Source organism: Gossypium hirsutum, chromosome A09, assembly GCF_007990345.1.
Source record: "Gossypium hirsutum isolate 1008001.06 chromosome A09, Gossypium_hirsutum_v2.1, whole genome shotgun sequence".
Classification (NCBI taxonomy): Eukaryota; Viridiplantae; Streptophyta; class Magnoliopsida; order Malvales; family Malvaceae; genus Gossypium; species Gossypium hirsutum.
The window spans coordinates 864,375-936,463 of NC_053432.1; the positions used below are offsets into that span (position 1 = coordinate 864,375).

A 72,089-nucleotide genomic window follows, 5' to 3' on the forward strand; every position below is an offset into this window, starting at 1 on the left:
AGTACAGTTTATTCTTTAAAGTTACCCCTGTTCTGCTGTCTGACAGTTGTGACCCTTCTTCACTAAAAATTAATTATCTCCTTGTACAGAATTCGAATGATGTTCATATTTGTTTATATTGAAAATAGACTCATTCAGGATTCTAAAAATATAAATTTAAGCCCCTAATTATTTTTATTCAATTTTTTATGATTTTTTCAAATTCAGAACAGGGGAACCCGAATTCATTCTGACCTTGTCTCACAAAATTCATTATATCTCAAAATTTACAAATCCATTGCTTACACTATTTCTTCTATGAGAAACTATACTCAATAAGCTTTAATTCCATATTTTTTTCATCTTCTAATTAGATTTCTACAATTTATGGTGAGTTTTCAAAATTAGTCTACTGCTGCTGTCCAAACTGTTTTTGTGCAAGCTATTAATTACCATGTTATAACACCCTTATTTTCTTTTTCTACACCATTTCTCATCACTTTCTCTTATTTTCTCTTCACTAACATATCAAAAACATAGGACCTTGTGTAAGAAAACTCTACTATAACATTATTTCCATGCTTTGTCAATAATAACAAACTTAAAAACATATTGAAATCTTGATATACTTACCTTTTCTTATTGACTTCAATCTTTAACTTGATTTTTCTCTCTCCTCCAGCTTCGATTTCTTGAATCCAACTTGATATTCTTGCTCCCCATCATCTCCTTGCTATCTTTCTCTCTTGATGGCTATGGAAATTCTTTCAATTTTTAGGTGAAAATAATGAATTTTTGGTGGAAGGACTAAATTGTAAAGAAAGCAAACTTCTTTTCTTCTTCTTATCTTACGTTAGTTTGCATGGGAAAGGAAATGTGTTGATAATTCTTCATCTTTCCTTCCTTTTATACTAAATAAATAATAATATAATAAATAATAATATAATAATAATAAACATCTCATAAAATATTAATAAAATAATATTATCTAATTAATTAATTTAAAATATCATCAACATAATCATTACATTCTAGAATTCTCTATCTTACTAATTGACCATTTTGCCCTTCATGATCTTTTAGAATTCCATCCTTGAGTCATCACTTAATTTGGTAAAATTACAATTTAGTCCCTTATAATTTTTTTACCTTTTCAATTTGGTCCTAATTCATCAATTTTTCTTGGTTTCTAGATCATTCCACCCTTAAAATATTTGTACCATTAGTCCTTCAACTTTTTTATATTTACACTTCAACCCCTTAAATTTTGAGTATTTACTCTTGTGCAACAAGACTTTTCTCATCTTTGCAATTTAGTCCTTTCTTGAATTAATATATCATAATATACTTCTCAATATTGACATCACTCAAAAATTCCCTTTTTGTTACTTTATTTCCTTATTTTACTATATCACGGATAATGCTTTACTGTAAAAATTTTCGGGGTATTACAACTAGGCTCAGCAATAAAAAGAGAAAAAAAGCTTGTTCTTGGTTCTTTCTTCCTCAACCAATTATGGGAGAAAAAGAGAAAGGAGAAATTTTCTCTTTCTTTCTCCTATTACATTAATATGATTTAATAATAACCTTAAATAATTATTATGATAATTCCGTCAATGGCCATGATTATTTGTCACAATATTTGGTGACAATCCACTATCCCATTAATGGTTTAATTATTATAGAAACCTTATTTTAATTTCCATTAAGACCTTGTTAAAATCTAAATTGATTTTTCTATTTTTAATCACCTTATAATTTAGTCATTATATTAATTGTTTAGTGACTTACTAAATTTTATTTACTAGCTAATTTTATTTCCCAACTCATATTCAGCTCATAACTTTCTCATCCCAACTTTTTGAACAGCTCAACTTAATAATTTTGGACCGAAATTGACTTTTTTGACACTAATAAAAATTGAGTCGTTACAAGACATCTTATATTAGTAGATAATCTAAACTTGTTATTGGTCTAATCAGAAACAAGCAAACTGATTGAAAGACTAATATGTCGTCTACCAAGTCCAATTGGGGAGATGCCTTATCTTGGGTATCGGAGCGAAGACTCTTAGAAGATTGAGACATAGATGTGTTTGACTGGAGTGAAAGTATATCTAACATGACTCAAGTAGAATAGATCCTAAATCCATTTATGAATTTATTCACTAATTGCGTTCATAGTGTGGCATACCTCAATCCTGAGCGGATGATGGACTATGTATGTATGACTCATATATTTTAATTTAAATGAAAGTCTGAGCTCAAATAGATAAGGAACCAAAAGTTGATATGTTGGGTACACAACTTCTGCAGTATGTAGCATCATTCCACAATAATGGAATTCATAGCCCAATAATGTGTAAATAATGCCCTCTCATTGGCATTACATGAGAGATGAAAAGTAAACATGGTTATGAGTAATTTATTTTGTGATAAATTGTTTAATTACTATATGATAGTAATTATCTTTTCATGAAGGAAGATGTAATGGTTACCATGAGATAAACTAGGATCATATTAGGAGAATGAATTTACCCCAAAGAGATGAAGGATATGCTATGAAGGTAACACACTTATGACAAGGTCATTGGACGATGAATTATTAAGTAGCTTTTGTACTGATATATAATAAGGGAGAGCTCAGTCATGCTTTAGTGGAATGATTTCGTGACTAAATAATGTTGTAATTAATAGGCATAAAGCTGAAACTTAATTACAAATTATTTGAGCCCTAATTATATATGTCTAATTAGCCCTTCCACTAGCTTGAGATAACCGAAAACGAATTGCATGTAGAACCAACAAATGTGAAATGAATGAAAATGATGAAGTAAGAGAAATTGGTCACATGTATTACTATCCGTACTGAATGAGTTTTCTTGCTAACTACAATAAATGACTTGAGAGTTAATTTAAGTTATTCGAATTATTATTTAATTTAAGTTCTGTAACGACCCGAACTTTAAGGTTATTAGAAAAGTGTATTTTCGGGTCACCGTTTCTGAAAAGTGGATTAGAAAATATTTATTAAAAAAAGTAAAAATATTTATGAAGTTAAGTGAGTGATTAATTAAAGTTTAATTAAGTAAATTTAGCTTAATTAAGGATAATTGGATAAAAGATTAAATTGAATATAATGTGAAAGTTTAGTTTTAAAGTAATAGAAAATAAAAGGATCAAAATGGCAATTAAGCCATACCCATGAAATAAGGCGGTGAATGGAAGAAAAATCAAGATTTTTCTTGAATTATGTATATTATTAAATTATTAAATATATATGTATATATTAAAAAAAGAATAAAAACAAGTGTATAAAAATGATTGGTACAAGTGTTAAATAAATATTTGTTATTAAATAGATTTTTATTATAGTTATTATTGTCATTATATATATAAAAGAAACAAAAGAAAAAAAAGAGGAAAGAAACAGAATAGCAGGGGACGAAACAGAGAAGGGAGAGAGGAAGAAAAGAAAAAGGGAAAAATAAGGTTTTAAAGGTTCCAAGTTAATTTGCTAATGTTGTCTCGGGAAACCTCGGCTAAGCAAGGAAAAAAATGGCAAAGACAAAGGGAGTTAGCTCGAGAAAATACGGTTTGTATTTCTATAATCCGAACCTAGTTATTAATTGTTATATTTTTTTATTCAATGCATTTAATAAATGTTGAAGTGAGAATTATTGTGTTTATAATGGAAATGGATTAATTTGGTATGTGATGAATTTATATTGATTGAATTAAATTGAATTATATATTATAAATATATATATATGTGTGTGTGTGTGTGTGAATGAGATATTATGCAATTATGATAATTGAATTTTGGATAAATATTATGATAAATAATTAAGATGGGAATTATTTGTATTGTGTCTTTATAATTGAAATGAATTGATTTAGTGTGTGATAAATTTATATTGAATTGATTTATGAATATCTGTTTTATTGAGTTTATATTGATTGAAATTATTTTGATTGAATTTATATTGATTGAATTATATAATATATATGATTTATGTAGAAATTTGAATATTGAATGAATGTTATATTGAAAAATATATTGATTGGAAATATGAGGAAATTGATATGAATATATGAGATTGTGATATTTGAATATTTGATATTGAAAAATGAATTGAATTGTTTTGAATTATGAATTAATGTGAATAATTGAAATATATTGTTGAATTGAATGAAATTGTATGAATTGTGAAAATGGGTAAATATATGTAATTATCTGAATGAGATATTGATGAAAGAATTATTAAATTGAGAAAGTGAATGAAATACCCTATTAACTAGTCGGGCTAAGTCGGATATAATTGGCATGCCATAGGATCTGAAGTGTACGGGATTTGCCGGCTTTACCGATTAGGCACTTTATCTGTCGTATTTCAGGCACCTCGTGTGTCGTATCAGGCACCTCGTGTGTCGTTTTAGGCACTTTATGTGTCATATACTGATCAGGTACTATGTACCGTTTTAGGCACAATGTGCTGTACTGGTGTGTTTGGGTTGGAATCCGTGTATCCGTCAAAGTCCAGGTTTGTTAATAGGGGTAAATAAGTGAAAAGATAAATCGAGTGAAATTGATTGATTGAACTATTGGAATGAAATGAGAAATTGAATTGAGAATTGAAATTGAGATATGAGATTGAAAACATGAACCAAAAGGTTCATGAAATGAGTGAAGTTCAAATGGATGATGATTGATGTTAAAATGAATTAAAATGGTATATTGTTAAGAAGTAAAGTGTGAATACAAGTGAATTGTGAATATATTGAAAGAATTTATACAGTAAGCAAATGAAAAGAATTGAGCAAATATGTTGTTGTGTTTGTTATATGGCTTGTATAGAATTTTTATGGTAAGTAAATGAAACTTATCTAGAAAATAAATAAATGAATGGTTATATTTATCATTGTGATTTTAAGTTTAATTGTTATATTATCAAGTGTTCGGATTATAGAAATACCACTGAGTATACCATACTCAGCGTACGGTTTGTTTTCGTGCGCAGGTTTAGTAAAGATAGAACGTTGAATCAGCATCCCAGTCCGATCCTGAATTCATTAAGGTAAAGTGTGTTAATTATTGGTAATGGCATGTACCTAGGATGTCTTATGTGTATGTCATTTTGAAATTGTAAATGTAAGGATGAAATAAATAAATTTAGATTTGGCTATGGTATAAAATAGGATTTGACTAATTTAGTATGAATTCGAATTTTTGTGAGACAATGTCAGATTGATTTTGGAATTCCCTATTCTAAATTGGGAAAATCATTAAAAATTGTATAAAAATAATTACAGGCTATAATTTATAAGCTTAGAATCTTTAATGAGTCTATTTTCAAGAAAAATAAACGGGAACATCATCCAAGTCCTGTGCTATGAGATAATTAAATTTTAGTAAAGAAAGGTCGAAACTGTCAAACAGCAGATCAGGGGTAACTTTGAGGAATAAACTGTACTAATTGGCTAAACCAAAAATTCTGAAAATTTTATGGTAGAAAGGTATATGAGTCTAGTTTTAAGAAAAATTAACCGAACTTAATTTGGAGTTTCGTAGCTCTAGATATAAATATTTTAGTGACTGTTACTCAAGAAGACAGTTTTGACATGAACATAAGAAAGTAAATGAAATTGTGTGTAATTATTCTGTAAACTCCGGTAATGCTCCATAACTCTCTTCCGGGACGGTTTGGGGTTAGGGGGTGTTACAAGTTCGACGATGGAATTAAATTAATTAGTCATTTTGGATTTGTTGAAAAAGGAAATTAAATACATTTCCTCATAGATTCTATTATAGAAAAGTTGCTATGACTTTAACAAAATTAGAATTAGGTTGAGAAAATTATTTAATTAAAAAATTAATTTAGTTAATTTAACTAATTAAATTAATTGATTACATAAATAATATTTTGGATAATAGAAAATAAATATTGGGTTAGATAAAATTATAAGTGTTGGATCAAAAGTTTAGGAAACACATATAATCGAACTCAATACAAGAAAAAACTCAACTAAGCTTTGTATGATATATAGGGGCAACAAACCCTAGTTAAATATGGGGCATGTTGTCGTCACCTTCTACTCTACATAGAGTTTGGTTGTATTTTTTTATTAAAATATTATTATTTAATCGACCCTAATTCTAACAAGAGTCTTGTACTTTTCTCTATAAATAGAGATCATCGGTTAACCTAATGACACAACTTTTACATATGTCGTTATTCTACTAGAATCTATTTTCTAGGGATATCAAATAGTTACTGGGTTGTAGAAAGAATTTACTTCCCTGCTGAAAGTAAATAAGTTGTTTTCATTTTGTGACTTGGTTCATGTTGATCGAGCGCACACTTGAAGCAATTCATGGTTTAAGGATAGCGAAGGAGGTTGTTCAGTTGAAAGCCATATCGACTTTAGTCCATCTTGCACAAATATATATATATCGGTTTAGGTTTATTATTATAAATAACATAATAAATTCGATTTAATTTTTTTCAACCAAATTTTTTAGCAATATGAATATCCATTTATATCAAAAAAAAAAATTCTTAAACGTCATCGTGGCAATTTAATTATTATGGTGATAAGTGTTAGGATAATGTAAGCTAATTAGTGAATCGCAATCTTAAATTATGATGTTATAAAGGTTGATGATTTAATTAATTGAATGTAACCAAAAAAGAAGTAAATTATTAACACAAAGTTATTTAATTATTATTAAATGAACAATTTATTATATGATTTATTATTTAACAAATTATTGATCTAGAAGCAATCCATCTTAGTGATAGAGTATAACTCAAAATTATTAACATAATTCCTTATCAAAATTAAAGATTTATTTGTGTTAAATTTTGAAGTAAAAATTTAAAAGTTAAAATATACTATTGAGTCACTACACATTTGAAATTTAATCTTTTACTTTTACTTTCATAAATTTATACTCTCTACTTTTTGAAATTTAAAAATTAGGTCCAGTTGTTATTACTGTTAAAATTCTTTTATTAAATTCATTGGTGTCACATTTTAAAATTAAAAAAAAAATATCATTTGGTATTCATATAACAAAAAAATAATGTTGAAAATGTTAATGTGGATTTTATTTTCTTAAAAACGTTCGTCATAATAAAATAAACTTTTTGTTGGAATAATGTTCTTAAGAAAAATTGACGTCAGCATTTTGATTGAGATAATTAATAATATTAAGTATTTAGTCTAACTAATGACATTATAAAAGTAGAATGATCAAATTATGTAAAAATACTAAAGTACACAGATTAAATCCCAAGTTTCAACATAGTATAAGGGTTAAAAATGAAATTTGATCATTAATGTAAAAAAAATGTCAACCAAACTTAAAAGAAGTAAAAAGTCACATATTTGTCTCTAAGATCATTAGGACATTTAAATTACATATAGCTACGTAACATTTTAATCGAAAAGTTAATGATATTAACTATTTGAACTAATTAATATCATTATAAAAATACAAGGACCAAATTAAGTTAGAAACTAAAGTGTAGCGGTCAAATCTCAAATTTAAAATTCAATCAATTAAATTAGAATCAATTAGTGAAGAAATTATACCACGTTTGGTTGAGGGAATAGAATAAGATTGTAATGAAATAAAGTTGTAATCAGTAATTCAATTATTTGATTGAATAGAATAGAATAAAACTGTACTAGTATTCTTGTGTTTGGTTGATTTTTTTAAGATAAATGATTATTGTTATTGTTATTAAATTTTAATAGGATTATTATTAAATATAATTTAATAAAAATAAATAATAAATAATTTAATCATATTTTAATATAATTAGTACTAAATATAATTTAATTAAATTAAAATATATAATTTAATATCATTCTTATTATAATTATTTTTATATTAAATTATATTAAAATATTTAAAAAATTTAATTTACATCTTAAAATAATACACTATTATTAGAATCCATTACTTCTCAAGTTATCTCCATTACGGTTGGCACACAAAAAAGCACATGGTCAGAGTAGTGCATTTGCATAGTTTATTTTGATATTTAAACCTCCAAATGACAACCACTTGTATTGTACCTGCTAGAACATGAGGCCAAGTTTGTGGCATAAAATGTTGTTTCATTAAGGAAAAAATGATTTCAATTTTCACATTATATAGACTGAGGTTTATCAACAAGTAATATGAACAACCTTGAATTTTACTTCCTCATTACTGTCTAAATCAAGAAGATAACAAGAAACGCACAAAATCAAGGAGATAACAAGAAACGCACAAAAACAAGTTCTATGTTACTTATTCTGGTTCGGGTAAAAAAGGGGCTTGATTACAGGGAAATGTAAACAAAAAGGTTTAAAAGAAATCTATAAGGAAAATTTGTTCTGTGCATCATCAAACTTCGCCATCTATGCACGAGATATATCATTGTGTTTAACTGCCATTCAGCTACTCAACTACGGTATACAGAAGATACCTCCAATTCAATGTCCTCTTCCCACCAAATAGAAGTTTGCAATAATTCATAATTTGGTTTGTTGGTTAGCTGATTAGATTTTCATGATGCTTAATCCTTACCATGTAATATATGCATATAAATCGAATTTCTCATCTTGTTTCCCTAAGTTCCATGTGTCTACACTACAATGCCAAATTTTGTGTATTATTTTAATAATCCAATACAGAATGCCCTCCTAATTTTCGAGAATACCAAGTTGAAGAGTTATCATATGGCCAGAACATGTAAAACTGGAAGGAAGAAATTAGGATACACAAGTCAAGCAACATAAATTCCTTGTTGCAATGCCAATACAACCAAAACAGTAGAAACTGAAGAGAATCACAACTACTCCAATAAATAAATATAAAAACCTAAAAAATTAAAAATTGGAAGGTCAAAACTCAAAACAACATGTAGAAAATTCTACCCAAATAAGGACTTGAAAACAAACCTAAAAATAAATAAATAAATCAACAGTATATCCTTCAATAATACACATGACCATGAGAAATCAGAGAACAAATGGTTGACAGGAAGTAAAAGAAAGAAAAAAGTAAATGAAACTTGAGGAGGAGAAGAAAAAGAGTTCATGACGTTAATAGGAAGTAAAAATATAAAATTCAATCTGACACATGGACCAATTAGATTAGTGGGGCATGAATAGGAGCAAGTAGAAGGGACAGAGGATTTCAGTTCACCTCATACACCATTGACTTTCTTGGCATCTCAAATCTGAAAGCTATTGCTTATCAATGGGTGAAACCATAATGATAAGCCATCAGGTGGTTGGGTTTTTACTGTGTCAAAGCCCTTTGCAGCTAAAGCAATTTTAAGGGGAAAAACATACAAAATTAAGATCATGGCTGAGGAATAGGTTTACATGACACGAGAATTGTATAAATAATCCAAAACTACTGAATATATCATTTATTTGTGTTCCATAGCGAAACATAGCAAAATAATGAATATAAACATATGTAATCCTTGTCAAGACAATAAAATTCTGGTTACATTTAAATATTATTAATTTCCTACTACCTAAAAATAAAATTGTAAAAGGTTCTTTCCAGATTGTTAGTCATACCTTGAACTTTAAAATTCTAGTACTTACTGATCTCTACTCCATGCAGAAATTGAAAAGGAACATGAAAATGAATATAGATTACAAGTAGGTTAATGGTCCTTTACTGTAGAAAATTATGAAAAAGAGTAAACTTCCTTGTTCACATGCATCGAGCCACCACACTTTGCATTGTGAGCCAAACTTGCAACTAATACAAAAAAAAAAAGGAGGCTTTGCATAAAAAACTAGATAAAAGCCACATCTTAGTGCCACAATAAAGTCCCAAAAGGTGTAACACAAGAACTAGTTAAGTTAAAATAAGAGAGATAAAAATCAAACATATAACATGAATTGCTCATCAATTAACAAATAGAGAAATATGGTACATATATACAACCTTTGGACATATCAGTTGTAAGAGCAGTAAGAAAACACCACTAACTTTGGACTATCAGATCCAAACCTTGTACACTACTATATAAACACCATAAACAAAATCATAGGAATACCTTCAAATCAACTGCAACATTCCAAACAAGCCATTTGAAAGACATCTGAAATATAATATACAATGTCATATGCCTATAAAAATATAGAGCAAAACTGACAAAAGAGTACAAGTTGTCTTACCTAAAAAGAAAGAGATGTTGTACAAATTGGCTAGTCTAAATGTTTACCATATGTCCAAGAGACTGTTCATTCAAGTGGAAGCATTGTGGAAATGCCATTAGTGAATTGAAGAACTACATTTATGTCTCAAATATGAGCAACAACTCCTTAAACCCATACGTATTGATAGCTTTACAATTGAGTGGAGGTACTTCTCATGTGCTGTAAGTAGACCATCAAGATCTTTAGCTACTTCCATTTCATTGGAAAAATTGGACCACGACACCTCCAAGACTTCAAACATGATATAGTATTGCAAGTTGGTAAAAAAAATGATTCATCTCATCCCAAAGAACCTGGCATCGCCTCAATGTTGAAAGCATTTGTAATTTTACAGCATGTTGCAGCTTTGTGTATGCATATGAAGTAAGACAAATGGATTTATGGAAAAATACTTCCAATACCAAAATCTATGATTTCTGAACTTGGATTTAACTAGTTGGTTAATGAAAAAGGTGCTAATATCAAAATCTACAATTTCTAGCCTTATCCCCATACTGTAGTCTTTGCAACTAAAAAAATTCCATATTCTTCAAAATTCAAGAAAATTATGGAAAAATAATTACTTAATCTAGGTTTCTCAATATTCTTTTGGGTCATTCTTATAATAATGATAATTGAAAAAATTTTCAAAAGGAAAGAGGAAAAAGGGAACCAATAATACAAACATAGTTGAAATTACAGAATAAGAAGGGGAAGAAAAAAAGGGGAACTTACAGAGGTTCTCGTAGAAGAAATGGGGAGAGTTATTCTGTGAAATGAATCCGGTGAACAAATATAGGGTAAAATTGTTTGGGGAAATTTTTTTGCTATACGTCTGTTGTTGAATAGGCAATTCTTAGCCCCTTCACCGAATGATGATTCGGTAAATCAGAAGAATAAGAAAGGAATAACCATTTGCGGAATGAATAAAGCAGTGAATCAAACTACAACTTCACTATTCATGCAAGAATAAGGAGGGAATGACTATTCCATTCCCCAATCCAAACGTGACGTTGGATTTAAAGAAATCAAATTAATTTGATTACTAGTTTAGACTTAAAGATTTGAAATGAAATTACTAGTTTTAGGATTGCTTCTTAGTGTTTTAGTATTTTCATTATTTGAGATTGCATTTGTTGATATTGTAGTAAAAAATATGAAATACAGAAAATGTGAAAGAAAGATATATTGGAAGCCTATTATAATCTATTATATTGTTCAGATTACATAGGTAAAAAAAAAACCCTATTATACTTACTCCAAAATCATGCCACAAACACTTACAAAAAATTTAAAACTAAAAATCCCTACAGACTTGTTCTACAGACCTATTATTAAGCAAGTCTAAGGCATATTTTCAACACTCCTCCTTGCCTTAGTAATTGTAAAAGCCTAATTTATTTTTTAAAACTTTAAGTCTAACTTTTGGAAGAGTCTTGGTTAACATATCTGCTATTTGATTTTCAGTCTTGCAAAAAACCAGACTTGATTTCACCAATCTTTTGTTCTTCCAAATGATAGTCATTAATCCTATTGTACCAGGCCCTAAAAGTTTGTTTAAGACCATATGAGGCCTTGTTTAACATGCAAACTTTCTTTTCCTATCCTTTAACTTAGAATGTCTCGAGCTGCTTTTATCTCATTGCTTCGATCCACTTGTCATCCTTCTTAGCTTTTTTAAACTCAGCAGACTCAAATACAACAACATTGTACCTTTCATAAATTTTAGATAAAGATCTTGTGTCACGAACTGGAACATAATCTATGTTGTCATCAAAGTACTGAGGAATCTCTAGTAATTTCTTCGTTGTTGGTTTCTCCTCCATTAGATTTAGAGCAAAGCTTTTTTCTTTCATTTTTACTTTGAATACATCTCTGCCTTTTGAGTCTTTGATCAAACACCATTTATCTTCAAATATAACCTTGAAACCTTTTTCAATCAATTGTCCAACACTGAGAAGATTTTGGTCAATGTTAGGCACATATAGAACATCAGTTATATGTTTCAAACATATTAAACTTTCAATAGCCACTGTTCCTTTTCCCTTAACTGGAATAAACTTACCGTTTCCAACTTTTATTTTGGAAATGATAGTTTTATCAAGTTCTTTGAAAAATGTTTGTTCATTGATCATGTGATTTGTATAACCGCTATGGATCAACCAGGAATCACTGAAGCTATTACTTGTAGAGAAATGTGTTGCCACAAAAAGGAACTCATCTTGTTGTTGCTCAATTGATGCTTTTGCCTCTTCATGTTGTTCAGACTTATAGACCCACTCTCTGTGCCCAATACTGCCACATTTCCTGCATTTGATATCAAGCATCCACCAACACTTCTTTGGCAAATGATTTATCTTCTTATAATCTAGACATGGTGGATATGTCTCGTTTTTGTTATTATTGCTAGTTTATCTTTCTTGTTTTTGCCTTCCAAATTTTCAAACTTTGCCCGAAAAACACCCTCTACTGATGCTTCTTGTCTCATATTTCTCCCTTGTTCTGGAGCCTGTAATGCCTTCACTAATTTTGCCAAGGATATACTTGACAAATCCTTAGATTCTTCTAATAAAGAAATTTTAGACTCATATTTTTCAAGCAAAGTGGTAATAATTTTTTGCATTACTCAATCATCGAAAAAATCCTTACCCAACAATCTTACTTTATTTACCATGCCTTTCAACTTGTTAGAACAATCTTTAATGGTTTTTGTCTCTTTCATTTACATCATTTCAAATTCTCTGATCAGATTGAACACTTGCATGTTTTTTGTTCTTAGTATTCTTTCTTGAGGTAGTCCCAAATTTCTTTTATTGACCCCAAATTCATGATTCTTGTAAATATTTTGCTTGAAACAACAGAGAAAAAATATGTTTTAACTTTGGACTGTATTGTCTTATTCTCTTTGTGAGTCTTCAGTTGATTCATCGTTGGATTTGCTAGTAAAGACGAAACATTGTAGTCTTCTTCTACTGCTTCCCAAAGATCCATCGCATCAAGATAGACTGTCATTCTAACAGCCCAAGCTTGATAGTTATCATCATGAAAAATTGGTGAAACAATATGAGAAAGCGTTGTGTCAACTTTCATGCCTAAAGCTTATGTGTTTCTCTCAACTCATAGATCCCTTAAGATAAAAGCTCAGATAGCAATTGTTGGTATTTTAGTAAAAAATATGAAACACAAAAATTGTGAAAGAAAGATATATTGGAAACACATTATAATCAGTTACATTATTCAGATTATATAGTAAAAAAAAAAAACAAAAACTTGTTAAACTTACTCCTAAAATTATGTCACAAACACTTAACTTACTCCTAAAATCATGTGATAAAAAATTAAAAATTAAAAATTCTTTAAGCCTTGATCTACAAACCTATTATTAAGCAAGTCTAAGGCATATTCTTAACAATATTTACCTATTATTAAGCAAGTCTAAGGCATATTCTTAACAATATTTATGTAATTTTCTTGCATTCGAAGTGTTTTAATGTGGGGTTTTAATTTCTATATTTTAGTGTTAAAGCGAAATAAAAGTCGCGACACAAAGTAGATGATTGTGATTACTTTGGCACTTGGATGGAATGCAATATCTTGGATGGATATTACGACTTGCACAGTTAATGCGAGATGGGAAGACCAGTCTCGAGGAGGATGTCACGACTCTTAATTAGATCTAGAGCATATACAAAATGGTATTTTGAGGCACGACACTCGATTGAAAATTACAATTATTTTAAAGGCATTTTTTGTACTTTCTCCCTTCCAACACTACCATATATTTTTTGCTGCATTTTTCTGGAAATTGTAGTAGCTTAGAGTAGATAACTTTGTAGTTGTTTTAATTTTTCGTTATTAATAAAATCTAGTTTCCTTGCATCTCTAGTAAATTTTTTGCACATAGGTCTCAAAACGCTAGAGATTAGAAGGCTAATGCATGGGATTAAGGTTGGACTTGACTAATCTTGAGCCATAATTGTAGCATCTCATAATTTTTAGTATAACATTTGGTATTGTTTTGTGATCGTGTTTAATATCTTTTTAAGAAAATATAAAGATGAATTAGTTTAAAAAAATTCATAAAAAAATAAATTAATATTGAAAATGGAAATTAATGTAGAAAATTGTGAATATGTAATATATTAAATATTATAAATTTAAAAAAATTATAAATATAAAATTTATAAAAAATTATAAAAAAATTAATAAAAATCTTTACCCACATCATATTCAATCCCATAGCCTAAACATTAGCTGGTACTTAGTATCATGCCCTTTTTCTTACTTTTAAGTCATCAATTATGATTATCTTACTTTTTTTCATTTTGTAAAAAATTAAATATATAATATTTTTTTTAGAAAATAAATATTATATTTGAAGACTAAAGTGAAATTGTTTATTAATTATACATTCCTTGACTTTTAATTAAGGATAATTATTTCATTAACAATTTGACGATATTGTTTCTATTGCTAATAATTTCATTATTAGTGAGGATTTTAATATAACTAATGACAAATTCGTTTATAATTAGGTAACAAAAATGATTTTTGATTGAAATTTAACTCGATTGGTATGAGTATTATTGCCAATGTAGGAGGACGTGGGTTTGAGTGCTTAAAAAAATATTATCCTCCTATTTATAGGTTGGGGAGGGGTTATGGGTAATTCTAGGCATTATGTCAAAAAGAGCATATATGATCAGAACCTCTAATGAAATATTAATTATAAATTTTTTTAAAGGATAAATGTTATTTTAACATATCAAGGGGACGATATTTATTTTATTAGTTATGTGATGATGCTTATTTTGTCACAATATATTGAATGTTATTTGATTGTGCATGATAATTCCTATAATTAGTAACAAATTTGTATATGATTTGGTGACACAACTAATTCACTAAATATTGACTATAAGGTAGTGTTATGTATTATCATCACTCATACCACTGTTTAATCATATTAGGTGACGATATAATATATCATTAACAATGTGACGATATCTCCTTCATCATTTATATGTTGAGTCTTATTTTATATTGGTGATGATCTACCTAATAAATGATGAATATTTATATTATTTGATGATGAAATTATTTGTCACCAAATACTTATTGAAAGGTGCCGCACATGTTATATCATTATTTTACCATATAAGGTGGTGATATAGTATGTCATTAACATTTTACGATATCGTTTTCGTCATCTATGGTTCATGTCCTAAATTAGTATCATTTTCGATATTGGAATTTTGATGACTTTACACCCTTTTATAACACATATGGTCCAAGTGACCCCTAAATTTGTTCTATTAATCAATGAAATATGAGATATTAAGTATTGGTTATAAAATAATACATTCTAAGATATAATATAATGTGATATTTTTACCTTTTAATAAGATGGAACTCTCATTATTGGAAAGGGATGGGTGTTGACCACCAGATATGTATCGATACTCCTATTTGTAGAGGCAAGTAACAATTGTTGACTTTGTTGATCGATATATAGTCTGCCTTGCAAAATGCCTTATACCAATACGTTAGAGTGACCTTAGTTGAATCTATCAGTCGCCTCAAAATTCTCAAACAGAGGAAGAAACATGGAATGGGCCTTATTGTCAGACTTGTCTAGCAGCAACATTCCTCTGACCATCTAGAGCATCCAAGCTTTGGTGTATCAGTCCATCTCCTTTACGATTGATTACACTAGCTATTATTATCGCTTGCTCTTCTATTAGAAGGTCGGTTATTAAGGTGACATTTTTGGGTGTGACGATTGCTTATTCATATAGAAAATGGAATGTAAACATTTTCGGCCTCTATTTTTCCACTAAGGCGGTAACCAAATTCAAAATGATTTTCAACTTTGCCATCATATATGTCACATAAGTCAACATCCATCAAACGTTCTTCGATACAAGAAATGTAAATTGTGTTAGGTTAGAAAAACTTCATCCACTAGGTGTTAAAAAACATAAAACAATAGTATTAAATTTCAAAATTCATAATATCATTGTCGTAAAAATTTAAAATTAGAAAGAATTGAGTTGAAGAATTCACCTTATTGACGACATAGTTGGTAATGTAACCCGTCATTTCTCTCTAAAAAATAAGTAAAAAAGCTTTTTTTTTTTGGAAAGTTAGAAAACTTGAGAGTGTTGAAAGATTTTGGATGAAAAGAGAAGGAACGAATGTGTTTTTTATAAAATGGAAGTCACTAACTATTGGAGTCAATTTTCATTGTATTAAATTCAATTGATTAGACTAATGATTGAATAAATACCTTTTAACATTAAACTCGACACTTATAAATATCGAGATACTCTATATGTAATTTTCAATACTTCATTTCTAACATGTATGGTACAAACTAGTATAATCATTTGACATCAATCTAAACTTTGCACTCATAGGAATTGAGGTATTTTTTAAAAAGTATTATGAAAAATGACTACTAATAATTAAAAAAAAAAAAGGAGCACCCCCCACATGACTATTTTCCATTTCCAATAAAACCTCTTTGGGTTTTTTAGTGAATGTCTTTGTGACGAGTTTAGGAAGTTAAAAAAGGGTGAGAGTTGAAGTAGAGTTAGCAATTAAAGAGAAGGCCACATGGGGAGAGCTGATTGGGCAACTCCAAAGCTTCTTCTTCCACTTGTAAACCTTCCATGTTTCATCCTAGCATTGATTTGCTTTACAAGCTTGGGATTAACCACCGCAGACGACCCTATTCTTCATCCTGAAGAAGGTATGTATATATTATTATATTCCCAATTTCTTTTGGAGTTTCCCTCAGCAATGAAATTTTTATGAATGAATTGTAAATATCTAATGCAGTGAAGGCACTGAAAGCAATAGGGAAGAAGATAGAGAAAAAGGATTGGGATTTTGGGGTAGATCCATGTAGTGGAAAAGGGAATTGGATGGCAAAAGGTGATGGAAATGAAGGATTTGAAAGCATTGTCATATGTAATTGCTCTTTCAACAACAACAAGACCTGCCATGTAGTAAGCATGTACTGCCTCTTATCTCCATTAATGCCTTCTTCTTCACCAACCTTTCATTTGTGATCTATTCTTGGATTTTAATTTCGATATTAAGAACAAGAAGCAATTCCGGTGGAAACCCAGAGTTTAAAAACCATGATTTAGTCATAGAATCACTCATCTTTGTCGGTTCTACACTCGTTTCTTTATCTATGGTTGGGTAATCTTTTGGTTTATTTTGATTTTTCATTTTTTAGATCAGAATAAGTTCCTGTTAAGACTACTGTAGTTGTTTTCAGTGATGTCCTTTTGGGATATCCAACTCTCACTTTTAAAATAATAATATTTATAAAAAATTATACCATAATTAAATCACAAGTAAAGTGAGTTTTGTTTGATTTAAGATTTCACATCAACAAATAAAAAAAAGTATAGAAGCACTCATAATTCAAATAAATTATAAAAAAATAATATAAACAAATATAACTTTAGTTTGGTCTATAGAAAAAACCAAAAAAGCAAGCTTTAAGATAATATTTTTTTATTTTCGGAATTAAATTAATATTCTGACAGTAAAATTTTTAAATAATAATATTATTTTCTTAAAAAACTGATTTTTAAATTAGCGGGTAGACAAACGTCTAAATCATAAGCATGGGTTGGGGAGGGTCAAATACGCGGTATTCTGGCCAAAACCCTTCAATGTGGTCAAACTTTTGAGCTCATTATTCATATTTTAAAGAGTTTTGGGGATGGTTGGTAAGGCAAAGATCTCGAGCCCTTCAATACTTGGATTTGAGTTTTATTATGACATTAGTTAAAGTTAAAAATAAAATTTAAAATTTTATTAACTAATTTTTGATAATTATATTATTTAAAAATATTAAAATTTAATGTACATAAGAGGTAGAAAATAATTACTAAAATATTATTGTAGTTTTTGTGGAATTGATTTTTCATAAGTAATAGCAAGTTTGTTTACTAACCATAAAAACAAAACAAGTCAGTTACATCAGAAAATAAATATGTTGTTTAAGTGTAAAATTAAAATAAAATGTTCCTTTAATCCCATTCATTTTGTTTTTTAGTAGTAAAAAAATTTAAACTTTCATCTCTTATTCTTTAAATTTTATTATGGACAAAAATTTTCAGTTTTAAAATGTATTTTTGTCTAATATTTATAATAATTGTGATTAAAAATAAAAAAAGTTTGATCCCTTGTGACCTTTTTTTGGGAAAGAGAGTATAAAAATTAAATAAATTGTAGAAATTGATTTAACGAATTTAACTGTGATCAGTTAAATTAAGATTAAAATTGTAAAATTTAAAAAATGTATTTAATTCAAATTAGAATACAAAAGTAATTTTAAATAGCAGAACTTGACCAAACCACTTCAGTTATTCTTCTCTTAGTTCTTAACTATTTCAAGTACTCTGTTGTACCTTGTAAGAAATAACAAAAACTATCTGTCAACAGGTGCCAAGTAGAAACCCTTAGGGGATATTTTTTTAGCAGTGGTATAGAAATTGTCCAGAAAACTGTTGCAAAAATTTCCAAAAATGGGGAAAAAGAACAAACACAAAACATGTATATACTCGTAAGGAGCATTTCATATGTAATTTTTTTATTATATATAATCCTGAACTTATACGGTAAGAATTCACTAGTCACATCACTTATGATTCCATCTATAAGTACGGAGTAAATTAAATATTCTATGCTTGCAAACCAGTCAAATCAAACTCCAGTAGTCTGAATTATCAAGCTAGCTAAGTTTGACTATCCTAACATTTGGTTGTCATGAATGTCATCGAGTTTCTTTTATAATATATTTAATGAAAAGTGGAGCTGGATTTCCTCACTTTTTGGATTTTGCTTAACTCAGATACAGCCTAAATCTAATATGGACTTTATATACTTTTTGGTGAACCCTAAATAATTTTAAATTCTGATAAATTAATTAATGGTGCAAAGTTTTGTAGGTGATAATTATATGCTCATGTTTAATGGTATTAGAGAAAATTTTGGTGATGATATGTGTCCATCCAGAAATATTGTGGTACAATAATATTGGACAAATACCAGTCCTCTTGGAATCATTGATTGTAACTGTTTGAGAATCAAACCAATGTCTTGTTTTGGTAATAAGGACAGGGTTCTCCAGGTTTGGCCTGAGCCTAATTCCCTGTCTGATCGATATCAAGGACACACTCTGCCACATTGGCCCGGTGTTTCAAGGTTTTATTTTTGGAGCACTTTCTCAGGAATTGAACTCGGGTTGACAAGGAACCATTGTTCCATCTTCATACTCTAGTTTGAACACCTAGGAACCATTGATATATGCGAACGTTCTCAGGTTTATTGGTGAATCTGATGGCAAAATGTTATGACGTGTTTTGAGGTTGATAGTTCAGCTCATCTAATTGAGATTGAAATCCATTCTAGTTATGGATATGGAAATCTAACGATTTGTTAGATATTCATCTCTCTTTTAAGTGTTTTTTTTTAACTATAAGAAAACCTAAGGAAAGAAATAAAAGTGTAATATAACCCTTATTTAAGAATTCAAATTAAGGTTCGATTGAAATTTCCCTTCCATTATTATTAGTCAAAACTGATAGGGGTTGTAGATCGTCACAAAGTTATTCTCTTTTATCAATACAATTGGATAAATATTTTCAAACGTTTCACCAACATTCAATATTTTTTAAAAATAACCTAGTAAGTTAAAGGTTTTCTTGATGAAGTTAAAAAAATAATGAGTTGTCGAAAGGGTTAACCAATAAGATGAGCCAGTGAAGTCATTTGCGATTGCATGAAGTTTTTCAAGATGGATTTTGGAGAGTTTAATGCATGGGATAAGGAATAGAGATTGGTAGAAGCTGCCATAGTTTGGTTTTGTTCAATTAGAAAGCCTAACTTCGCATCCACCATAAAGCAATTTACCTGTTTACCAACAATTGTTTTATCCATTCCATCACGCATTTGATCAAACAGTTGAGTTTTTGTTTCATGAATACTTTCATGAACATGCTGCAACATACAACCAAGAATCTGATCAGTCATATTGCATATGCTTGAGCTTCTTGCTTATTTCTACTCTGCTGACCACTGTCTTGCCATTGTTGGCTCTTGATACTAAATTGTTACAACCGTGTGTTTGAGATTGATAGGCCAGTTCATTGAAGGGAGATTGAAACTTTATGATTTGTAGAGACTCAGATCTCTTAGTCTTTTCTTTTTGACAAAAATTCTGCTTAGAGTGTTATGGTTTAATACACCCGACCAATCTTATTATGTAAAAGAGAAAATTCATTAATGGAAAGTAAATAAACTGAAATAAAAACATATTGAAAAGATCTTAGGGAAAAAATAAAAGTAATATAGGCCTTAATTCAAAAACACTCAAATTAATGGCCTTTTCTAATATATATTTGGCCTGTAACACAATTTATTTGCTCAATGGAGAATTCAAACATGACTGAAACTTTAAAAGACTCTTCCAAGGAACATGAAAATGTTGAGGCTAAACTAAAAAGGAGAGTGAGAATGCACATAGTGTACAGTGCGGTGAGCCGTTTATGGTGGTGATTCGATAGAGTTTTTGTATAAGAGGGGGAAATCTACCTCTAATGGTGGAGGAGGAGTATATATAGGTAAGGTTGGTCACTCCTTGCGGTTAGGCCTTGATACATGTTCACGCGTTTCTTGTATTGCTCTTCTCCTTAGGGGACCTTTTAGCCAGGCTGCGATGAGATTGTTGTATTTGACAATCAGACTGTGAATAGACTGGTGTGATCTTGTTCAAGTCCCATGTGCTATCCAAGTAGGAAGGGGGGGGGGGAGGTAGAACAAGTTGTATTTGACAATCAGACTGTGAATAGACTGGTGTGATCTTGTTCAAGTCCCATGTGCTATCCAAGTAGGAAGGGGGGGGGGGAGGTAGAACAAAGGAGTGTACTACGTGCTAGTGAGGATCATGGTTGGTGAGAATGGAGGTGAGGTGATATCAGGCATGGTTGGTGAGGTCCCTCCTTGGCAAGTTATGTAGAACAATTGCTCATAAAGTGACATTTCCAAGGCAAGATTATGATGCTTTATATTCCTGCATTGAGGTGAAGAAAATCTTGACAACTTGTGCATGAGTGGAATGTGTAGGAAACAAAGATTATGTGTTGCACATGAGTTTTGCAAGCATCCTGGCTTTGGTATTGTCATAGGAGGGTGTTTTTTTAAACATGTCATTTTGAAATCGTGTTCAACACACTTTATCCTTGATATAAACAGGGCTTTGGAAATATTAAAATTCTCACTTTGCTATTTTTGAGAACTTGGAGAGCACTTAAGCGAAAAGGTCTTTTAAGAGTTGAGATTTTCTTGGTGGGTGAATATGCGTGCACAGTGCACACATGGTCTGCCTCTTCGGGTTTGTTGAAGGCAATGCCTCATCAAGCACACGGTCTCTCAGCAGAGTTAGGAAACAAAATCCCCACCAAGAACAATACTGACCTGCTCAGGGATCTGTCAACTCTCGACAGCGTTTCAAAATTTTTTCCTGAAGTAGTCGGTCTCCCCTCAATAGTATACAAGTATGAAGAAATGTCAATGTTGTTTTCTTTCAAGGTATTCTAATTTGGTGTTGAAAGTTTTTGCAGATCTTTAACCGCTTTGAATATATCAGCAACTTTACCACCAGATTTTTCCAAGTTCCGACACCTGAAAGTGCTGTAAGCAAATCCTTTTGTTTAGTTGACTTTAGCTATAACAATAAGATACTCTTTTTCTTCTTTCCTTTCTAGATTATATATTTAAAACATATCATTTGGTGCTTATATCATTAATAATTCCTTTTTTTCTGATTTTTTAGGGACCTAAGTCGGAACTATTTCACAGGTACTATTCCTCGAGAATGGACTACCTTGAAGTTGGAAACGCTGTAAGCATCCTACTATCTTCATACTGTTATGTATAATTATGTTGTAATTGGTCAAGCCATATGCTTACGTTAGATCAATTTTGCAGCTCTTTTATGGGGAACCGGTTGTCTGGTCCTTTCCCAAAAGTTCTCACCAACATCACTAGCCTCAAAAACCTGTATGCATAAGTTATTATTGTTTATACTTCTATTTTGTTAAAATGATATTCTTAAGTTTATTTTGATTTTATCATATAGCTTGGACGCTTCGACTTATCTTAATGATCTCATGAAGGATCATTTCAATTTTCTTTAACTTGAATTGAATACTATCTAATTCCACCTTTTCAGGTCTATTGAAGGAAACAACTTTTCAGGATCCATTCCTCCAGATATTGGAAAGTTGATAAATTTACAGAAACTGTAATTCATTTCATCATTTCTTGTGAGCAGAAGCACTCAATTTCGAGTCACCCCGATTCTTTTTTTTCTTTTTTTGTTCTGTAGTTAACATTACTATTATTTTCTCTCTTTAGTACTCTGTCATCGAATGCCTTCAGTGGAGAACTGCCAGTAGAACTTGCCAAGTTGATCAACTTGACTGATATGTAAGCAGACAATTTCAATGTCCAAAATTGTTTAATTTATAGTTGCTAGATCTATGAGTTGATGGTCAATAGCATGAATCGTTTAGACCAAAGCAGAGTTTAGGTAGTGTTGATCCTGATAAGTTCCATTTTCTAGCAGTTTTTTCTAAATCTATGAGTTGATGGTCAATAGCATGAATCGTTTAGACCAAAGCAGAGTTTAGGTAGTGTTGATCCTGATAAGTTCCATTTTCTAGCAGTTTTTTCTCGTCTTTTTTAAGTATATTTTTTGAGACTTCAATTCTATGTTGCTTTTTCTCATCATTTTTCTTGAAGAACCTGTGTCCATACCTGGACATTGGTATAGGTATATGATCCTTGAAGGACTCTCCGACTACATATGAAAATCTTGAACATACTCATGTCAGACAAATATCATGTCTCATACTCACACCCAAATCCTAGTAACATTGCTTTAATTCATACTGGTACTTCTAAGCAGTAATGCTCACTTTCTTTGCCACTGTACTAGTAGTAGCTATAATGCTCAGTTTCATTTCACGCTACTAAAGAATCGGTTCTTTGTTTAGAAATTTAATCATCATCAACATAAGTAACCTCCTTCTTTTATCCTTGTCTTAGCAGCTGATTGTCGTAGCAAGGACTTTTATCAATTGCCTGTTTATCCAACCACAATTCTCTCCGTTCTTTCTCTAGTCATTTTGTTATTTATCATAATTATGATCTATGGAATAGTTCGAAATTAAGCCCTTGGCATCTTTTACTTTTGTTCATGAAAATATTGATCTAGAGCCTATTTTCTAGGATCCTTACAAGCTTTTCTTTATTTGAAATGTTTTAGGAGAATAAATGACAATAACTTTTCAGGAAAGATACCTGATTTCATCAGTAACTGGAAGCAGATTCAGAAACTGTAAGTTTTTAACTTTAAACCTGGTATTTTGTAAGGCCTTCCTTTTTGGTGCTGTAATTTAATTTCATCGTTTCCTCTTTGCAGGCAGATTCAGGGTAGCTCTCTTGAGGGGCCAATACCCTCCAGCATTTCTGCACTGACTAGTTTATCAGATCTGTATGCAACCATGATAATTAATGTGGAGTTTGCTTTTTCCTTTTTCCTTCTTAGATGAGTTCAGTAAATGACTGTTGACTTTTAATGATTGTTAGGAGGATTAGTGACTTAAAAGGTGCAAGATCTCCTTTCCCTCTGTTGCGTAACATGGACTCACTGAAGACATTGTTAGTGAAATCCTGTTGACATTGCGTATTTTACTATTAGTGTTTCCAAATTTGCATAGGTGGCGATCTATGCTCAATTTCTTAGAATAAAATGAAATTGTCAAATGCAGGATACTAAGGAACTGCTTAATATATGGAGAAATCCCAGAGTATATTGGAGATATGAAGAAATTGAAAACCCTGTAAGTAGCATCAAGCTAGGGATTTATTGAAACCAAATTATTTCTAGTTCTGTGATTTTTACATGTATGTTATGTTGATACCAAGCTAGCACTGAAATTGTAGTGGCCTAACACAGGCATACTCAGTGTCATATACACACGTACATTTAAAGAAAGAAATGCTATTGATTAAGTTTGGAGTTTGCGTTGTCCTTATTCTCTAGTTGGGTCTTCCACATGCTAATTTGTATTATGTTGGATGCTTGTGGTTGCTCTTTGTTTTCCTATATGTGGTGTTGATGATGTCTTTGGTCCCTTTCTTTAAGTTGTTTGTACTTTGTTGACATGAGTTGAAGCATCAAGTGGTGATATTCTGCACTGCTTAACTGTGGAGCCTGTTGTGGTGTTATATCCATGTACACACAGGCTTACTCACTATCATATAAACATATACATCGAAAGAAAGATGTGCTATTGATTAAGTTTGGACTGGAATTTGCTTTTTCCTTATTCTCTAGTTGGGTCTCCCACATACTAATTCGTATTAGGTTGGATGTTTATGGCTTTGTTTTCCTATGGATGTTATCAATATCTTTGGCCAATTTGGTTAATTTGTTAGTAATTTTTCAACATGATTTGGAGTATTAAGTGGTGCCATTCCACACTGTTCAATTTGTTTTAGGTTTGATGCATGACAAGACAGATGAAAAAGATTCCTTTTCTCTGAAATTCTCCAATAATATCATTTTTTTCATTTTCTTCCTGGTTGGAGTAATTGAAGATTCACACATGCTTTGCTGTTATTATTCAGGGATCTCAGCTATAATAACTTGACCGGAGAAATTCCTGGAACATTCCACAAATTGACAAAAGCAGATTTCTTGTAAGAGGATGTAATTGTTTTTAATAATTCTAATCAGCTTAAAGTCGTTGTAAAACAATGAGAGATTCTACTGTTTTATATTGTTGTTTGTTGGTACTTCTGGTAGGTATTTGACCGGAAATCAGCTCACTGGTTCAGTGCCTCAGTGGATCGTGGAAAGAAATAAAAACGCGTATGTGTATATTACCTTTAGCTTTCTATTGCAATGTTGAAACCATATTGTGTCCTAAGTTTCTGAGTCAATTACTTGGTAAATTTTGAACTACTCAATCATTTTTGTGATGCATGGTCCAACGAATGCTGATCTTCTAGCTAGTTCAGTCGTCCGATGACTCCAAAGAATTGTTAATTCATCAAGTTTTATATTGTCAAGATATTGCCTCTGGAATTACAAAAACTTATGATGAATATGGCTATATTTTCTTTGATTTTCATCCACAGGGATTTGTCTTACAATAATTTCACATGGGAGCCTGCAAGTCCAATAGAATGTCCTCGAGGGAGTGTGTGAGTTATCTTTTAAGATATATTTCTTTAATCCTACGTCATCAACAAGCATGTATAAATTGAAGTACTAATAAGAACATTTTTCCAGGAACTTGGTTGAGAGCTACTCAACATCAGTAGATAAATTGTAAGAATTTTGTGCCTTAATTTTTCAGATATTCTATTGAGTTGCCGTGGCTGTTTTGAATTGCTCATGGCTTTGTAATTCATGCAATTCGCCTCAGTAAAAGCTTATTAATTATCTTTAGGCTTTCCTATCTTGGTGCAGAAGTAGGGTTCCTTCATGTCTAAGGCACAACTTCCCATGTTCTGTTTCATCTAAACAATGTAAGTCAATTTTCAGAGCTCGCTTCTTTTTGGACTTGAAACATATGGAACTCTCTCCTTCAATGTTAGACGTGTTCTGACTTTAGAAATGTGCTAGGACCATAGGAAACTGGGTATAAATATTGATGAGATTAACTTTATGCAAGAAAAGAGCCTAAAGACAATAATAGTTTATCCATAACCTCATGGAATTTAACAAAAATTTTGATAAAATTTCTAGTAGCCTTTTTTTTTTTTTTGGATAAATGGTGATTTTATTATCCAAAGAAGCAGAATTCTGCTACATTAAAACATCAAAAACTTGAAAACAACAATAAATTCCTATGCAGACTACTCTAGTATATTCCAAACTGTAGATAATTGAAAATTAACTACATCAACTCTATCAATGCTTTTACCACTAAGTCGAATTGCAACTAATTCCTTCATAGTAATCAAGATCTCACTCATTACTTTGCTTCCCCTTGAATTGCCTTCTGTTAAGTTCTTCCCAAATCAAGTAAACATACGCATTCCGAGCAGTCCTCACTATAATTGCAATGAGGGTCTTGCCTTTAAGCTTTATATAAGCCCACTGTAATTCCCTCTGGCAGTCCATGATCTCTCTGTCAATCCTGCATAATCCAAGAATAGATTTCCATATGCCTTTGAATATGAGCATTCAAAGAAAAGATGATTCCTGGTCTCTAACTCACTGTTAGATACCTTGCACTACCCATCATTGATAATACCCAACTAAACAAGCTTTTGTCCGAATTCTTCCCAAAATGATCATCCAGTAACAACTGCATGTTTTGGGAAATGTAATGGGAACCAAATCAGTTTATGCCACTGTACTTTGCACCTTTTCTCTTTAACCTCATTCCAAATTATACTTACCGAAGCCTTATTTGGATCAGAAAACATGCTTTGAACTTGAGTTGCTTCATCTCTCATCTTGAAAAGCTTCCTCAAACACCAACTCATATTACTTCTGCATTCAAATTGCCCAAAATCTGCATCTTTAATGATGTAAGCTCTTATCCTAGCAACCCATAAAGAGCCTTCACCAGCAAGAATATTTCTGATCAATTGAAGAATGCAAGCCTTGTTCCAACTATAGAGATCTTTCAACCCCAGACCACCCTCTGATTTCAAAGAACATAGTTGATTCCAACTTATTTTGGCTCCAGTTGCAGAAGACTCTTTCCCCTTCCTGAGGATTCTGGTACACATCTGATTGATCTTATGTACTACAGCTTTTAGAAGAATAAGTTGTTTGCACCAATAATTTGAAATATTGAATAGTACAGCTTGAATCAACTGCAGTCTCCCAGCACAACTAAGTTGTCTAGAGGACCAATGACTGATCCTTGCTCTAATCTTTGCAATAAGTGGCTGACAATCCTTTTCAGTTAACTTCTTAGTCACTATAGGGACCGCCAAATATCTAACAGGCCTCCCTAACTTAAACCCAGAGATTCTCTGAATACGTTCTAACTCTATGGGCTGAATACCAGTGGCAAACAGTTCACTCTGATGAAATTAGAGATGAATACTCTAATGTATTGAGGAAAAAACTCTCTCAAAGTATATATTTCTTAGAAATATGTACAACCATATATACATGTAGGATTTAACAACTAAGGAAATAATATCTCTTAATTAGAATCTCTAAAAAATATCAGCTGTAATCTCTAAAGATACTATTTAATAATATCAAATAATCAAAGATTCTCAATGCACTCTTTCCTGCATTCAACTTCACGCCGGAAAGCAAATAGAACTGTGATAACACACTCTGAACTCCAATGACAGAATCCAAAGTTCCGTTACAAGAAATCAATACTGAAAGATTTCAAGAGAGCTTTGAATAAAATTGTCCTTCTCTTATTAACTAAAGAATTGAACTTAAATAGAGAAAAAAAAGTCCTAATCCTAATTGGGAAAATAGTTCCCTTATTCTAATAAACTACTAAAACATAAATAGAAAATAGTTCCCTTATTCTAGTAAACTACTAAAAGATAAAATAAAAATATTTCTAGAATATGAATAAAACTTATCTATCCAAATAATATTTATCTACCTAAATAAATTTAAAATATATACATATTTCAACACCCTCCCTCAAGTTGGTGCATATATATCAATCATGCCCAACTTGCTTACAAGAAAATCAAAGCTTGTCTTAGAGAGTCCTTTGGTGAGTATGTCAGCAATCTGTTGTTTTGAAGGAACAAACGGCATGCACACTTGGCCTTCTTCAATCTTTTCCCTGATAAAGTGTTTGTCAATCTCAACATGTTTAGTTCTGTCATGTTGGACTAGGTTGTGAGCAATGCTAATGGCAGCTTTGCTATCACAGTACAACTTCATTGGTGAAGTTATTGGTTTCCTCAGCTCTTCCATAATTCTTTTTAACCAAACCATTTCACAAATTCCTTGAGCCATTGATCTAAACTCAGCCTCTGCACTACTTCTTGCTACAACAGTTTGTTTTTTGCTTCGCCAAGTCACAAGGTTTCCCCAAACAAACGTACAGTATCCTGATGTAGATCTTCTGTCTGTTATTGAGCCTGCCCAATCTGCATCTGTATAAGCTTCAATTCCTCTTTGTTCGGATTTCTTGAAGAATAAGCCCTTTCCCGGTGAACTCTTCAAGTATCTTAGAATTCGAAACACTGCTTCTTCATGTTCCTCCATTGGGGAGTGCATAAATTGACTCACTAAGCTTACTGCAAAAGCTATGTCTGGCCTTGTATGTGATAAGTAAATTAACTTACCAACTAATCTTTGGTACTGCCCTTTATCAGCTAATCGACCTTCTTTATTTTCAAATTTTACATTTGGATCAATTGGTGTGTCAGCTGGGCGGCAACCACTCATCCCAGCCTCTTTTAAAAGATCAATCACATATTTTTTCTGAGAGACCATAAGACCCTTCTTTGATCGAGCAACTTCCATTCCAAGAAAGTATTTCAAAGGACCCAAGTCTTTGACCTCAAACTCCAATGCTAGATGCTCCTTGAGACGTCTTATTTCATCCACATCATCTCCTGTAAGAATGATATCGACATAAACTATAATAACAGCTATTCTACCTTTTTGTGAATGTCGATAGAACATTGTGTGATCAGCTTGCCCTTGTGAGTAACCTTGTTTTTTAACAACTTGAGTGATTCGTTCAAACCAAGCTCGAGGAGACTGCTTCAGACCGTATAAAGATTTCTTGAGTTTACATACTCGAGTTCCAAATTTTTCTTCAAAACCTGGAGGAGGATCCATGTAAACTTCTTCTTCAAGTTTTCCATGTAGGAAAGCATTCTTCACATCTAGTTGCTGTAAAGACCAATCAAAATTAACAGCAATTGATAATAGAACTTTGACGGAATTTAATTTGGCCACTGGAGCAAATGTTTCAAGATAATCTATCCCGTATGTTTGAGTGTACCCTTTTGCTACCAATCGGGCTTTGTATCTTTCTAAAGATCCATCTGGTTTGAATTTGGTTGTGAACACCCATTTACAGCCCACTGTTTTTTTCCCTACAGGTAATTCCATTGTTTCCCATGTACCTGTTTTTTCAAGAGCACGCATCTCCTCTAAAATAGCCTCCTTCCACTCAGGAACCTGTAAAGCATCTTTCACATTTTTTGGTATTTGGACAGTACCGAGACACGAAACAAAGGTTGAGAATGTCGAAGATAAGGCTTTATAGGATACAAAGTTAGACATGGGATATTTGACAATATTTCTAACACCTTTTCTTTTGGCAATTGGAATATCTAAATCAGAAAATTCATTGGCTGCATTATGAGGTTTACCTGGGCTTTTGACAGGATCTTGCGGGTCGGATTCTTGGTGATGAATCTGGTGGATTCCACTTTCTTGATTTCGATTTCTTCTTGAGTAAACAATTAACTCCTTTGTTTGTTCTTTATTTTCATGATCAGACTCTACACCTTCATCCTCCTTTTCATTAACATTAACATCATTAATTTTTGTGTTAATTATAAATTCGCCTTCCCCATTATTAGAATCCCTATGTTGTATATTCCTAGTCTCTTCTTGATCAATTATAGAATCTTCTTTAGTATAATTCCCTCCCTGAAGATTAGAATGAAAATAAGATTGTGTTTCAACAAATGTGACATCCATGATAACTATAATCTTCCTATCAATTGGATCATAACATTTGTAACCCTTTTTATTAGAAGCATAACCAACAAAGACACATTTTTTTGCTCTAGGATCTAGTTTACCTTGGTTGTGAAGATGAACAAAAACACTACACCCAAAAACTCGGAGGGATAAATCTGTAATCAATTTAGAGTTAGGAAAGTTATCTTTAAAGAGACTAAAAGGAGTTCTATAATTTAGAATTTTACTGGGCATTCTATTAATAAGATATGTAGCTGTTAACAAGGCTTCGCCCCAAAGATAACGTGGTACTTGACTAGTGAACATCAAGGCTCTAGTTACTTCCAAAAGATGTCGGTTTTTTCTTTCTGCAATCCCATTTTGTTGTGGTGTATTTGTACAAGAACTTTGGTGGACTATTCCATGTTTGGTTAAGAAAATACCTAATTGGTCGCTAAAAAATTTCCAACCATTGTCAGTTCGAAATACTTCTATTTTCACACCAAATTGTGTTTTCACCATAGCATAAAAAGACTGAAACACATTTTTAACTTCGGACTTATCTTTTAATAAAAACACCCAACAAAGTCGAGTATGATCATCAATAAATGTGACAAACCAACGTTTTCCTGAAAAAGTCGAGACTCTTGAAGGTCCCCAAACATCACTATGAATTAACGAAAAAGGTTTGGAGGCTTTATATTTTTGAGGTGGAAAGAATGACCGATGATGTTTAGCCAATTCACAAAATTCACAATGATATGAAGAAGGACTTTTATTTTTAAATAGATTAGGTAACAAATATCTTAAATAATAAAAATTAGGATGTCCAAGCCTATAATGCCAAATCATAATCTTATCAAAATCAGAAACAGAATTTAAACATAAAGTAGTTGTTGGTTGACTTAGATGGTCGTCTTCAATAAAGTAAATTCCACCAAATTCTTTAGCATTGCCAATCATCCTCCCCGAGACCATGTCCTGAAACTCACACATAGAGGAGTCAAATATAACATGACAATTTGAGGACTGTGATAATTTACTGACCGATATGAGATTGCAAGCTAGATTTGGCACATGTAAAACATCATGTAAAACCAAGGAAGATGAAATTTTAACAGTGACTTTCCCGGCTATTGCCGAGAAGGACCCATCTACTACTTTGATCTTTTTGTTTCCTGCGCAAGGTGTGTAAGTTGAAAAAAGAAAATGACTGCTAGTCATGTGATCACTAGCTCCAGAATCAACGATCCATGTGTTTGTTTTACAAGGCTTGACACTGAAAAAAATAGAAAAATCAGTACCTGATTGGGCAAAAGAGGAAGAAGGATTATTGGATGAGTTAGGAATAGAAGAATTCATCCGAAATTGTGGTGATTGAAAAAACTTGTGTAGATGCTCTAATTGTTCCTTAGTGAATGGAGACCCTTCCAGAGAACTTTGGCCCTCATAATTTCCATTAGTTGTTTGGAAAGCTCTGCTATCCCCTGATTGTGAACCACGACCATTGCCATTCTTTTTCCTTCTATTTGTCGGTTTCCCATGGAGCTTCCAACACGTTTCACGAGTGTGCCAATATTTTTTGCAGTGATCGCACCAAGGTTTTTTCTTTTTTTCACTATCATCATTATTTTTAATAGTTACAAGAGCAGAATTATCATCATTAGCTTCAAACCCTGGCTTTAACATCACTTTTCTCCTTGTCTCCTCTCTTCTAACCTCAGAAAAAATCTCACGAAGTTTTGGAAGCGATTTTTTCCCTAGGATCCGAGATCTCACTTCATCAAATTCTTTATTTAAACCAGCCAGAAACAAATAAGCTCTTTCATTCTCTTCTTTTTTCATAGCTTTTACACCATCTCCGGGACATTCCCATTCATCATTATAACACTGATCCAGTTCTTGCCAAAGAGACATCATCTCATTATAATAAAGAGTAACTTCTTTTTCCCCTTGCCTAGCTTTCCACAGTTTTATTTTTAACTCAAAAATCTGTGAAACGTTTTCTAAATCTGAATAGGTGTCTTTCACAGCGTCCCAAACATCTTTAGCAGTTGGGAGAAAAAGAAAAGGTTTACCTATGGAAGCTTCCATGGAATTAATAAGCCACGCAATTACCATAGAATTTTCTGACCTCCACTTGCTCATATTTGGATCACCCACTTGTGGTTGCTCAACTTCTCCATTTAAATGACCTAGCTTGCCGCGCCCATCAATTGCTAATTTTACGGACTGCGACCATTCTAGATAATTCTTGCCATTCAACTTGTGAGATGTCAGTTGAAAAGAAAGGTGAGACGCCTCTGTCCCTTGAGTCATTGTACTCTCGGTAGTTGTTTCAACTGTAGAACTTTCTTCCTCTGTTTGATTGCTGGATCTCTTATCTCCAGTGAAGGCTGTTTTAACCATGATGTTACTAGAGATTTTAACCTAGCTCAGATGCCATGAAAGATTTCAAGAGAGCTTTGAATAAAATTGTCCTTCTCTTATTAACTAAAGAATTGAACTTAAATAGAGAAAAAAAAGTCCTAATCCTAATTGGGAAAATAGTTCCCTTATTCTAATAAACTACTAAAACATAAAAAGAAAATAGTTCCCTTATTCTAATAAACTACTAAAACATAAAAAGAAAATAGTTCCCTTATTCTAGTAAACTACTAAAAGATAAAATAAAAATATTTCTAGAATATGAATAAAACTTATCTATCCAAATAAGATTTATCTACCTAAATAAATTTAAAATATATACATATTTCAACAAATACATCATCTGCAAAGCACAAATTTGTCATCCCAATCCTATGGCATTTAGGATGAAAATGGAAAATTCCTTTTGCCACAGCAACATCAAGAATCTTGGAGAGGATATTCATGGACAAGAAAAATAGATAGGGGAATAATGGATCCCCTTGTCTAATCCCTCTAGCACCCTTAAAAAAACCAACCAAGCTTCCATTGAAAGAAATAGAGAATCTTGAAGTAGTAAAACAAGCTTTATCCATTACTTAAACTAACTAGGCAACCCCATAGCCTCAAGAACAGCAAGGATGAAGTCCCAACTAAGAGTGTCAAATGCTTTCTGTAAATCAATCTTTAAAGCACACCTGGTTGAGAGAGTTCTTCTAGCATAATCTTTTACCAGTTCCTGAGCCAGCAGAGTATTATCAACAATGTTTCTGCCCTTCACAAATGCACTTTGACTCGGAGATATCATTCCAGGAAAGTATATGGCCAACCTCTTCATTAGAATTTTTGTAATACTTTTATAGACTACTGAACAGCAAGAAATAGGTCTAAAATACTTGATTTGGACTTATAGAGTTTGGAACAAGAACAATTGCAGTAGCATTAAAAGCAGGAAGCATAACTGAAGTAGAGAAAAATTGCTCATGGCTTCAATGAAATCCTTACCAACAATAGACCAAGCAACTTTGAAGAAGAAAGATGTATATCCTTCGGGACCAGGAGCCTTCTCATTCCCTTGATAAATATGGCAGACTTTATTTCTTCAGCAGTAACCTCTTTAATCAAAGCAGCACTAGCTTCAAGGGACAAAGAATACTGCAATAATTCCTTCAACAATTCAACTGAACAACCAGAAACATTTGTATTGGTAGTTCCAATGAGATTGGTATAAAATCTGATGACTTCAGAAGACATTTGTTGAAATGACTCCAACCAGTTACCCTTTTCATCATGAAGAACCCTGATTGTCTGCTTTTTCAACTTGGTAGCCACAAAGGAGTGAAAAAAAATTGTATTTTGGTCACCTTTTATCTATTTTACTTTCGCCTTTTGTCTGAAAAAAGGTTTCTCAGCTTTTTCCAATTCTAAGGGCTGACTTCTCAAGCCATAGAATAGCTGGACGGTGATTAGAGACACCAGGAGATTGAAATTCAACAAAAGACTCGAATAATAAAGTTATCTAGCTTGGAGTGACCAGTACTCGATCAAGTTTCCTTGCTAAAAATCTTTCACTTTGATGATTAGACCATGTAAAGATAGGATCATGGCAAGGATGATCCAACACTCCTAAATTCCCCAAACAGTCTTGAAACTCACTCATGTCAGCTGTTATCATCTGAACTCCACCATCATACTCAGAACTCTCATGAGGATGAACTATAACATTGAAATCACCTCCAATGACCCAAGGGTTAAGGCCAACAGTTTGCTCAAACACTTTCAACTGATGCCAAAGACTTCTCCTAGCAATTCCATCATTGCATCCATACACAGCAGTGACGAAAACATTTATATCTTTAAAGCACACACTACATGAAATCCTTTGATCATTAACAGAAAGAACATTTAAAGCAACCTCTTTTCTCCAAAGAACTCAAATCCTTCCATTTACAGCTTCATTATATTGAAAAAACTATGCCAGCTATTAAAATGTTTGTTAATAGTAGCTTGAGAATTATGCTGCTTCACTCTAGTCTCCAAAAGACAAATAATATCCACATTCAAACTAACTAATTTATTCACTCTAGTCCTCTTTATGTCTTCTAAAGATTTAACTTTTGATGACCAGGAATTCATTAGAAGCTTATTTTTCATGTTTACTTTATTAGTAATTGTAGTGTCAAATTATTTCTTGAACTAACAATGATTTGAATTTAGGCTTTATTTTTTTTTTCTCCAGTATTATGGACTCTAAAATTATGTAGTGCAATACCAATTTATATGATTCCTAACCAGAATGTCTAATTATCTTCCTTTCCTGCTAAGAAAATCTTTTAAATTCCATCAAAATGTTGGTTATTCACAGATAAGTATTCATTGCACATTAATTGTGGAGGGAAGGAACTAAACATCAGTGGTGATACCACATATGAAGCTGATATTGAACCCAGAGGAGCTTCTATGTTTTACCCAGGGCATGGCTGGGCATTAAGCAGCAGTGGAAACTTCATGGATAATGATATTGATGCGGATCAATACATCGTTACCAATACTTCTTCTTTGTCCAATGTCTCTGCAATCCATTCAGCACTATATACAACAGCTCGTATTTCTCCCCTCTCTCTCACTTATTATGGACTCTGCCTAATGAAAGGGAACTACACTGTTAGTCTACTCTTTGCTGAAATTATTTTTAAAAGCGATCGATCATTTTACAGCCTTGGAAAACGGATATTTGATGTCTATATCCAGGTAACTAAACTTTCCTGGATACATGGTTTACATATAAGAAAAATTAAAGAAACAAATATTGGTTTACATTTGAGAATTTCATCTCCTAACTTTATAATATGTATTCTTTCAGGATGAATTGGTGCTGAAAGATTTTAATATTGAAGAGGAAGCTGGTGGTACTGGTGAGCCAATTGTAAAGAACTTTACGGTTATCCTAACAACACATACATTAAAAATCCACTTTTACTGGGCTGGAAGAGGGACTACAGGCATACCGGCAAGGGGGATGTATGGCCCTATTATTTCAGCTATATCAGTGGTTCCAAGTAAGTTGAAGCCAAACTCTAGAAATTCTTTTATTGTGCATTCTGTCATTAGCTTTTCAACAATCGACTTTTTTGCAGCTAAAAGGCTTGATCATACCAACCGAACTTCCCCATCAACTACAATTAATAGTACTGGTTTATATATTTAACTGCTATCATTCTAGTTTGGTTCCTTGGATGGAGACTTTAGCAGTAGTTATCAGTTCCATTAGTCATTGCCATCTAGAGGATTCTACCAAAAATTACTAATTGTTGTCCAACTCAGAACTTATGAGAAATAAATGCACAATCTAACCAATTTAGCTTTTTTTTTTCCCATAAAATCCATTCAGCTGCAGTGGATACTATTTGCATTATGTTCAATCTATGCGGATCAAGTTAGTTGAAGTGGTCCTTGAAGAGTTTACACTTATGATGAAAAATATGATCTTAATGAAATTGCTGTTAGTTCTGTGATCTCCAGGGTTCAGTTTTTTTGACTTTTGATGATGTACATTCATTGGGGATAGTATTTTTTTCTTAACCAGATTTTCGGCCCCCAACTATCGTTGGCAAAAGGAATTATCTTGTAGTGGTGGTTGGGGCAATATCTGCAGCCATAGTTATTGCCCTTATGGTCTTAGGTATCTTTTGGAGAAAAGGTCGGTTGGGAGGCAAAAACTCTGTTGAGAAAGGTATTCCAAATTTTAATGAACTCGGTTCTTTATTGCCCTTGCTCAACTCCTAATCTGTTGACATTTGATATATATGCGCATATCATATATATAATATGTATGTATATGAGACCGTGTTGACCTGTACAAAACAGCAGGTAAAATATTGGAATTCTAGATGGCACTTGTTGAAGTCATTGTTAAAATTTATCTGACCTAAAATCCATTTTCTTGACTTCTAATCACATGTTTCTTTATCCCATTATTGTACACATCAATAGAAGAACAGAACACTAATATCAGCATATATAACAATATCATACATAAAATTTCTGAAGATACAAGATCTTGACTTCGTTGTTCATTTTCCAAAGTATAAAATGTTTGTCTCCAAAGGGAAATAAAATGCATCATCTCCTGTCTTACAGAATTCTTCAGAGCTCTTCATAGCAGATTGCTTTACTGCACTTATCTGTTAACTGCATTAGAAAAAGGAAAAAAAAAAAGCATAGGATTTCTGTTCAACTTTTATATTATGCATGTATTTCATAGTAGATAGGCTATAGGTTAAATACTTTGTTGCAGCTTCTACTCGAGTTCCGTGACCTTATTTTGGATTGTTCAGTTTTGTGTCGTAGCTGTCAAAAATCGTGATATGGATTAATTATCATGCAAAAAGATATTAAAATATTTTATGTAATTTTTTTGTTTATGACATCTAACACTGGATTCATTTCAGAGCTGAGAGGCCTGGATCTGCAAACAGGAATTTTCAGTCTAAGACAGATTAAAGCTGCCACCAAGAACTTTGATACTGAAAACAAAATTGGCGAGGGTGGCTTTGGTTGCGTGTATAAGGTAAGTGAGTATATCAAAATGATATAGTTTTGACCATCTGTTAAAAATGTTCGTCATGGTCTCCTAGGGGACAGCTTAGCACTTACAGCTTTATGACTCCATCTAGGAGATCTTGAGTTCGTATCTTTAGGTCAGGGTTGGATTTGTAGGATGGAAGAGGTTTAAAAAATATATATTAGTTATGGTTTTATACATATTGAACATAAAAAATCTATCATCAAACTCCAATGAATCAAAAGGATTTTATAGTCTAGTCTGTCAATGTTAATGTGCAGAGATGACACGAGGTTATGATCCAAAGTTGGTCCAATAGATTACGTTTTAGCTAGGAACTTTTAAATTTTACTTTTAAAGCATTACCAACACTAGCCACTTCTTTCCTCAAATATATTCTGGGTGCATGTAAGTGGTCATTTTTGTGTAGTCCTCTGGATTTTCCTGTTGAGATGCATAGATTGTTGCAAAATGATTTTGAGGGCATTATATGTTACAGAAAATTTGCTATAAGAATGGAGCAGTAAAACACTGCCATTGAAAATCTTATTTCAGTATATACCGTGCTTACAACCATGCCTTTGCATGATTAAAATTAAAAAACTCGTTAGTGTTTAAATACATAGCTCCTGCTTTCACTGCTGAATGCAGGGTCTATTATCAGATGGAACAGTTATTGCAGTGAAACAGCTTTCCTCAAAATCTAGGCAGGGAAATCGCGAATTCGTGAATGAAATAGGCATGATATCTGCACTGCAGCATCCAAATCTTGTGAAGTTGTATGGATGTTGTGTTGAAGGAAACCAGTTATTGCTAGTATACGAGTACATGGAAAATAACTGTCTATCTCGTGCTTTATTTGGTAAGATTAAAACTTCTAATTATCTATGATATGTAAACCCACACTTAAAAGTCACCACTCAAATCTTGATTGGCTTTCATTCTGCTTAACCACAGGGAAGAATGCTACATGCAAACTGAAACTGAACTGGCCAACCCGACAAAAGATTTGCCTTGGCATTGCCAGGGGTTTGGCCTACCTCCACGAAGAGTCTAGAATAAAAATTGTGCATAGGGATATTAAAACAAGTAACGTGCTGCTTGATAAGGATCTCAATGCAAAAATTTCTGATTTTGGTTTGGCAAAGCTAAATGAAGATGACAAAACTCACATCAGCACTCGTATAGCTGGGACCATGTAAGTTTCTTAATGAGAACTTTTTCAGCTTTGTAAATTTACTTCTAGTTATTAATGGCATACTTATGCAAGGAAATTGAATGTAGTGTGCTGACATCATCATGTGGGGGATATTTATGGGCAGGTTTAATCTTAGGGTTAAATTACTTTTTGGGCTTGAACTTGGCAATTATTCCCATATTGAGGTCTAATTTTTTTTTTGGTTAAAGTTAGGTACTAAACTTAGAAATTGTTCCTCTAGGCTTGAACTTTTTTGGGTCTAAGTTAGGTCCTGAACTTGGCAATTGTTCTAATATTGGGGTTGAACTTTTTTTTTGTTCAAGTTAGTCCTTAATATTTCTTTGGAAATCCCAAAGTTCAGGTCCCAATGTGGGAACAATTGCCAAGTTCAGGGACTAAGTTGGACAAAAAAAGAGTTCAAGCTCTAATGTGGAAACATTTGGCTAGTTTAGGTCCAATGTGAGAACAATTATTAAGTTCAAAGCGTAACTTGGAAAAAAGAAAAGTACAAGCCCCTATATGGGCATAGTTACCTAGTTCAGGTCAAAAAAAATGATTTAACCCTTAATCTTACATGGCATTTGATTGAGTAGAGAAAGTGTAAAGAACTAGTTACTCATAATTTTGATGCATGCTAAATTTTTGCTCCGAAGTTACTAGTGGCATCCATGAGTGTAATGAATATTAGCCTTGGTTAAATAAAATTAACCCATGCAGTAACCGTTAACTGGTTTGTTCTTTGGTTCTGAAGTGGTTATATGGCCCCCGAGTATGCAATGCGTGGTTACCTAACCGACAAAGCTGATGTGTATAGCTTTGGTGTTGTTGCTTTGGAAATTGTTAGTGGAAAGAGCAATACAAACTACAGGCCTAGTGAGGACTTTGTTTACCTTCTTGACTGGGTAAATTAAATCTTTCCAGAAGTTCAATGCCATGTACATCATACAGAATCCAGGTAAAGTACTATGAAAGCTACTGTACCAAGAGTTAGATTGTATTTTGCTCCATTTCCTCAAAAAATGGACAAATTAGTCCCTCTACGTTACATCAAACAGCAAATTCGTCATTTCTATTAAAAATTTCATCTATTTCTATTATTAAAAACTGGTGTAGCTGACAAAATAACTACACAGTTACACATGACATGCCACGTGTATCTTATACTGATATACAAGAACCAAAATTTGATAGTAGAAACAGATAGCAATTTTTAACAGGAGGATTGGTTTGCTTTTTGATCTAATGTAAACAGACTAATTTGTCCTTTTTTTGAGTAGAGAGGCAAAAATGCAATCTTAGTACAAGGACCTCCATAGTACTTTTACCCAGAATCCACCTGATGTTTTATGTTAAACTCTCTCTAAATCTTATTATTTCTCAGGCATATGTTTTGAGAGAACGGGGAAGTTTGTTGGAGTTAGTCGATCCGGACTTGGGATCAGAGTACTCATCGGAGGAAGCAATGGTCATGCTGAATGTGGCTCTCCTATGCACCAATGCATCTCCCACCCTGAGGCCTACCATGTCACAGGTAGTAAGCATGCTCGAAGGTCGAACAGCTGTTCAAGAACTCTTATCGGATCCGGGGTTTTCATCCATGGATTCAAAATTCAAGGCCTTGGTTAATCACTTTTGGCAAAATCCAAGCCAAACACTAAGCATGTCGACCAATGGCACAGTTTCTGATTCCGCAAGTTCTAATATAGAAATAGAAGAGAGCAGAAATTGTTGAGAGTTAATTCTGTTCAATCTGCGGTGCAACTTGTACCATTATTATGGTTTTTCTTTTATTTTTCTGGTTACATCTGAGCAAGGGTTCAAACCTTTTTTCCTCTACTAGGCGAAGCTTTTATGTCTGCTGCTGCCACCGCCAACCCCGCCGTTGCATGTCATCATCATCGTCATCGTTGTTGTTTATAGCATCAAAATCAAGTGTATATAGTAATGAAAATATTCATTGTTATACTAATGTACTTAATAATGTATTATTGTCAAAATAACAAATAAAAGGAACAAATAGTGGACTTATAAATAAATGTTGATAACTTTATTTAAATATAATTAAATAATAAATAATCGTAAATAAATGATAAAACCTTAAACCTTAACTCAATATTCTAAATTTGAGAGTTATCAATATTTATTTATAATAGATATGATTAATTTTTAATTATGCTTAAATAAAATTATTAATATTTATTTACAAGTCCTTTATATTTTTTGTTTAATTTAGCGATGATGTGTAATGTTATAATTCATTGATTGTGTATGAGCTTTTGCTGTGATGGTGTATCAAATATTATTCTTTATTAATAACAATTCATACAAAAATATTATAATTACAAAAAAATATATAATTATAACCAACACAATAATTCTAAAATTATAATTGGATTTAAAATTATTAGATTAAACAATATATATATATGGGAGGAATCTACTTACACGGGTATAAAATTAAAGTTGTTTTATGCCCTTTCGTATCTTTTTATACAGTTAATATTTTAACGATCCAATCATTGAATTTATTTTCTAACTAATTTGATATCTTTGTTATATCGATACATAATTGTAACACTCTCGACCCGACCTAGGAGTTTCAGCTAAATCTAAGGCATTACATTGATCACTGAAGTAATCCAGTAAAATCATTCTTTTCCTTAGGTTGGATTATATGAAAATCACTCATTTGTTTTTAAGAAACATTCATTAATTAAACTAATTTTATTAGTAATCCAATTACGAGTTATTAATGTGAAGTCTGGAAAAAAAAAGGGTTAAGGAAAAAGAATCGTACTTAGTAATCCAATTAGCATGTAATTGTCAGAGTGTTAAGTAAGTATGATGCTTAAAATTTAATAAGCTAAATAATCCCAAACAATAGTTATAAAAGCAATAAATTACAATACGATAAATAAACCAATAAAATGATTAAGGAAAACTTTAATTGAAACTTTTAAATGGTAAAAAAGAAGAAGAAGAGAGAAGCTAGTTTGAGGTCCTTCCGATACCATTCCGAGTCCTAGTTTTCTGTGTTACTTGAGAAGTAAGGAAAGGGGGAGTGAGCTTGTGACAACTCAATGTGAGTCTAATTTTTAAACCGTTATATATAATTATTTGAATGGTAAAGAATTCAATTTATAGCATCAGAGCAAATTAAGCGTAAGATAAGGAACACTTAGTAAACCAATGCATGTACAATTTATGTTCGTGATGCAATGCAATAATAATTTTAAATTCCCACCCAGTCATCCTATTCACCCTTGAGCATCGCTCAACATTCCAAAACCCTTATCAAAAACTGACCATCCCAGATTTCCCGCTGATGATAATTGTTCACTTGTCATCCTTGACAATGACTTTTACTACAATAATTTACCATCTCGGGTTGCCCGATTTTTATGACATTTTAAAACTATCATCCCGATTTACCCGATTTCGATAACATTGTTGCTTGCTTTGTGCAGTACTGACTTTTGGTATGGACTTAAATTGCCACTTTCTCATACGGAATTCATCTGTCCTCCATACCTAATTTCATGTAATTATTCACATAAACTCTCTCCTACTGAACTTATCTATCATCCATACCTAATTTCATGTAATAATTCACATAAACTCAGTATATCATGTTATTTATCAACAATCAATGTTGTACTTTTCAAGCACATTTATTATTTCATACTTATTATTTAATGGAATGTATTATGCATTCATTCATATCAATTTCACATATACAATTTCTTCATGTGAACTAAAAACTTGCATCATTATTCTAACATTAGGTTATGAACATGCTAGTTCGACTAACACATACATAACAGGTCACACATACAGGGTTCGCATGTAGGGTTCGCATACAAAATCACATGAGGGTTCACACATAGGGTTCACATATAGGGTTCGAACATACAGAGTTTGCATGTAGGGTTTGCACATACAGGGTTCGGATATTAAGTCACATGAGAGTTCGCATAATAAATCACATAGAGGTTCACAAACATAATCGTATAGGGGTTCGCATACTAAATCCATAAGGGTTCACATAGTAAATCATATTAAAGTTTGCATATTAAAACATATTAGGGTTCACATACTAAATCCATAAGGGTTTGCATGAGGGTTCGCATACTAGCTATAGTTTGCCTATTGATTTTATAACAAAGTTCGCATGTATATATGTTTATGTGAGGGTCCGCCTAATGTTTACTAAGAGGTCCACACAATATTTACTGAGGGACCACATGACAGTTCACCTAGGGTTCATTTAACACTTCACCTAGGGTTCTCATACATGGGGCTTCGCATAACAAATTACCCTAATTTTTAACATTCAATTTATACAAAATGGTTTAAGCTAGATCCCATACCTGATTGATGACACAAAAACCTTAATTTTTGGATGAAAAAGTCAGTAATAGCTGGGAGAAGAGGGATGAAGTTGAAAACCTTGAAATCTTTTAAGAACCTTAATTGCAATAAGGGTTTCAACAATGAAGAAGAAGAAAAAATTTGAAAGCTTTGTAGCGACGTAAAACTTTTAGCTTTCGGTCGCTAATTGAGGGGACTTATTGGAAATTGGAAAACCAACTTTCGGTTTTATGTAAAAAGGGGAGTCGCCACCGATCTTTTTTCTAGGTGTGATCGGACACCTAATAAATCATCCTTTTTTGAAATGAAAACTTATTCTTGAACAAAAATGAAGGCTGAATTTGGGTCTACGTTAAAAGCCAGAGGAAAAAGAAGGTTCGGAGTTAGTTACGCGCGAGGAAGGTATTAGCACCCTCGCGACACTCAAAACTGGTATCTTGTTAAACTTGTGTCGTCTTAATTTTCAAAATACGAATTCAATAAAAGCCAGAGGAAAAATAAGGTTCAGAGTTAGTTACGCGCGAGGAAGGTATTAGCACCTTCGCGACGCCCAAAATTGGTGTCTTGTTAAACTTGTGTCGTCTTAATTTTCAAAATACGAATTCAATTTGACATTTAACCGTGATTCGATTGAAAAGACGAGAATTTTTAAATTTTGATTCGTTAGAATGGTGTTCCGTTTTTAACACGAGCCGATATGATTCACCTAACATAGCGATGAAATCAACGACTTAGTGTCAAACCGATACATTGTCTCATGTATTGAAATTAATTAGAAAACAAGAATAAGATTTTCGAAATAATGCAAAGTAAATTGATATAAAATAAATAAATGACAGAGCTAGAAATATATTGAAGCAAATATAAGTGTGACAAATATATTAAAAACAATAAAGATATATGCGATATTAAACATAATACTAGAATTAAACATGAAATAGAAACAATGAATGTATATACATAATAATGATATTAAGGGTATGTACGTAAAATATATATATACATGTATATGAATAGTAATAGTGTTAGAAATATACTATATACAGTGTTTGAAGTATATACCTAAGATAGTAAAAATATAACTAGTAATGTTAAAATATATACATGATATATACATATATATAAAATAAATATTAAAAATGTATGTACGTGACATACATGAAAAATATATACATAATAATATTAAAATAAAATAATAAGTGATAATAGTGAAAATAATAGGTATAAATATAATGATATATGAAAATAATACTATATATAAAATATGTATACAAGAACAACGAAATATATGTACTAATATTAATAATAAATATAGTAGGAATAAAATAAATGTAATAATAATATATACACAATATGGTATTAAAAATATTCATATACATATAATAGTATTTAAGAATATATACATAGAACAATATGGAAATATGTACATGGAATAGTATATAAAAAAATATAACTAATAATATTGAAAGTATATATATACATAATATATATATATAAAACATATACGATATATACATATACATAGAAATGATAACGGTATAAAATGAACTTATTAATATGCTTCGTAGATACGTATGTATATGGGTATAAATAATAAGGATATTAGAAATGCTTAATATATAATACTTGAAATATATACATAATATAAAAATATATATATAATGTAGTATTAAAATATATACACAATATATACATATTAATAATAATAATAATAATAATAAACTATTGATAATATTTCACAAATATATATATACTAAAAATATACATAATAATATATAAAATATAATATTAACATATATATATAATATATGAAAAATATATATAATATAATATAATATTAAAATATTTACAAAATATATACATATTAGAAATAAAAAAAACGACTAATAATAATGCTACATAAGTATATACATAAATATATTAAATACATATATATAAATATATATATATAAAATTATGCACTGAGATATAATAACAATGATAATAGTAATATTGAAATAAAAAGCAAATATAATAAAGATATTAAAATAAAGTAATAAAGCAACACCATATATAAATATGCATATACATATACGTACATAATAAAATATACACTACTACATATAATAAATACAATAAATATAATAAATATATAGAGATTATAATTAATAATAATAATAAATAACAGAAAATAATAACAAGTAATTTGAAAATAAAACAGTAAACTAACACAAAAGGGACTCAATCGAACGTAAAATGAAATTTTGGGGCGAATTCGAAAAAGAAATAAAGAAAAAGAATCAAAATGCCACGTGCGCATAACCTAGGAGGACCAAAACAACAAATATTCCTTCCCATTAAAACACAGCACATCAGTGGGGACTGAATTGAAAAGCGCTAAAACTTCAGGGCCAAACTAAAAAACATGAAATATTTAATTACAACATATCAAAAAACACGCGGATCCTGAGCGGGTTTGGATCGGGTCGGGTCGGGTAGGCTCAAAACGACGTCGTTTTGGGGTTAAAGGGCAGCCCCCAAAACGACGTCATTTTGGGGGACTATATGGAGGCCAATTTTTTTTTTAAATTTTCATTTGCAGCAGCAAAAAGAAAAAAAGAAGAGAGGAAAGGGGAGAGGGGAGAAGGGGATTTCCGGTGGGACTCCGGTGCCATACCTCCACCGTGCGCCACCGTCGCCGGCAAAGGTACGTTTATTATTATTATTTTTCTTTTATTTTTTTATGTGTTATAATATATATATGTATATGAGAAACAAAAAAAGAAAAAATAACAGACTAAAAAAAAACGGCAAAAGAAAAAAATAATAAAATCACCTTCTGATTTCGTTTCCTTTCGTTTTTTTTGTTCTCCTCTTTCGTGATTCTCACTGCTTTTGTATTTAACTTCTTGTTGTGTTGTTTTGTTTTGATTTGTTTGTCTTTGAAACATCCGAAAAAATGAAAAAAAATCCCCTTTTAGTTTCGGTTTTGGCTTTTTAAAGCCAAGTTACAAGCCATTTTTTATTATTATCTGTCCCTTCTCCTTTTTGATCTTTGCAGGCCGGTGGACGGTGGAGCGGGTGGAGTAGGTGGCTGACATGGTGGTGGCAGACCTAGGTGTGGCGCACCTAGGTGTTAGGAGGCTAGGGTTTTCTTTTTTGGTTAATGTTTTTGGGCTGCTGTTAGTGGGTTAGGGTTAGGCTGAAATTGGGTTTGGGCTGTTAGGTAGGTTTAGTTTTGGGTTAGTAATTGGGTTATTGTAAATGGGTTTAAAGTTGGGTCAAATTGGCCTATAACAGCTGCCTCTCTTTGCTCATTGTCATGTAACGGGAATAGAGCAAAGACACAAAGAAAGGCCAATTTTGCCCGGTCTTGCCCTGTCTTGACTTCTTTTGGTGTTCTTCTCATCCAGGTAGTCCCTTTCTAGTCCACCCAATCCTGTAGCTTTGGTTCAATCCACTGCTTCTTCTGATATATGCTTTGTAGCTTCGATCCACTCCAATGTGACTTCAATTATATGAGACTTGTAGCTTCGATCTGCTTCATTGTAACTTGAGAAAGATGAGATCTACAACTTCAATCTGCTCTTCTATCGCTTTAGTGAGATAAGGTTTGTAGTCTTCTCTTCTACAACTTTAGAAAGACAAGATTTGATATCCTCGATCAGCTCCACTGTAACTTCAGGGAGACAAAATCTGGTGTCTTCAATCAACTCTAATCTTTATTCTTTACTCAGCAGGTGATCCTGAGCTCAACTCATTTCTTGCAATCTGAATTGACTCTTTAAAACAAACATTAAAGCAGAAATTGAAAATAGCTCAGCACGTGAGCCAAAACTCAACTCACCTCTCGCAATATGAGTTGGTTTTTTGAAACTTAAAAGCAGATTTTGAAAATACCTCGACATATGACCCGAGGCTCAACTCACCTCTCGCAATATGAGTTGATTTTTGAAAAATATAAATTAAAAAACAGAAACTGAAAATACCTCAACATGTGAGCTGAGGCTCAACTCACCTCTCGCAATATGAGTTGATTTTTGACAAACAGAATACTGAAATTACCTCAGCGTGTCCTGAGGCTCAACTCACCTTTCGCAATATGAGTTGATTTTCGACAAACAGAATATTGAAATTACCTCAGCGTTTCCTGAGGCTCAACTCACCTCTTGCAATATGAGTTGATTTTCGACAAATAGAATATTGAAATTACCTCAGCGTGTCCTGAGGCTTAACTCACCTCTCGCAATATGAGTTGATTTTTTTTTGACAAACAGAATATTGAAATTACCTCAACGTGTCTTGAGGCTCAACTCACCTCTCGCAATATGAGTTGATTTTTAACAAAATTGAAAATACCTAAACTTGTCTTGAGCTCATTTCTCGCAATATGAGTCGAATTTTGAAAACGGAAATAAAAACATCAAAATACCAAAACCTATTATCTGGTGGAACTCAGGTGTCTTTTCCTTTGATTCAGTACAGCTATCGTTACATCCTCTTGTTCTACTGGAGTACCTGTATATGTCATGCATGATGTTATCATGATATGCACATGTTGGTCTTAAATGCCTATATGCCTACATGATCATGCTATGTGCCTTAGGCATGTTTGTCGTATGTCCTTTTTCATCACAATTTTTGATGATCTGCGTTCATTGCTTTGACTCTTGACTTTCTCTTTAGGCCCTGTACCCGTCTTCAAACTTCACGAGTAATCAACGTTTCTCAAATATCACCCTTTTGCCTCTGGTTGAACTTTGTCCTTACTTTGAGACTCTTGTACTTATCAAATTCTTATCTGGGTAATGCTTAACATTTCTTTTGTTTAGAGTATGTCATTTCACTATTTATCATGTAAATAAACCATATAATAATATGCATGAAAATGGTCAAGTAGGGACAAAAGGGGTACCTTATATTTATTTATTTCAAAGGTAGCAAACAAAGAAGGTTAACCAATGATAGTAAAAATGTCATAAAAAGAAAAAAGGATCGCATTCAACGGATACAGATGCTCTAGATATTCAACGCATGAACTTTTCCACGTTCCTCAATCAAGAATCTTTTCGAGCATGGCTTCTTGCATAGAAGATTTCGAGCTGCTGAAAATGCTCCAAATACTGTAGTCTTGCTGCCTGACCCACCGTTCAAAACGCCTTGCTTTTTAAGCCCAGTGTTTTGCCTCATTAAAATGCCCTTTTGGGTTTTCATCCTAATCTTTTGTGTTAATCAAAACACCCTTTTCGGGTTTTCACCTTGATCCTTTTGTTCATCAAGGCTCCCTTTTCGGGTTTTCACCTTGATCTTTTCCTTCTTCTTCTTTTTTTTTTTATTTTTTTTATTTTTTAGGCATAATATTTCTTCACAGCATTTGAATTCACTGGATTAGGTAACTCCTTCCTATCCATCTCAGTGAGAATCAAAGCTCCACCCGAGAATGCCTTCTTTACGACATATGGTCCTTCCCAATTTGGTGCCCATTTTCCTCGGAAGTCTTTTTGTATTGGGAGAATCTTTCTCAGCACGAGTTCTCCTTCCTGGAATTCTCTTGGCCGTACTTTCTTGTCATGGGCTGCGATCATTCTCTTCTGGTACATCTGCCCGTGACAAATTGCCTTTAGACGTTTTTCCTCGATGAGGTTTAACTGGTCATATCGAGCTCGAACCCATTCTGCTTCCTCTAGTTTCGACTCCATTAAGACTCGTAGAGAGGGGATCTCAAATTCGATAGGTAGCACAGCTTCCATTCCATAGACCAGAGAGAAAGGAGTTGCTCCCGTAGATGTCCGCACAGATGTGCGATATGCATACAAAGCAAATGGTAGCTTCTCGTGCCAGTCTTTATATGTCTCGGTCATTTTTCCAATAATCTTTTTAATATTCTTGTTGGCCGCTTCAACAGCTCCGTTCATTTTCGGGCGATAGGGCAATGAGTTATGATGCTTTATTTGAAATTGCTCACACACTTCTTTCATCATCTTGTTGTTCAGATTCACGGCATTATCTGAAATGATTCTTTCAGGCAAACCATATCGACAAATGATTTCCTTTTTCAAAAACCTACAAACTGCAGTCTTCGTCACATTGGCTAACGAAGCGACTTCTATCCATTTTGTGAAGTAATCAATAACCACAAAAATAAACCGATGTCCATTAAAAGCTTTTGGGGAAATTGGCCCTATAACGTCCATACCCCACATAGAAAAAGGCCACAGAGAAGTCATGACGTAAAGTGTATCGCCCCAATTTTCAGGAATTCTGTGAATGTTGGCATAGGTTTAATTATGTTAGTGGGCCTCTAGAAGGCCTAAGCTTAAGATAGAACCCGGCAATTTTAGTTAATTTTTTTGTTCCATAAGAAAAAGGGGGTGAAATTATGAAATAGGACCTATGTGAAAATGTTTGAAAATGCTATAGGCTAAATTGAAGTGGCCAAATAAATAGGAGTGCAAAATAGAAGGATTTGCATGACAAACCTCTCATTTTACATGAAGTGGCCAGCCATCATGTTGTTGTAGACAAAATGTGCACTTGATATCCATAATTTATGGTACAAATTGATACAAATTGATAATGGGTTAGGTAAATATTCCATGATAATGGGTTAGGTAAATGTTTCATGATAATGGGTTAGGTAAATGTTCCATGATAATGGGTTCGGTAAATGTTCCATGATGGGAATTTCATGTCTTTTATATTAAAGAATTAAATGGATGAAATATGAAATTTTATTAAAAAAAAAAGGGTGAAAAGAACAAAGTTTTGTCCATCTTTGTTCATCATAGCCTAAAGTTAGAGAAGAGAAAGGAGAGGAGAAAGCTCTTAAATGTTCGGTCACTTGGGGAAGAAAATTGAAGGTAAGTTCATGGTAGTTTGCTTTTATTTTGAGGTTCAAGAGTTCTTCTTGATTCTACCTTAACTCTTGAAGCATATTTTGGTTTTTAGTTGTGTTGTGAGCATTTAGTGATGAATTAAAATGAAGGAAATGGTTGTTGTTTCATGTTCTTTTGATGAAAAATGGAAGATAGGTGAAGTTGAGCCAAACAAATGAGCATGCATGAGCCTTAGATGCTAAGGGGAAAATCGGCTAACATGTTGTGCTTTGAAAATGATGAAATGGAGATTATACTTAAATAAAATCATAGATATGTGTTGATTGATTGGTGATATACATGTTTAAATAACAAGCATGCAAGTTATGTGTGAAAGAGTGATTTGATAATAAATCTTCTTGGGACAGCAGCAGTAACGTGACTTTGGAAAATCACCATAAATTGTGATAGATGATTTAGAAGGTGAATAAATTATATAATTAAAGCTTAATGATTCTAGTTTCAAATGAAATAAATGAGAACATATTTTGAATTCTGTACAATGAGAAATTTGATTCGTAATGAAGAGTGGTCAGATTAGTCAAACAGTGAAACATGGGAAACTTTAAGAAAAATCTGGTATTGATTGGCCAAACCAAAAATTCTGAAAATTTTATGGATAGAAGATATATGAGTCTATTTTCAGGGAAAATTAACGGAACTTGATTTGGAGTTTCGTAGCTCCATTTATAAATGATTTAGTGACTGTTGCTCAGGAAGACAGCTTGTAGTGAAATTATGATTATGTGGTAAACATTGACAAAAATTTGTTAATGAGTTGCTTATTGATTTCTTATAAGCTTACTATGATCTGTAGGTGTGGTTGGCCGAATATTGTAAGGGGTTAATACGTAGTTCGTATTTGAATAGTTAGATTAACGTGTTAGTAATCCAATTGTAGGTAGTTCGTGTGTGGATCTCGTCAGCATATCGTCGCAAACAGGTGTGTAACTGATACCCTCTCATAGATTAGATTGGCAAAAGCCGAAAAGCCGAAATGTCGAAAAGTCGGTATTTTGAGAATTTGTGAGTGTGTGAATGCTCGTAAGATAGTTGGGTTTGTATATTTGGTAATCCAAAGTAATAAACTGCAATACGCGCGATTTCGTACATTTTGATAATTTGGGCTTAATGGACCAAAGATTGGGTTTATGGGCCAACGGGCCCAATTCGGTAAGTATGCGCGGTAAGTGTTCTGATAGTACGTAAATAGTTAGGATATGCATGAAAACCCTAAAAGCAGCTAAATTACTATAATACCCCTATGTATGGAAAATTACTGTTATACCCCTAGGTGCAAAATTACCGTTATACCCCTAGGGTTAATTTTGACTGAAAAGCATGACGATCTGATTCTGTATGATGTATGCCATGATTATATATCTGTTGCATGGGGACATGGGTTATATTATGGAGGAAGCGTCCTGGTGGCTATGCCACAATTATCTGATCTGGTGGCTCTGCCACATATATCTGTTCTGGTGGCTATGCCACGATTATCTGATCTGGTGGCTCTGCCACATATATCTGTTCTGGTGGTTCTGCCACAATATCTGTATCTGGTGACTTCGTCACAATATCTGGCAGCCTCGCTGCGATTTCTGTGGTGTGTAGCGGTTGGGTGGGTCGAGTAGTCTCCCCACATGGTGTAAGGCTGGTACGAGGGTGTTATGGATGAATCTGGGTTGGGTTTCTGCATAAACATGTAATATCTGTTCTATTTTGTTATGGGCCTATGGGCTTTATTCTGAATTTCTGTTCTGGGCAAAGGCCAACTTATTCTGTTTCTGTGGTTTGAGCTGATATAGGCTATGGTTGGGTTAATTTACACACTGAGTTTCCCCAAACTCACCCCGTTTATTTTCATCCACGCAGGTAATCCCCAACCATAGTGGGCTTGGAGCTGTGAGGGAATTCAGAGTGGCCACCCGTTCTGAAAGTTTGATTTTCCTCTGGTGAACTGGACATCTTTTTATTTACGTTTGAAGTTTTGGGTTTTTAAATGTAATAAGGCCGCTTAATTATTTTTGATGGTTTTAATATGTATTACTAATATAGGTATTACTTATTTTAAATGTTGAAATTGGATAGCTTTAGGGCACGTTTTCAAAAAAAACAATTGATTTCAAAATAACACGACAACGAGCAAAGCTTCCGCAATGAAAGTATTTTCCAAAATTAATCACTTTTCCTAAAAATGACTTAATCAAATCGGTTTCCTAGAAATATCCATGACATTAAGGTGTGGCAATGGCGGTATGCATGTCTAGGATTGGATCCGAAGGGAGATTGGTACTTAAGCAAGTCCGATGGACTCACCACCTCTTTTCCGGTTTCCTACCTGGTATACAGCTTCCATTCACTTTAACCTATAATGAAATTATCTTTTAAAACACTAAGTAAGTTTTTCTGGATCAACAATATAAAATGTTTTGAATGCTTCGATGTGGCATGTCAGATCCGGTCATAACGTCTGGGCCGGGTTTTGGGTGCTACATGAAGGGGCGAAGGAGCTACATGAATTTTATCGCCATAAATTTGACATTTATGGCATTTTCTTGCAAAACTAATGCAGTCGCTTTCCATCGTCAACCAGTAGTAACCGAGTCTCATAATCTTTCTGGCCATAGTGAAACCATTGGCATGTGTCCCACAGATTCCCTCATGGACATCTTCAAGTATTTTTCTAGCTTCAACAGCATCTACGCATCTTAAGAGCACTTGATCTTTTCCTTTTTTGTACAGAATGTCTCTATCAAGAACAAATCCCACTGCCATTCTTCTGATTGTTCTTTTGTCGTTCTCATTTGCTTGTTCGGGATACTTTTGATTCTTGATATATTCTAAGACATCATGGAACCATGGCTGTCCATCTGGATCTTTTTCAATGCTGAAACAATGTGCAGGGACTTCATATATGCTCATTTGAAGAGGCATTATTTCTGTTTCTCTGTTTGCTTTGAACATTGAAGCCAAAGTGGCCAGGGCATCAGCCAATTGGTTTTCTTTTCGTGGGAAGTAATTAAAAGTTTTTTCTTCAAATTCTTTAATCAGCTCTGCCACTAGATCACTGTATTTAACCAATTTTGGATCCCTCACTTCCCAATCTCCACGGATTTGGTAAATCACCAGCGCTGAGTCTCCATATACCTCTAAAGTTTTGATGTTTCGTTCAACTGCTGCACGGAGTCCCATGATACAAGCCTCATATTCCGCTATGTTATTGGTACAGAAGAAGTTTAATCTGGCAGTGAATGGATAATGGTTCCCCTCTGGCGATACTAAGACTGTTTCAATCCCATTCCCCAATGCGTTCGATGCACCATCAAAGCTCATCATCCATGACTTCTCTTCTTATGACTCGCCCTCTTTTTCTGTAATGCACATCAAGTCTTCATCCGGGAAATCAAATCTCAATGGCTCGTATTCATCGGTTGTTTGAGTTGCTAAGAATTCAGCTATTGCACTTCCTTTTATCGACTTTTGACTCACATAGACGATGTCGTACTCCGATAGTAAGATCTGCCATCGTACCATTCTTCCTGAGAGTGCAGGTGATTTCATCATGTACTTTATTGGGTCCAGCTTTGAAATTAACCATGTCGTATGATACAACATATATTGCCCGAGTCTCCGAGCTACCCAAAACAGAGCGCAACAGTATTTTTCAATGGACGAATTTTTTGCCTATATTCAGTGAACTTTTTGCTGAGGTAGTAGATCGCATTTTCTTTCTTTCCTGACTCGTCGTGTTGCTCCAGTACGCAACCCATTGAATTTTCGAACACTGTCAAATACAATATCAAGGGTCTTCCCAGAGTTGGCAGTACTAGCACTAGAGGACTAGACAAATATTATCTTATCAAAGGCCACTTGGCATTCCTCATTCCATTCTCCCGGGTTATGTTTTTGAAGAAGCTGAAAGATTGGGTCGCATTGGTTGGGAAGTTGAGCGATGAATCGGGCGATGTAGTTTAACCTCCCCAGAAATCCTCTGACTTCTTTTTGCTTGCGCGGAGGTTGTAGCTCTTGAATGACTTTTATTTTATTTGGATCAACCTCGATACCTCTTTCGCTGACAATGAAGCCTAGGAACTTTCCCGAGGTAACCCCAAACGTACATTTGGCAAGATTAAGCTTTAGCTGAAACTTTCTCAGCCTTCCGAACAACTTCTTGAGGTTCACTACATGCTCTTCTTCCCCTCGGGATTTAGCAATCATATCGTCGACGTAGACCTCTATTTCTTTATGCATCATGTCATGGAATAACGTCACCATAGCCCTCTGATATGTTGCCCCAGCATTCTTTAACCCAAATGGCATCACCTTGTAGCAGAAAGTTCCCCACATTGTTACGAATGTAGTTTTCTTCATATCCTCAAGGGCCATTTTGATCTGATTATACCCCGAGAATCCATCCATGAAAGAAAACAATAAATGCTTCGCTGTGTTATCCACCAACGTATCAATGTGTGGTAAGGGAAAATTATATTTAGGACTTGCTCGATTCAGGTCACGATAATCTACGTACATTCGTACTTTGCTGTCTTTCTTTGGTACCGAGACTATGTTAGCCACCCATTCTGGATATTTGGAGGCTTGTAGGAAGCCAGCATCAAATTGCTTCTTGACTTCCTCTTTTATTTTCAACAACACCTCGGGTCTCATCCGTCTTAACTTTTGTTGAATAGGTTTGCATTCTGGTTTTAATGGGAGCTTATGGACCACTAAATCTTCATCCAATCCTAGCATGTCCTGATATGACCATGCGAATACATCTTTGTACTCGCGGAGCAAAGCAATCAAATTATGCCTGGTGTCCCCAGAAATAGAGGTCCCAATCTTCACTTCTTGCTTCCTTTCTTCAGTTCCCAAATTTATTGTTTCAACAGATTCTTGATGAGGCAAAATCTATTTATCCTCTTGTTCCACCATTCTTAGCAAGTCAGGAGACGAGACATAGTCTTCAGCATTTTCTTCGACTTCGAATTCTCCTAAACAAACAGCCTTCTCAAAATCAATTTCAAGACTCGTAACGGGTTTGTTCATGCTGTTGATATCTGAGCACCTGAAAGTTGAATGGAAAAGAAAACTATATAGGGGCATCAAAGTATTGGAACCAACAAACGAAATGTTGTGGCATGGTATGAGGCAAATGTAAGGATAGGCTATGAAATGAGAAAATGATTATGAAATTAGTGATAATGCGAAAGGTCGTGACAAAATGCATCTTCATTGATATTCATTTAAATGATAAAAAGCAAATGCAAGCTCTTACAAAAGAATTCTATTATATCTAAGGACACAATAGAGGGTTAATATTTGAGCATTTCTCTGAAGACTTATAAACTACAAGAAGGTCCTCGGCAGTCCAATTGTTCAACATGAAACCAGGAGGACAAGGGCGTATCATTGAAACATCTTTACTTGCCTCACTTCCTTTGTCAATGACATTTATACTGACATTCTGAAGACCCCTTTCAATTAATAACAGCGTGCTTTGTGTATTATCCTGTCCGGGGTATATCATCCCTGCAGATGTAAATGTTTTTGACAAAGGAGGGTACGTTATGGGCTCCCATTCTATTTCTCGGCCTAAAGTTCTTGCGATCCTTCTTTCTTGATCTTTCTTCTATTGTTTTCTTCTTTGACTCATATCCGGCTGGAACCCTAAACTGTATCGGGCCTTGTGGTGCACTAGCTTTAGAGCCCTGACTATTCATTACTGAAATTTTCCTAAATCTTTCCCCGCTCGGGCTCCTCTCCCCACAATCAGCTTGATACCCATCCTGGTATTTCTCGACAGTTTTGGCACGGGAATTCTGTTTCCCTTAGCGACGAATGTGGCATTGATAAATTCAAGGGATCGAAAGGAACACTCTATAGCATCTTTACTCACTTCAATGTATGGTGCGTCGGTAGAAATAGATGCTACAATGTCTTCTTCTCTCTCGACAGTGACCAAACAGCCATCCATGATAAATTTCACCTTTTGATGGAGGGATGATGGGACCGCCCCAGCAGAATGAATCCAGGGTCTTCCCAAAAAGTAATTGTATGAGGGTGTAATGTCCATGACTTGGAACTCGACATCATATATGTAGGGACCCACTTCTAGAGGGTTCTCAATCTTTCCCATGACTTCACGCATTGTCCCTTCAAATGCCCTTACCGTGGAATGACAGGGCCTTAAATAGGACAAATCCATCGGAATTCTGGAGAGTGTAGCCAAAGGCATGAGGTTGAGTGCCGACCCATTATCGATGAGTACGTTTGGTATTATGTAGCCCTTACAGCGAGTCGTAATATGCAGTGCTTTCACTGAGCCTCTACCGTTTGGCGGTATCTCATCATCACTAAAAGTGATGAAATTGTCCGCGTTCAGATTGTTCACCTACCTATCAAGCTTTTCAACAGATATGTTGTTTGCTACGTAAGCTTGATTTAACACCTTCAGCAAAGCGTTCCGGTGTGGCTCTGAATTTAACAGTAGAGATAAAACTGAGATTCGTGCTGGTTGCTTATTCAATTGTTCCACCACATTGTATTCACCGTGCTTGATAAATTTCAAGAACTCCTGTGCTTGCTCCTCATCCACAGGCTTTTTAGTTTCTTGTACGGGTGGAGTTCCCTGCTCGACTTCAGCCTCATACGTCACTGTCTTTCCTTTTTGCTTCCAGTCACTATTCTTCTTTATAAGCTCAATCTCTTTAGAATAACACCGCCCACTACGGGTAAAATGGCCTACCTTTGCAACATCTCCAGTTGTGGTTTTGGATTTTTCACCTTCACGTGTGACGATGTTGATATCGTATTTCCACGGTACCACCTTGCCGTCCTTGTAAGAGAAAGGAGATGGTACTTCGATGATCATATTTAGTTTTACCGGCTCCTTCTTTGCATCGTAATAAATTATTAACGGTCGATCGGCGCTATACGGGAAACCTGACGATTGATTGTCAGAGGCGCATATTTCTCCTCTATTGGTCTCTTCGCCTTTATTAATAATCTCAATCTCCTTATTATCCATCCGGTCTTGAAGTAACCTTTTAAATTCCTCACACGACTGAATGTTGTGCCCTACAATTTCATGAAAACCGCAAAAACCTTGACCTTCTTCTCTAAGATTTCTATCGGGGCGACAGAGTAATCCCTTCTTAACCAGTACCTCCCAGATTTTCTGCAGAGGCGTCCTTATTTCTGAAACACATCTTCTGACTTGTCATTCGTCTTCTTTCCCCACTACGCTCACATTTCCTTCGGTATGGTTAGGGAATGGGTTCCCCGCCGTACCGCTAGTACCATCAAATCGCAGAATGCCCGCATCGATGAGTCCTTGAACTCTTCTTTTGAAGGTAAGGCAGTTTTCCATAGAGTGCCATTGGTTCTCGGCATGGTATGTACAATTAGCGTTTGGATCGTACCATTTCGGGTATGGAGGCTTAAGGGGTGCCATGTAATGGGGAGATATTAATTGCTTCTCCAAGAGTTTTGGGTACAGTTCCCCATACGAAAAAGGAATAGGAGTAAATTGTGGTTTCTCAGGATTAGGTCTTGTTGGCCTTTGTTCGTTTCTGGGTTGGCTTTGAGCTGGTACATTGCTTTGTGGGAATGTGGCGACGGGTCTTTGGTTGTTTGTAGTGTATACGGGGTAAGAAGGAGGTGGTGCTTGCTAGTAAGGGGTTTGAGGAGGATAATAGAAATTTGGAGGTGGATAATTTTGAGGTCGAGGCTGGTTTGGATATGAGTTTGGAGTGTAACGGCTTCCAGTTCCCACCATATGGGTTTCTGGCTCTCTTTTTTTACGGGTGCTGCCCTTTTTGAACTGTCAGAACCTTCCATCCTTCCACTTTTTATGGCATTCTCAATTAGTTCCCCAGATATCACAATATCTGCAAAGTCCTTTGTGGTACTTCCCACTAGTTTGTCATAGAATGGCTCTTTAAACGTGTTGATGAAAAGGACCGTTATCTCAGTCTTAGTCAGTGGAGGTTCCACTTGGGCCGAGATATCTCTCCACCTTTGTGCATACTGTCTAAAGGTTTTCTGCTGGTTTCTTTTCCATCATTTGTAAAGTCATTCAATCAAGCACCATATCTGATACATGCTTGTACTGCTCATAGAATGCTGACGCCAAATCCTTCCAGGATCGGATCTTTTCTCTACTAAGCTGGTTGTACCACCGAAGAGCAGATCTTACTAGACTATCCTGAAAACAATGTATGAGTAGCTTATCTTTGTTCACATAACCGGTCATTTTTCGGCAAAACATGACAAGATGCGCTTTGGGGCATCTTGTCCCATCGTACTTTTCAAAATCAGGCACCTTGAACTTCGGAGGCAGAATTAGATCGGGTACCAAACTGAGTTCTTTAGCACCTATTGCGGAGAAGACTTCAGTGCCTTCTATCACTTTGAGTCTTTCCTCTAAGCTCCTATACTTCTCTTGAGCCTCGTGATCACCGGTTTTCAACTTGGCTATTTCTGCTGGATCGTCTAAATTTGGAACTAGTGGATTAGCAGGACTAGCCCCCGGGTTTGATATGAACATTCTTTGCCCCAGATTAGCAGGTGGCGCAGGTTGTTGTTCCAGGCCTGTAGGTTTCCATTGAGCGTACCCTCTTTGTGTTGCGTGGGTGTGCGGTGGAGTAAATCCTGGAGGATGGGGCAGATCTTGATCGAGGTTAACCCTTGACTGTGGTTCCACAACGTCAGGGTTCATAGGTTCTTTTCCTTTTACCAGAGCCGACATCATTTCCATCATCTTGGCCATTTGATCCTTCTGTTCGAGCGATTCTTCTCGAGATCTCACCATTAAGTCTCTTGTCTCTTGCTATGACTTGGCCAACTGCTCTTGTAATTCCCTTTGGATTCTTTCCATCCATTCGATCCTTTCATTGAATTCAGCCTCCATTACTCTAGCTTGTCGGTGTGTCCTATACAAATGACGTGGTTCCAGTCTTGTGGTATTATAACTGCGAATTGTATGTTTTAACCTCAGCGAATGATTATGGGATATGCAATGAGTGAATGAATGAATGAATGCATAAATGAATGTTAGTCATACATGAATATGCAAGAATTTAGTGTTGATTTCAAGACGGCCCCTATTTAGGCATTTCATTTATCAAAAGAGTCCATTACTAAATATTTTGCCATTTTCGATTCAGCCATTACACAAACTTCCTAGCTATATTGCCATATTTCTTTATTTGTGTTAAGAATTCTGATATGTTTGATCTTCGACTTGGAGGGAATTGGCAAATGAGACTTTCAGCTTCTTCCGATAATTGTACCATGTGCATGGCTGCCCCACGAACTTCATCGATCAAATAGCTAAGTTGCATTTCTTTTTCTTGGAGGCCCTCTTCGTAAGCACGAATGTCTCTATCATACTGACTATTCTTTTCTTCCAAAGCCTCCAAGAGAGTATCTAGCTGTTGTTGACGATCTTGCAGCATGTCTTCTAAATCTCGTATCCTCTCTTTTAGTTCTTGACATTTAGATCGACTAGTCATTACCTCGGCAGACATAACATCATATTCGGCGTTCTTCTTCTTTAGCTCCATCATAGCCCGCGCAGCCTTTTCTTCTTCTTTTTTCATTTTTCTTTTCCAAAATTCCATCCCATCTTTGATGTTGCTTAACTCTTATTTCCATTCCGCTGATGATTTTCCCAACCCACTATTCTTGATAGTGACTCTTAACTTTTTATTTTCCAGATGAAGGTCCCTTAAGTCATTTCTTACGACTTCAACTTTTTTTTGCACTTTTTCGGTTTTGGACCTTTCAATCTGAACGTCGATCTTCAACTGGTAATTTTCTTCTTGAAGAGCACTGAGGTCCCTTGACATATTGGTCTTTTCGCGTTCAAACTCTTGTCTTGCCACTTCTAACTCGGACGACATTTCCTTCAAGAAGGGATTCTGAAAGGCGTAACTCATTGACGAAACTCACGGGCTATTCATCCGTTGTATTCTCCATACATCGTAATCTTGAGTGAGAGTATCAGCGTACAGGGCCAACTCCATCAGATGAACTTTCTTCCAAGATTTTGCAGCGCCTTGGACCCTCTTCATATAGCCTTCACCCGTAAAAGCAAACTCGAACTACGCTAATCCTCTAGTGCCAGGTATGAATTATCGTGAAGAAAATTACCTCTGGACCATTAACAGAGTGTATCCAATTCCTCCCCATAGCCCGAGTAGTGGTACCCAATCTTGATTTCCAACCTTGTATAACAGAACCAAAGGGCGAATCCACGGTGCTCTCCAGGTTACATCTTCAGCTCGAAGGTTTTGAAAAACTAAAAACCAATGTTCTTCGGTAACATCCTTTGGCCATTCTCTCTCAAGATAGGCTTCCAACAGGGCGAAAGTTTTTGAAAACATGTGGTACGGTGTGTGCTCTACTTTCCAGAAATGGCTCAAAATCCAGACACTGAGTAACTGCGCGCATCCGATAAAACGTCCCTTCCCCACTTTCCTACAATTGTTTAAGGATCTGTAAGTCTCGACCAAGATAGTCGGGACAGGGTTGATTCATTGCTTTAATCTTTCGAAGAAATCTACCACCGCAACTTCTATGTGTCCAAGGACTTTCGGGAAGATGATCAAACCGTAAATGGCCAAAGCAAATAGATTTACCCTTTTTAACATGTCGGGATGGTTCAGAACCAAATCTTGTAGGGAAGACCATGGAATGCAAATGGTTTCATTTTTCTTCTTTATCTGTTTTTCTGCCCATGCGTCAGTCATGTCTGTCAATCTCACTAACTTTTTCTTGAAGGTCATCGGCTTAGGCTCCTTCACATATACTTTATAGAATTGTGCATTTTCAACACGAAGCAAAGCAACGTACTCCTCTATAGTCGGAGTCATGTCTTCTTGATTGAAAGTAAAACATTGGTAGGCCGGATCCCAAAATCTGATCATGGCTTGAATCAATCGTTCGTCTATGTTGACAGCAATCAAGTTGGCTATGTCTCCATATCTTTCAGTAAAGATACCCCTAGTGTCTGAGTCCCACTGATTCCAAACCTGAACCAAATCTTCAAGGTTATTTGGTGAACATTCACAGTTACGTGCTCGGGCAGATTGGCAATACATCCCTCCACTAGGCTATCCCCTTTTTCTTTCTGAGTTTTTAGAGACCAGTCCCGAACTACGGCATTCTTCTCGGTTGTTTGTATAATTGACTCTTCCATTAGAAACCCAGTTTTTGGCAACCGATCTCTAGTCAACACCTTCCTAATATGATGCCTTTAATGCATGGTGAAAAAAAAGGCAAAGACAAACAACCTTGATTAGTAATTAAATACAGGCAGAAAAACATAGAAAGTTTAACAAATTGAACTACCCAAATCTAGTTTATTAAACAGACCCAATTCCCTTGTATAGAAAGTGAAAATGCAAAAGGTAAGAGGCGTTCCTCCCGTGCACTTATTTTGGTGACTACTAAACGGATGGAGGTTCGGCATAGCTCTAATTAGGTGGCTCGTACGGTTCACTATATGAGGTTTCGGTTCTAGATAGTACTCGAATTGTTCGTACTATCGTCTACTAAGACTAGTACGAAGCCTCGGTCGTAGCCCATCACAGGCTTACGAGTTCAATTCGAGGGATTACATTTACTTATGTCTATGCGGAGGGACAAGTTAACTCACGAAAGCATAAGTCATATGTAACCTGAACGTATTCACTAGCCTGTGCGGAGGGACGAGTTAACTCACGAAGGTATAGCGTTTACTTTCACTTAAACGGACGGAGCCCGGGTAGAGAGTTTCTGTTATGCAAAGATGCAAGTGCAAGGTGTGTGGGGAGAAACTCACAAACCTTTGCGTTTCATTTAAAAAAAAACTACAAAACTAAAACCATAAAACTTAAAGCTGAAAAACAAAAAAGGACAAAACGAGTTAGAAAAACATTTACAACAAAATGCGAATGCATGACTTTTTGAAAACAAAAATTTGAGGATCACGACGAAATGTTAATTTGAACAAGAGACTTTGAAAATTTTGACAATGCGAGTTTAATTCCAGACACGACTCTCAAAAAGTTTTTCCCCAGCGGAGTCGCCAGCTGTAGCGACGTAAAAATTTTAGCTTTCGGTCGCTAATTGAGGGGACTTATTGGAAATTGGAAAACCAACTTTCGGTTTTATGTAAAAAGTGGAGTCGCCACCGATCTTTTTTCTAGGTGTGATCGGACACCTAATAAATCATCCTTTTTTGAAAAGAAAACTTATTCTTGAACAAAAATGAAGACTGAATTTGGGTCTACGTTAAAAGCCAGAGGAAAAATAAGGTTCGGGAGTCAGTTATGCGCGAGGAAGGTATTAGCACCCTCGCGACGCCCAAAATTGGTATCTTGTTAAACTTGTGTCGTCTTAATTTTCAAAACACAAATTCAATTTGACATTTAACCGTGATTCGATTGAAAAGACGAGAATTTTTAAATTTTGATTCGTTAGAATGGTGTTCCATTTTTAACACGAGCCGATATGATTCACCCAACATAGCGATGAAATCAACGACTTAGTGTAAAACTGATACATTATCTCATGTATTGAAATTAATTAGAAAACAAGAATAAGATTTTCGAAATAATGCAAAGCAAATTGATATGAAATAAATAAATGACAGAGCTAGAAATATATTGAAGCAAATATAAGTGTGACAAATATATTAAAAACAATAAAGATATATGCGATATTAAACATAATACTAGAATTAAACATGAAATAGAAACAATGAATGTATATACATAATAATGATATTAAGAGTATGCACGTAAAATATATATATACATGTATATGAATAGTAATAGTGTTAGAAATATACTATATACAGTGTTTGAAGTAGATACCTAAGATAGTAAAAATATAACTAGTAATGTTAAAATATATACATGATATATACATATATATAAAATAAATATTAAAAATGTATGTACGTGACATACATGAAAAATATATACATAATAATATTAAAATAAAATAATAAGTGATAATAGTGAAAATAATAGGTATAAATATAATGATATATGAAAATAATACTATATATAAAATATGTATACAAGAACAAAGAAATATATGTACATGGAATAGTAATAAAAAAATATAACTAATAATATTGAAAGTATATATATACATAATATATATATAAAACATATACGATATATACATATACATAGAAATGATAACGATATAAAATAAACTTATTAATACGCTTCGTAAATACGTACGTATATGGGTATAAATAATAAGGATATTAGAAATGCTTAATATATAATACTTGAAATATATACATAATATAAATATATATATAATGTAGTATTAAAATATATACACAATATATACATATTAAAAATAATAATAATAATAAACTATTGATAATACTTCACAAATATATATATACTAAAAATATACATAATAATATATAAAATGTAATATTAAAAACATATATATATAATATATGAAAAATATATATATAACATAATATTAAAATATTTACATAATATATACATATTAGAAATAAAAAAAAACGACTAATAATAATGCTACGTAAGTATATACATAAATATATTAAATACATATACATATATATATATAAAATTATGCACTGAGATATAATAACAATGATAATAGTAATATTGAAATAAAAAGCAAATATAATAAAGATATTAAAATAAAGTAATAAAGCAACACCATATATAAATATGCATATACATATACGTACATAATAAAATATACACTACTAAAAATAATAAATACAATAAATATAATAAATATATAGAGATTATAATTAATAATAATAAATAATAGAAAATAATAACAAGTAATTTGAAAATAAAACAGTAAACTAACACAAAAGGGACTCAATCGAACGTAAAATGAAATTTTGGGGCAAATTCGAAAAAGAAATAAAGAAAAAGGATCAAAATGCCACGTGCGCATGACTTAGGAGGACCAAAACAGCAAATATTCCTTCCCATTAAAACACAGCACATTAGTGGGGACTGAATTGAAAAGCGCTAAAACTTCAAGGCCAAATTAAAAAACATGAAAGATTTAATTACAACATATTAAAAAGCGGAGGGGTTAAACGCGCAAATAACCCCTCCATCAAAAAACACGCGGATCCTGAGCGGGTTTGGATCGGGTCGAGTCAGGTAGGCTCAAAACGACGTCGTTTTGGTGTTAAAGGGCAGCCCCAAAACGACGTCGTTTTGGGGGACTATATAAAGGCCAATTTTTTTTTAAATTTTCATTTGTAGCAGCAAAAAGAAAAAAAGAAGAGAGGAAAGGGGAGGGGGGAGAGGAGAGAGGGGAGAAGGGGATTTCCGGTGGGACTCCGGTGCCGTACCTCCGTCGTGCGCCACCGTCGCCGGCCACCGCATACGTTTTTTTTATTATTATTTTTCAATTATTTTTTATGTGTTATAATATATATGTATATGAGAAACAAAAAAAGAAAAAATAACAGACTAAAAAAAATCGAAAAAGAAAAAAAGAATAAAATCACCTTCCGATTTCGTTTCCTTTCGTTTTTTTGTTCTCCTCTTTCGTGATTCTCACTGCTTTTGTATTTAACTTCTTGTTTGTGTTGTTTTGTATTGATTTGTTTGTCTTTGAAACATCCGAAAAATGAAAAAAAATCCCCTTTTAGTTTCGGTTTTGGCTTTTTAAAGCCAAGTTACAAGCCATTTTTTTATTATTATCTGTCCCTTCTCCTTTCTGATCTTTGCAGGCCGGTGGACGGTGGAGCAGGTGGCGACATGGTGGTGGCAGACCTAGGTGCTGCGCACCTAGGTGTTAGGAGGCTAGGGTTCTCTTTTTTGGTTAATGTTTTTGGGCTGATGTTAGTGGGTTTGGGTTAGGCTGAAATCGGGTTTGGGCTGTTGGGTAAGTTTAGTTTTGGGTTAGTAATTGGGTTATTGTAAATGAGTTTAAAGTTGGGTCAAATTGTCCTATAACAAGCTTTACTTGAAAAATCTTCTAAATATGAATTCTAGGTTTTGAAAAGATTGATTATTTATAAAATTTTTCTTCTAATTGCAATAGGATTAGGAATTAGTTTAGAATTAGGGTTGATTTAAATTAAGGACTAAATAAAAAAAATAGTTTTTTTGGCTTGAGCTGTTTTGAAAATTTGATACTTCATGGGATAAAAATAAAAAAATAAAAAAATTTTGGCTAAAGGTGCAGAAGGGGTTTCAAACTTGGGACCAAATGGATGCTAAGTCTTAACTATTGCACCATCAAGCTCATTCTTGACATAAGCCTTTTAAAGAAAAGGTTTCTAACGGTTTTGGCCGAACATCAAGAAAAATTGAAAAAAAAAATCTAATATATATTCAATATATATTCAACGGTTAAATTTTTTTAAAAAAAATAAATAGTTGAAATTTTTAAATTAAAATTAAATTTGACATGCATGATCTATATGAATGAAATATTAAATTTAAAGGTTGAATCATTAAAATATTAACTGTACAAAAAAGAAAATGTGTAATATCAAAAGATACGAAAGATTTAAAACAATTTTAATTTTACATCATTACAAGTGAATGTGTGCCAAAATATATATTTGCATTTAGCTATGGAGGAATTCTTAGATTAAACAAATATATATTTACTTTCTCCAAACACTCTTGTGAGGTTGAATCAATATGATTGTATAAATATATAAGCTGGATAGATATAAGCATATAGATCATGATAATGGTGGCTCGAGAAATCTCCCTATGATTCAGAACTTGATAAGGATGTTATGTACCATCTCTTTGAAATTCAATTATTCGACCCAATGTTGAAAAACCAAATCTATAAACTCTTTACGTAGAGACATGAAAACCTAGAAATTACTAATTCCCTATAAAAATATTTTTTAAGGTGTGATTGTGAGTCTGACAACTAACCTTTTATAAGCAATGTCCATTCTTCACCATCGATATTGAATTCACCTAAACTATCATATATGAAAGGGTAGTAAAAATATCAGCCTATAGAAATTGCAACAATCTATATATTTATAGATCTTCCAACTCTTATCTTCTACCCAACATGTGTTAATTGTTAGACATGTATGGTTCGTGGGAATAACCCCAAAGTTTTCATTCTCATATTTTTCTCACTACTTTTACTTTTTGTGATAGTGGGTATGAGACGGGTGATTTTTAATGGGGAATCACAACTATAAATATCGCCAAGCATAAGGTCCTTTCGAAACCTTATAAATACCCCTAAGCATAAGGTTCTTAAGCACCAAAAAATGCTTTCTGAAAATAATTCTATCTAGTGAGGTTTTCGAGTGCTTATAAGACTTTGACGATTTTTTTCTATAGTGAAATACGACATCCTCATCGATTGTTTGACGCACTCAAAGATTGGTGCTACAACATCTCGATTTTGACATTTTGGTTCAAATAATGGCTCGAAGTATTCATGTTTGACCCTTTTCGCTGCTTACATTTCATTTAAATCGTGATTTTGGTTACATTTGGGATCCGAGCCAGGTTTAATCTCTGCCTTATCTGGTTTTTTAAAAGTTTGTCAATTTCTCAAAATAATAATTCCACGTTTCTTGAATTATTTTCAAACTTTTTTTTGAGAAATTTATTGCAAAATTTTGTGCAAAATCGTGAGATTTTATTAAAGTGAAATTTTTAAAATTAATTTTGTTGTAAATAATTTAGTGAAAAATTTTAGAAATTTGTTGTTTGAATATTTTTTATGTGCCTGAAGTAATTGGTTGTATGTGAATTATCTGGTTATTAGTTACAAGCATTTTTATGTGTATAGACTTTTTTTTAGACTTATTGCATAAGGTATTTAGCAATAAAACTATAGAATATATGTCTAGGGATCCAAATAATTTTATTTAATTAGAGAATTAGCCACAACAAATTTAATTAAATGAAATTATTTATTATAGTAAGGATTTGATAAGGTTTATATACATTAGATGTTGCATAATGGCTTAGCAACAATCTTGAATAAAGTTTAAGGATTAATATCTAGCTAAGTGATTTTCATAATTTTATTTAGTTAAAGACTAACCACAATATCTTTAGTTAAATAAAATTATTAAAGTTAAAAAGCACACATGGAAAGCATAGGTATTAAAATCTCATTACATAATTTATTAATATCAAATTATTAAATAATTTTTCATAGTTACCCACAAGAATTATGAAAATGAATTTAATATTTTTTTATCAAAAGGATAGTAAATAATTCTATCATAAAATGGATCTGATTGAATTAAAAATTTAGCCCACAGGCAATTTTTATGTCACTAGATTCATTATTTACATAATTTTCATTGATTAGTTATGATTTATGTCTGTCTCAAATTTTTGTTAACCATGTATGTTAATTTATATTTGCAGTTTTACAACTTGTGATTATGTCTGATAATAAAGTAGATATCTCTAGATTAACTAGTGAGAACTTTAAGTTCTGGAAGGAGAGTATTCTTCTCCAATTGGGGTGCTCGGATATTGACTATGCCATAAGGAAATCAATCACATATTACTAAAACAAGGACTTAGGTTGATCTTGCTCTGTATGAAAAATGGGAGCGATCTAATTGCTTAAGTATCATGTTCATAAAGAATAAAGTTCCTGCTGATGTTTATGGCTCAATTGAGCATTATGAGAATGTCCAAGAATTATTACCGACTATTGAGAAACAATTCAAAACTTCTCAAAAGTCATTAGCCAGCATCCTAATCATGAAGTTCACATCAATGAAGCTCACCGTGAAAGGTGTACATGATCGCATCAATAAGATAAGGGATTTAGTAGCTCGATTAAGAGCACTTGAGGTTGAAATGTCTGAAGCTTTCTTGGTGCAGTTTATATTAAACACTCTTCCACCTCAGTATGGGCTTTTTAAGATCTCCTATAACATATATAAGGATAAGTGGTCTATTGATGAACTTTTGACCATGTGTGATTAGGAGGAGGCTAGACTCATACTGGAGATGGGAGAGAGTGCACTGACGATTACTCAAGGAAAGAAGACGATCCAAGCCAAACAAAAAGGGAAGGCTAAATGCAACCCCAAGTTGACATAAAGAAAGAGTCCAAGTGTTTCTTTTGTAAAAAGAAGGGAAACTTAAAGAAGGACTATGTCAAGTTCAAAAGTTGACTTGAAAAAAAAGGTAAATCAATCTCACTTGTTTGCTTTGAGTCTAATATAGTTGATATTAGTTATAACACATGGTGGATTGACTCTAGTTCTACAATCCATTTATCAAATTTCTTACATGGATTAAGAAACCTAAGGGAACTAGTGAGAGCTGAGCAACACATTTATTCAGGAAATAAGATGGAGTCGCATGTGGAAGCAATTGGAACATGTGAATTAGTGCTTAGGAGTGACTGTGTTTGAATTTTAGAAAAGACTTTTTATATTCCCAGTTTCTTTAGAAATTTAGTTTCTATTTCAAGACTTGCACCATTTGGATATTGTTTTAGTTTTTCAAACAATGGTTTCAATTTATTTTATAAATATGAACTTGTTAGAAGTGGTGTTTTATTTGATGGTCTTTATTCTCTTAATTTGTAAAATAATGCCACTCATAATGTTATGCATGTTCAAACTGATATTAAATGTTGTATTATAAATGAAGATTCCTCTATTTTATGGCACCAAATTTCATGACACATCTCTATTGAAAGGATTAAGAGATAAGTAAATGATGGGGGTACTTAGTACTTTAGATTTTACTAATTTCAATACTTGTATAAATTGCATTACGAGTAAGCAGACTAGCTAGTCAAAGAAATGTGCTAGGAGGAGTACAACCATATTGAAAATCACCCATTTTGATATATGTTGCCCAGATATGGATGTGCAAGGTCAAAAATACTTCATCACTTTCACAGACAATTACTCATGATATATGTATCTCTACATGCTTCATCACAAGAGCGAAACATTAGAAAACTTTAAAGTTTTCAAGGCTGAAGTAGAGAAACAATGCATTAACCAAATTAAGATTGTGAGAATCGATAGAGAAGGTAAGTATTATGGTAGATACAATAGGGATGCACAAGCACTTGGTCCATTTGTGAAGTTTCTTCAAGATAACGATATAGTTGCCTAATACACCATGCCAGGCTCACCTAATCATAATGCATTGCAGGATGAAGAAACTGAACTTCAATGGACATGATATGAAGTATGCTTAGTAGCTCTAAGCTTTTTAAGTCCTTATGGGTTGAAGCTCTCAAAACATCTATGTATATATTAAATCGAGTTCCAACCAAGGTTGTCCCAAAAACACCTTTTGAGTTGTTTAAGGGTTGGAAACTGAGTTTGTGGCATATACGCGTATGGAGATGCCCTTTTGAAGTAAGAATTTATAACCCACAAGAAAAGAAACTAGACCCAAGTACCATTAGTAGGTATTTTTTCGGATATGCCGAAAGGTCCAAATGATATAGATTCTATTGCCCATCTCATAGTACTAGAATTGTGAAATTGAGAAATGCAAAGTTTCTTGAGAACGACTCAATTAGTGGGAGCTATCTGTCTTGGGACATGATTCCCGTAGGTCAACCTTCCACCTCATGTGAGAGACTGATTATCATACAAAACAACCTTCAAGCTCAACTAGGTATTGAAAAACCAATTAATGAAAATCCACAAGCTATTGAAAACACTCCAGTAGATCAAGTTGTTCAAGAAAATCTAAAAATTATTGAACAATCAGTTGAACAACATGATCCATAAGAAAATGTTGGTTCAACATTAAGGTGATCTACCAAAGAAAGAAAATCAACAATTTTTAGTGGCTATATTGTGTATCTACAAGAGTCTAATTATAATATTGGAGCTAAAAATGATCTTGAGTCATTTTCACAAGCCATGAGTTACAAAGAGTTAGAACTGTGGCACAATGCTATGAAAGAAGAGATAAATTCCATGAAAAGTAATAATGTTTGTGATCTTGTGTTATTTCTTGAAGGCATAACAACCATTGGATGTAAATGGGTTTTCAAAACAAAAAGAGACTCAATAGGTAACATAAAAAGATATAAAGCTAGACTCGTTGCGAAAGGATTCACTTAGTGAGAATGAATCAATTATACTAAGACTTTCAGTCCTGTATCTAAGAAAGATTCCTTGGCATTGTGTTAGCATTAGTAGCTCATTTTGACTTTGAGTTGTAACAAATGGATGTAAAAACTATGTTTCTCAATGCTGACCTAGAAGAAGAGGTGTATATAGAACAACTTGAAGGATTCTCCTCTACTGATGGTGAACACTTGGTATGCAAGCTAAAGAAGTCCATATATGGATTGAAACAAGCCTCTCAATAGTGGTATTTAAAGTTCCATGAAGTTGTCTCTTTGTTTGGTTTTGTCAAGAATGTCATGGATCAATGCATATACCAGAAGGTCAGTGCGAGGAAAATTTGTTTCCATATTCTATATGTGGATGACATTTTACTTGCAACAAATGAAAATGGTATGCTACATGAGGTGAAACGATTTCTTTCTAAAAATTTTGATATGAAAGATATGAGTGATGCGTCTTATGTCACTGGCATTAAGATTCATCGTGATAATCATTATGGTATCTTAGGTCTATCTCAAGAAACCTATATCAAGAAAGTTTTAAAAAGATTTCGGAAGAAAGATTATTCACCAAGTGCTGCTCCTATCATGAAGGGTGATAAGTTCAATTTGAACCAATGCCCGAAGAACGAATTGGAGATGGAGCAAATGAAAAACATTCCATATGCTTCTATTTTTGGAAGTCTGATGTATGCTCAAGTCTGCACAAGACCTGACATTGTATTTGCAGTTGGAATGTTAGGGAGATATCAGAGTAATTCAGGTATTGACCACTAAAGAGTTGCAAAGAAAGTTTTGAGATATCTTAAAGGGACAAAAGACTACATGCTTACGTACAAACGATCAGACAATTTGGAAGTGATTTGTTACTTTGACTCAAACTTTGTCGGCTGTGTTGATTCACATAAATCAATATCAGGTTACATATTTATGTTTGCTGGCAGAGCTATATCTTAGAGGAGCGTCAAGTAGTCCCTAATTGCTACTTCCAATATAGAGGCTAAGTTTGTTTCATGTTTTGAGGCTACCTCATATGGAGTATGGTTAAAGAGTTTCAAATCTAGGCTTAGACTTGTGGATTCGATTTTTAGGCCATTGATGATATATTGTGATAATTCAATTGTTGTCTTTATGGCTAAAAACAACAAAAGTGGAAGTCGAAGCAAGCCTATCGACATTAAGTATTTAGCCATAAGAGAACATGTTGAAGAAAAGAAAGTGGTCACTGAGTAGATTAACACTGAGCATATGTTAGCTGATCCTTTGGCTAAAGCGATGCCACCACACAAATTTAATGATCATGTTGTCACTATGGGAATTGTTCCCACATTGTAAATTTTTGTTATAATAACGATTATAAAGAAACTCTATTAAGTTTGGTGTTTCTCATATTTTTTGCATAGATTAATTTGGTTATTTCGAGAAATGTTACTAAAGTTTGGACCTGGAATAAACATTGGGTTTATTCATTAAGAAATTTGGGCATGGTATATTGTGATACATGGAAGATGCTACACAAATTCTAAGAGAAAATATCGCCATGATTCGTGTATTATGTTTTGACTTTAAGTTTTCATGGGCAATATGAACCAAGTGGGACAATGTTAGATGTGTATGGTTTGTGGGAATAACCCCCACATTTTCATTCCCACATTTTGCCCACTACTTTCACTTTGTGTGATAGTGGGTTATATGACGGGTGGTTTTTGATGGGGAAGCACCACTATAAATACCCTCAAGCATAAGGTCCCTAAGCACAAAAAAATACTTTTTGAAAACAATTTCATCTAGTAAGGTTTTTGAGTGCTTAGAAGACCTGGACGATTTTTGTGTTTTCCAAATTTCCTATTTTCGTATAACTAAATATGACGTCCTCATCGATTGTTTGACGTACTCGACAAGTGGTGCTACAATGTCTTGATTTTGACATTTTGATTCGAACAATAACTGGAGGAATTTATTTTTGATCTTTTTTTTTCTGATTACATTTCGTTTAAACCATGAGTTTACGTACATTAATATTAATTATTCCTTCATGTTTGTGCATCTTAAAAACATAACACTCAAAGTTTGCTAAACTCGAGTAAAAGGTGGCCACCAAAAGACTACCATAAATATGATAACCTACATCCAGAGTGCAAAAAAAAGACATATCTCTATAAAAGGAGATACATGGGATATTTTTGGAAGAGTGCCCATCCATATCTACTAGCTTCAACTTTAGCTTTAACAAAAATATCTCTCTTCTCCCTTAATGCATTTATCGACGTATACCACTTTGTTGAATGAAGTGTCCCGAAGCACTCTTTTACCTTCCTCTAATTGCATCCATTGGTATGTCACTAGCCATGCAGTTTTATCAATCACTCATGGGGTACTTGACGCCAATTCTTGCAAACTGCACGTATTTGGATTTGATCCGACCAATAAAATTTCCCCACTATGTACCCCACCATATCATTAGGAAGCTCGCACCAATCTTTGAAGGTTTGGTGTATAAGGGATTTGCCAAATTTATTGCTTATTATATTGTAAAGAACATAGTATTTTTTCAACAACCGAAATTCTATCACCAAACTTAGAGTGATTTTATTCACTGCTCCAAAATTCTAAAATCATCAAATATTTGATTTTATCACATTATCAAATCATA

At 33.4% G+C, this 72,089-nt stretch overlaps 1 protein-coding gene and 1 long non-coding RNA gene across 6 annotated transcripts; one reads left to right on the plus strand and one right to left on the minus strand.

Moving 5' to 3' along the window:
- Positions 1–9,449: 9,449 nt before the first annotated feature.
- On the minus strand, positions 9,450–11,379 carry LOC107888514 (uncharacterized). 2 transcript variants are annotated; one of them, XR_001681386.2, is made up of 3 exons: positions 10,179–11,346; positions 10,058–10,102; positions 9,450–9,756 (listed from the first exon to the last, which is right to left on the minus strand). It is a non-coding gene; the product is annotated as an uncharacterized lncRNA (long non-coding RNA). The 2 variants fall into 2 exon arrangements; XR_001681385.2 differs by having other exon boundaries at positions 10,058–11,379.
- A 5,311-nt stretch (positions 11,380–16,690) lies between these two features.
- On the plus strand, positions 16,691–40,114 carry LOC107888513 (probable LRR receptor-like serine/threonine-protein kinase At1g07650). Of its 4 annotated transcripts, none has more exons than XM_016812646.2 (24): positions 16,691–16,953; positions 17,043–17,220; positions 21,848–21,919; positions 22,060–22,128; positions 22,215–22,286; positions 22,459–22,530; positions 22,644–22,715; positions 23,557–23,628; positions 23,713–23,784; positions 23,880–23,951; positions 24,062–24,133; positions 24,924–24,995; positions 25,102–25,167; positions 25,437–25,502; positions 25,591–25,629; positions 25,771–25,829; positions 34,721–35,106; positions 35,219–35,414; positions 35,942–36,088; positions 36,807–36,925; positions 37,571–37,781; positions 37,877–38,117; positions 38,869–39,019; positions 39,499–40,114. In XM_016812646.2, exons 1-24 carry the CDS (start codon positions 16,818–16,820, stop codon positions 39,847–39,849), a joined length of 3,063 nt encoding a protein of 1,020 aa, XP_016668135.2. In that variant the 5' UTR covers positions 16,691–16,817; the 3' UTR covers positions 39,850–40,114. The 4 variants fall into 4 exon arrangements, with proteins under 4 accessions (XP_016668135.2, XP_040933506.1, XP_016668137.2 ...); XM_041077572.1 differs by having other exon boundaries at positions 38,962–39,019; XM_016812648.2 differs by having other exon boundaries at positions 38,869–39,072; positions 39,499–39,732.
- The last annotated feature ends 31,975 nt before the right edge of the window (positions 40,115–72,089 follow it).

What these genes read in the sequence shown, in the direction of transcription:
- LOC107888513 (XM_016812646.2), top strand. Translation starts at nt 16,818, where the DNA reads ATGGGGAGAGCTGATTGGGCAACTCCAAAGCTTCTTCTTCCACTTGTA. An exon ending in GTGGAAAGAAATAAAAACGC is followed by an intron (nt 25,168 to 25,436) that starts GTATGTGTATAT and finishes TTTCATCCACAG; the next exon opens with GGATTTGTCTTACAATAATT. An exon ending in ACTCGTATAGCTGGGACCAT is followed by an intron (nt 38,118 to 38,868) that starts GTAAGTTTCTTA and finishes TTGGTTCTGAAG; the next exon opens with TGGTTATATGGCCCCCGAGT.